Raw genomic sequence first — 51450 nt, forward strand, 5'->3', positions numbered from 1 at the left:
TATTACTCCACTGTCCTTTCTTTAATCCTCCTGTGTGGGACTGAATCATGGATAATTTCAGTCCCTGTGCTGGAGATGGAATGAGAGCTTTCTGAGTGTCCAGTGAATTTACATGTAAAATTGTCTGTTTCCACTGTTCTGTTGTATATTGTTTTTGGCAGTGTTTCTCTTTGCACAAAGTGAGCGAAAACATGAGTGACTCAAAAGGATGTAAAAGGCTACCAACTTCAACCTACATTTTATCTTCACTGGTTTTTCTTTCTCTGCTCTGTTCCATTGGCTCACCCCATTTCATTTTCACGTCTTTCCCCTCCCCTTGGTCGTTTTGGAACACATACCTTAGGCTGGGGATGATGAATCAGCAGCTGACTAAGTGAATTTGAGTCATCTTCTAAAAATGGTTACGCATACAGCCCTTTAGCATCTTCTCCTTACTGCCTCAAACAGCTCTCTTCCCCTGGATGAGAGGATTAGCACATTGAGTGTAGTATTTAACACACCCTACCAGTCCTTCAGCCCCCTGCATTGCCTACAGACCTTTTCTTTCGTAATTGGACAGTAATTTTAGTATGTTTACAGGTTCATCTTACCACCTCACTGAGCATGCTCGGGCACTACTTAGCCTAGCGTGTTCCCCTTTACCTCTCTCAACCATAATATATTAAATGGAAATGCAAACCCCTTGGTATGAGGCATTGATTCGTGATGATACAAGGACTACACTCTTTGGCCTGAACTGTAAATGAGACACATCCTATCTGGTAAAAAGAGATGTAAATGTATTAGTTAAATAAATTTAATTTGCATTAAGTGCAACAGCCCATCAGTTGTTTGGATTTTTACTGTTCTCCATTAAAAAAGCATCCATCCTTTGCATTTCACATCTATTTTTTTTTTTTTTTTTTAGAAGTACATGTATAAACAAACAGACCCATCAGGTACCCCTGATCAGTAACCCTGCAGCAACAACTATAACAAGAATTAATTAACGTCACAACACCTGTATAAGGTGAGGGGGGGTGGAATTATCCCCATTTTACAGATGGCAAACTGAGGGCAGAGAGAGAGATTAAAGCTAAAATTGTCAGAGGTGTCCCTTAAGTTTGGGCAGCCAACTTGAGACACACAAGGCTTTATTTTTCAGAGTATTTATCATTTTGTAGCCCTGTATAGGTTCAAAACAACTCAATTTGACTCTAGTTGCAGTTGGAGTGCTCAATACTTCTGCAAATTGGGCCCAGGTATTTCAGGTTGGGCACCCTGTATGTTCCACATATACTATCAGTGACCTCTAGTTAAAAGTCTGATTCGAGTAACTTGCTCAGCATCACACAGGAACCCCATGGCATAGGCAAGGATAGAATCCAGTTTTCTAGGGCAGCATTCACCTAAAACCATCCTTTCTTTTCCTGCAATTCCCTGTCTCAGTCACTACACACCTTCCAACTATTGCAACAAATGATAGAGGGTTTCTGTGACCAGTAGCGACTTTCACTACAAAGCCCTTGTCCCTTAGCACCTATATACCCTCCAGCCCCCTCCCACTGCTCTCCACCTCAACAGCTCCTGTACTCCCTCAGCTTTTCCCCACCATCCTTCAACTTCTGCAACTGCCTTTTCTCTGCCTGGCCCACTCCCCAACCCCCACATTCAAATCAGGGTGCCTTTCTCCTGTACCTCAGTGCCAGCAGGGGGAGCACAGAGAACAGGAGGAACAATTGCAGGGAAATTCCCGCTCAGCCTTGAATCCTGGGGCTGGAGCATGCTCAGAGCAGTCAGAAACTTATGAGCATTTAGCTGCCAAACTTATTCATCTGCAACTTTTCAGAGGCTTATAACTTAACCAAATTTGTGCACATTTTCACACGAATGGCAAAAGGTACCTCCCTGACAAATGTCAAATCCAGGCTCCAAAAAACAGAGGTTCTACAGCAGGGATCGGCAACCTTTGGCACATGGCCTGTCAGGGAAATCCGCTGGCGGGCCAGGACAGTTTGTTTACCTGTAGCATCCGCAGGTTCGGCTGATCTCAGCTCCTACTGGCTGCGGTTAGCTGTTCCAGGCCACTGGCAGCGGCGGCCAGCACATCCCTCAGCCCAGGCTACTTCCCGCAGCCCCCGTTGGCCTGGCACGGCGAACCACGGCCAGCGGGAGCTGCGATTGGCCAAACCTGCGGACATGGCAGGTAAACAAACCATCCCAGCCCACCAGCAGATTTCCCTGAGGGGCCATGTGCCAAAGGTTGCCAATCCCTTTTCTACAGCCAAATAGTTGTGTGTGGTTTTTTTTTGTTTTTTTTTTAACATGGGCAAAACAATTCATTTCCTTTTAATCTCATTCTTGGAAACGGCCAAGCCATTTTAGCTGAAATTTTCCAGAAAAGTTGACTCTGAGTCAAACACTTGGCATGGAAAATTTCAGACTGAAGAATGGAAGTTTTGGCAAGGTTATAAACGACTGAAAACAGGATCTTATAGTACAACCTTAGTAACAGATGGAACCATCCCCACCTATAAAAATAAACAAAGTAGATATTAGACATTCCTACCAGCCATTTAAAATGGTAACACTATTTGTTGGTGATTACCCATAGGCATCACGGTAGAAGTGGGTCTGGAGAAGGAGAAATAGCATCACTGATGATAGGAACTCCCTTGGAAAACACAGCTATGCTTAACCACTATTGAGCGCACAGGATTCTTTAAGAGACTCGCATTGGGTGATTCAAAATCTATTCAAGTCAACCTTGCAGTCTGTACTCATGCACTTTCCCCCTAAGTATTGAGTTCAGAACTGGACCCATGCTGCCTACTTTTTTTTAAAAGCCCCTTTTGCAAATGTGATGGATTTGGTAATAAACAATCTGAGGGAAATTATTTTTCTTCCTTTCTGCAGAACTTTAGAGCCGAAATTTTGACATACTCTACTTAAAACCACTCTGATTTCTTCAGTTACCACCTACAATTATTTGAACAATTATTGTGAATTTAGTTTTTTCCCAAAGAGTATATTTTGCTCTTCCTGCACATCACACAAAGATGAGTAGGGAATGAGTATTTAAGCTTTCTCTCTAATTTTTGACCCTAGGAGCTGCTTTAACATGAAAGGTGCAATTTATATCTCAAATGTTCATCTGATAATTCACAACTCATGTCAGGACATTTTCTATCAGCCTATAAAGCTTTTCAAATAGGGAGAACCAGGCATATCTGTGGTGCTATATAAACAATACAAAAGTATTAATAATAAGGGTTTAAGTTTTTAAGTATTCCACAAGGTTTGCAACACCTTGCATGATTAGCCCAAAATTACTTTTCTTTCACCTGGAAAATTGGAGAGCTTGATTACATTTTAGAAGGCAATAATTCTTGAAAATTTTTCAAGCCCTATACGATAAATTGCATTAAACATAAGAGTTAGCCATAGGCTATGCTACATTATACTGATGCATAACCCCCATTTACATCTGACTGGCAGAAATTCTATCTGGCATAAAGAGTGCATGATGCATAGTGCCTGCAATGCATGCTACAGTAGGGTTCAGAATTGTTTTGGCCACAGAGGTGTTATAGCAGGTTATGCACAGTTTAGACTAATGGAGAGTATCTTTGAGACATCATCTAGCAGCCGGTTTCCCATTGCACTCAGGAACCATGGCAGTGAGTATATGAACGATACGGAGGTAAATAGCTGAATCACCAACCAGAATCTACAACCTCCCTTCCTTGGCAAAAGTGCCAAGGATGAACTGGGGTGCAACTACTAGCTCCACTTTCTATGGCTGAATCCTTCATGGGGGCACAGCAATGGGAGAGAACAGAGCACAGCCTGTTTCAAAGTTTGGGGAAGGAAGATCTGGAACACTACCGCAGAGAGGCTACATTACAGATGTTTAAATAACAAAAATAGAGCCCTTGACCAACAAATACTGAATCACAGAATGCTTCAAACCAAAAAGCTGTCAATTTAGCTCAAGTTTAGCATTTCCTCTGACCCACGTCTAACCCAACCACTTGCTACTAGAGTTACTGGGCTGGTTGTCTGTTGCCTGTTATAGCTATCCCAGAATACCTTGCTATGGAAAACTGCTGATGCAGCCTGCCCCACCCAATACACAGGTGCTCCTGTGTTGCTTCATGGGCCTCATTCAGGTCAGGCAGCGCCAAACTGAGACTCCTGCAGAATCCTCATTAATACAAATTAAGGAAAAAACTCCATATTCTGGTTGTTTCAATATCTTTCTGCTTAGGATCTCATTCCCTCTCCCCTTTCCGTTCTCTTCACTAACCCTTTTCTGCCCTGCCCCCAACAGACCTAAATGATGGAGGTCTTCATTCTAGTTAAAGAAGGCTGAACATGGTTTTCTGGGGGCCATCTTAGCACAACTTTGAGCACTGATGAATCTTGATAGGAGGCAATTCCTGCTGGCCTAATAGCAAAAGACCTTGTCTCTGTGTATTAAATGACATAATGTAAAATCCTGGCCCAAAGGAAATCAATGGTAGCACTCTTATTGCTTTCTATGGGAACTTAGACTTCCCTCTCCTACCGCATTGTTAGTCACGTCTCCCAACAGGTTCATGTTGACCTCTCCACATATGCTTTTTTTAGGGGGTACTGTGATATATTCTGTGCTGGCCTGGGGACGGCGTGTTGCGTTGGTCGTGCCAACTTTGGATCACTATGGCCAAGACTCATAAAGGTACTTAGGCCCCTACCTCCCTTTGTGCTACTGGGCCTATACGGTTCAACTGGCCACGGCGTGCACACAGGACAAAGACACAAATCAGTGCAATATGTTCAGTGATGTGGGATTAATTTCATTAATATCAATTACTTTATGCAGAAATGGCAAGGCCTAAACATATTTCTACAAAATGTAAATATCACTGCTGTGTGATGGCGTTAGAAACTGGTGCCTCATGCAATGAGGTAGGCAGTTTAAACAGTGTAGAGAAATTCCCCTATACTGCTTTTTACGTCTTTCTCTGGGGGACTGAAAAAAATAGATATTTTGTTAAGTTTGTCCGTGGTGTCTGCTAACCTTTATGGATTCCCAAGAGGTGGATCCTATTTATTGAATGCGTAGCAATATAACAGATGTTATTCACTACTTCTCTTGACATATGCATTAAAATTTAAATGATCACCACAAACTGTCATGTTTGCTGCTTTGAAGAATAGAGAAAGTTGCAGAACTTATCCTCAGAACAGATGTTCCATGAAAACAGAACTGTGGTTTGTTTTTTCCCGTGTTGCAGAGTATTTGGGGGCCAGAAAAAGAAGTGATGGTATATAGCCATAACCACAGCACAAGCCTTCCTCCCTCCTGTCTCCCCTTGATTCATATTCCATCTTGTTACAGCCTTATATTCTTTTACTGGGTTTTAAGATTTCAGATGTCAGAATAACAGTCTTGAAGTTTGAGGTCAACTTAAGCTATTAATGCACAGAGCTGCATGTCCAATCACATCCTCACAAGCATGTTTCAAAGCTCATCGGTGCACACTACCCCTAGAGCTAAGCAGTTTTCCAACCATTAGTCTTTCTACTAACATTACCCATAAATCTACCAACTAACACTGAACGTAGTGATGGTTATCTGTAGGAAATGATCAGCAGTCTGCTAGGAATAGGATTGAGGCCCAGATCTTCAAAGGTATTTAGGCTCCTAACTTCAACTGATTTCAGTTAGAAGCTAGGAGACTACATTCCTTTGAGGATCTAGGGTCTGAGTGCCAAATTCTCCCATGCTTGCTCCCACTGAGTCATGCCTTACTCTGAAAAACACAATGTTAAGATCTCTGGAGCTTCTTGCAGAGTAAGGTCAAGTGTGTGGAAGGATGGAAAAACTGACCTTTTGAAATCCACTCTTAAATTTTGTGGTTTATAGTTTACAAGCCAGAGAGAAACATACAACTGTTGCACAAGTGTTAGCACAATTACAATTGCACAAAGGGATTTCGGCACTGAAAAAGAAAATATCACTCTATCTATCCATTATAGAGTGAAAATTTGCTCTCAGTGTAAATCCAGAGTAACACCGTTGACCTCAGTGACATTATTCAGGATTTACATCAATGTAATAAATTATATATTTGTCCTTAAAGGGGATTCTACTTAACCTTTTACTTGCATATAGGATTATAAAATGGTTTAGTAGACAGTATAGTACAGCTATCAGTTAATATGGCAGAGTGATTTTGGATAGAAAACCTGGCATTTTCTTGTTACATGTCAGACTGATACAGAACTTTTAGTAGGCTTGACTATATTTATGTGTGAAACACTCAAAGCATATGGAAATAAGCATATTTCTTTTCTGAAGAAAAGGCTTAATTTTTGGTTATTGGAAAAGAAAAATCTGAAGTTAAATGACAGTATGTTATAAAGATAAATAACTGTTTTAAAAGTCGTCTCCCCCCCCACCCCCCTTTGTTCATTTATCAGGTTTAGTCTTACTTTTAGGGTATATCAGCACTGCAATTAAGACACTCGCACTGGTCCGTGCCAGCTGATTCGGGCTTGTGGGGCTCGGGCTAAGGGGCTGTTTAACTGTGGTGTAGACGTTCAAGCTCAGGCTGGAGCCTGAGCTCTGGGACCCTCTCATCTCATAGGGTCCTAAAGCCCAGGCTCCAGCCAAGCCTGATCATCTACACTGCAGTTAAATAGCCCCTTAGCTTGAGCCCTGTGAGCCTGAGTCAGCTGGCACTGGCCAACCACAGGGTTTTAATTGCACTGTAGACATGAGCAAGATGTCCAAAGAGTTGCCACTCGGAGACCATTGTTGGAGAAATATGCCCCATTTGGCATACCAAAGCATAGACTGTGGTCCAATTCCTGCCCTAAGATATTTTCTCATGTCTCCCACTGAAACTAATAGCAGCCCTGCATATATATCTAAGGGCAGAATTGAGCTATTTGTGTTGCTTATTGTGAAAAAAAGTGCTTTTTCAGCATACCACATTTCTGTAAGCAGACAGATGTGCCAAATTAGCAAAATGTGGCAGTCTTGGCTGCCAATAGCTGAGGAGATCAACGTGCTGCGTCCACTGATATGCTGGGAGAGGTTTTTGTGGAAACTCCTTGATTGAGATCACCCTTCTCTAGATGTCTCTACATTAACCCTGTCAGGAATGACTTTTGAAAATACTTATGAAGAATTAAATTTTTGCTTTTGGAATGCATCAGATTACATCAAATACTTAGCAAACATATGTTATCCTGCTGGAGGGTGTTGGTGGCTGCTAACAAAGGTGTCTGGTCTACAGGCAATCACAGACCTCATTGAAGCTGATGGGCATGCTAGCAACATTTCATTCAGGCTAAATGAGAGGACAATTAAATGCCACTTGGTTTAGTGATAGCTGAAATAATAGAAGCCAGTGGCCAAGGCATGGACCAGCATGGCAAGGCCTAAATCGAAGTCAAACCATGTGGCCCAAGGGGTTTTCTTGGAGACTGATTGCAAATGCTGGGACTGATGTGGTTGCAGCTGACTGTCTGAGTGTAGCAGGAACAAGAAAGTGAGCAGACAGTGAGAGAAGCAGTGTGAGCATGGCCCTGAGAGGAAGCCAAGAGAGCTGCTTTTGGGCATAGTACTGGCTGGAAAGGCAGATTTGGATTTCTGAGCAAGGAAACTGCCTTCTGTGTGTGTTTCCACTGCGTTCAGGGAAACAGGGCTTTGTACCCCCTTTGTAATTAAACAATATTTCACCAAAGACCAGACATAATCTTCAATCTCTCTTCCTAACAGTAACAACCGGCCAAGAGGCAATAATATCCTGAGGACCTGGACCCCTTTAAAAAGTCTGAGCACCCATCTACCCTCATTTAAATGCATGCAGGTCAGCCATTGTGCTACTGTAGCCCCCTGCATGGATCAGCAGCTGGATTTGAACTCAAGATCTCCAGCGCAAACCTTCACCACTTGAGCTAAATGACTAAGACCATCATTGGGGGGAAAAGCTGGCAGCTATCCTCTATGTAATAGCTAAAGAGAGGGGATGTATAGTACATACTAAATAGTGTGTTACACTATACTATTGCTATATAGGACTCACTATATTTTTCAGGAACAAATTTCCACCAGGTACATTCAATATAAATTGTTTTGCCAAGTGGTGTTGCCTCTTTCTTTTGTCATGATTATAAAGGAGTGTTTTTGTTAAATGAGAAGGCAAATGGAGAGATTCCCCGTCCAACACCCCTCTCTGCAAATACATATGCCCCTTATTATTAGGACCCTACCAAATTCACAGCTGTGAAAAATGCATCATGGCCTGTGCAATCTGGTCTTTTGTGTACTTTTACTCTATACTATACAGATTTTACAGGGGAGACCAGAGTCTCTCAAACTGGGGGTCCTGACCCAAAAGGGGTTTGCAGGGGGTTGCAAGGTTATTGTAGGGGGGCCATGGTATTGCCACCCTTACTTCCGCACTGCCTCAGAGCTGGGTGGCCAGAAAGTCACATCTGCTGGCCAGGCACCTAGGTCTGATGGCAGCACCGCCAGCAGCAGTGCGGAAGTAAGTGTGGCGACGGCTGGCCGGAGAGTGGTGGGTGCTGGCGGAGGGCCTTGCTCTGAAGGCCGCAGCACAGAAGTAAGGGTGGCAATACCACACTCTGCCATCCTTACTTAGGCGCTGGCGCTGCCTTCAGAGCTGGGCTCCTGGCTAGCAGCTGCTGCTCTCCAGCCGGCCGGCTCTGAAGGCAGCAACACTCCCAGCAGCAGCGCAGAAGTAAGGATGGCAATACCACGACCTCCCCTACAATAACCTTGCGATGCCCCCATTACGTCCTTTTGGGCCAGGACCCCTACAATTACAACACCATGAAATTTCAGATTTAAATAGCTGAAATCATGAAATATATGATTTTTAAAATCCTATGACTGTGAAATTGACCAAAATCGATCGTGAATTTGGTAGGGTTTTACTTATTATATCAATTATATTACAGGAAACGACTTGTTAAAATGTAAACACTACACCAATGTTAACATCTACTTGGAAATGTGCCACTCTGAGCAGCACTTGGGTCACTGAGAGAAAAGTAGCCATGAGTCTCATTTATAGTCTTACAGAGCATTAGAACATGACACAGGGAATAATTTATTTTATTGACATCTTATTGATGCACGGTAGACAATTCACACTAACTGTGAGAGATGCTGGTTTCAAAGTGGGTAGCTTATTGAATGAGCTCTATAAAAACTGATTAAAGTACATAGATAGTGATTATGTGCAAGCGAATTTTCCTAATACACAGATCAAAGACTGACAGTAAATCAGTAATTACAAATACATTCCATAAGGGAAGCCTAGTGGGGATCATTGGGATCCAGTCAGTAATGCAGATCATCCACCTTTAGAAAGGTGAGAGAGACTGGCCCCTTGAGGTATAGTTACACTGCAATGTAAGCCCAGGGATATAAAACTCTAGTTCTCTTGAGCGTCTACGCTCATTTGTAACCCCAGGTTAGGAATTATTGAACCCTGGAGCTCAACCTGGGGCTCCAGAGTCTACACTGCATTATGTGGTCCCCGAGTCCAACCACCCATATCCCAGACTTCCTAGCACTCTCTCAAAATGTGGCCGCTCTAGGGTTGGAAAATGTGACCCTCCACCAAACTTGACTGTCCAGAGGACACAGAAAGTCAACCCATAGGATTGTAGAATATCTTTGGCTGACTGCCAGTGCACAAGTCCTGTGGGACTGTGAATACTCTGCAAAGAAGTAGAGCTTGAACCATGGGTCCTGGCTTGTCTTAGACTTGGAACCTCCACCCCTGTGGGGTCCTGGGCCCCTAGGTCTGTGCAATTTGTGAGTAGATGGAAGGAGGGGTTAGGCTTGAGCCTGAGTCCAAAACCTGGGCTTATATTACAGTGCAGCCATATTCTTTGTGTGCCTCTTAGCTGTTGTATCTTGAAGCTAGCTTAATTTGGAGCTCCTGTTCTCTGGGCTGCTAGAAAGCGGGTGAGTGGAGTCTTGGCGTGAATGTGGTGATGTTGAGATTATGCCAGTGCCACTGCTCTTCAGCCCTTTCCCTTCTTACTCATGGAGCAGCATTGACTGTGATCTTGGATGAGGCTGTCCCTTCTCCATTTAGAGAACGTGTGGCCCGGCCACCTAAGGGTTTGCTGGGAACCGCTTCCACTGTAGAGCTGCTAGAGAAAGCTCTCACCACACCAGTGAAATAAAAAGGAATGCAAGGCCTGACAAACACTTTCCAACTGAGATCTGGAGGAGGTTCTGAAGTTCCCTTTTCCAAAAGAGAGACCACAAGTACTGCAGTACATGAAGTTTCATGCTAGAACTGTGAAGAAACCTTCAGCCCCTTCCCCTATAGCCATGCCCAGGCCCCTTGTCCCTATCTGTGTAGTTGTTTCTTCCCTCCCATTCCTGGGGGTGCTACATATTTGCTATTCAGATTTCTCTCTACCTTCTGTCTCTGACTAATTGGTCCTTCTGAAGCAGCCATGACTCAGAAAAAAATTTGCACTGAAAAGAATTAGGCTTAAAAAACCTTCAGTTAGGAATAACATCACCTGTGGAAATCTGAATGGTATCCATTATATTCTTGAGTTCTCTCCTTGGAATCATGTATCCTGTATTTCAAAGGGGATGGTTCTATGTAATTATTCTATAGCAAGAGGAAAACTATAAGCAGGCTTCTCTTTTGGAATTATGGTATCTCAGGGTAAGCAGCAATAAATCAAAGCAAATCTGACTTTTTATTCTCATGTCGATTTTGAACATTGAAAAAGGCAATGTAAATTTTCACTTTAGGAAATAAAGGACAAGTTGTCTTTTATGGGAGACCTTTCTCTGGACTCGCTTCATGGTTTTGCAGAGGGTACTGAATCTATATACACTCAAGTTTCTTCCTTTCTTTTATTTGTGCAATTTAAGCTAAATATTTTGCCCCAGTCAGCTTTGGTTCTGCAAGTTTTGTCACTGCTGGTTATGACTGACCAGTTACATTGCTGACCATTGCCCAATCTGGAAATGTATCCAGTTGGAAGAGGCTAATTCCCCAAGTGTTGATCGCCACCATGACAACCACTAGACCAATCAGATTTACACCCAAGCCAGCTTTCACCTATGGGGAAAAAAAAAAACAGAGTACAATCAATGTCAAACTGATTAGCAAGCATTAATTAATAAACACAGAAGGTGGTGGGGTGCACGGTGGAGAACAGTCAATTCCCTAACTCTCCCTGTTGCATAAAGAACAAAGTAAATTTGCTGACTACTCTGGCAGAAAAAGCCCAATGAATAGTTGTGTGTATATTAGTGGGAAAAATGCAGGAGACATTGTCAAAGGTGCATGATAAATGCAATTCATCACATGACTACAATTTGTCACATGGACATCTCCATATATTTATACCACATATGCCAGGTGATAGCTATAGATTAATTGTAGATCTATGATAAATCTCATTTATCAGACCTCTCTAGCTTCCGCACTTGTACTCTGCTCACAAAGGTTATGTCTACACTAGACCTGAACGGTGTAAATTGCAGCTCAAGAATACATGTTAGCATGCTGAAGATAGAGTGTGGCCATGGCAGCACACATGGCAGAAGGGACTAACTGCCTCAGATACATACCTAAGGTTTCAGACAGGTACAAACTCGAGGCAGCTAGCCCCTCCCACCCCTTGTGCCATTGAAGTTATATCCTATTTTTAGTGTATTAGCTCAATCAGAGCTAGCTCAGGTACAACTCCTCGAGCTTGAATATACATAGAACCATAGAACTGGAAGGGAACTCAAGAGGTCATCTAGTCTAGCCCCCTTCACTCCATCTCCAACTGTAGACATATCCTAAACTCCCTTCTCCAGGATTGCTATTGTAGTTGTTTTACAGGTTAATTAGCGGGATCTTGTACTGTTATTCTCTGATATTTCACAAGCATTATATTCATTTTAAAAAACAGAGCACACACATGCACACCTCCTGCCGCCACTGTTGTTAAAATGACAGTTACTGTGAAATTGTTGCAGTGCTGTCCTGTGTGACTTTACATTAACTTGGATCCTGTGATTATTTCCAGATCCCATATATGATGATGAGTTCAGTTTGCATTAAGCTTGGGACAATGTGACTGTTCTCAAGACTTACCATGTCTTTGATCTGGCAGTGCCCATAATTGAAGACAATGGCATTTGGGGGGTTGCCCACTGGCAGCATCACCGCAAAGGAAATACACATTGTTACAGGAATCAGGGTGTATAAAGGGTTGATATGCAAGGTTTCCGACTGCAAAGAGAGAGGTTGGGTGGGAAAGAGAAGTTTCACATTGCCTTCAAGTTGTAGGCTATAATTACAGATAAAAGATGCCTGTCTGCTTCCCCCCACCCCAAGATCTAGCATTATTAGCATATCCTCCATTCCCTAAATTCTAAGACCTAACTTACTTCCTCCCTCCATTACCCTTCGGCACTGCAGGAGGGCTGTACTCCATGTTGCTCCTTCTAGATCTAATGAGTGCAGTTCCAAACTTCATCCAGAGGAGGCCACTCTAGCCTGAAAGGATGAGCTCTCTTCCCCCAGCAGTCAAGCATGTTGCTTCCATAAATCCCGTAGCACTCTGGGTCTGGGGAACAAGGTACTGGGCTTTTGGTCTGAATTCACATTACTAGAGTGACCAGATAGCAAGTGTAAAAAATTGGGACAGAGAGTGGGGAGTAATAGGCGCCTCTGTAAGACAAGGCCCTGAATATCAGCACTGTCCCTATAAAATGGGGATGTCTGGTCAACCTACACATGGCATTTCACTGTGTAGATCGCTAGGACTAATCCTTAAAATGGCTTTTATGGAGAAACTTGTGAAAATATCTAGCATTTACTTTTCAGACAATTTCACAGGTTATGTCCCTTGTGAAAAGAGCTTCTCATTACATAAAAAGCAAAAACCAAGGCAGGTTTCTGTAATTGCTATGAAAATAATAGTTTATATATATATACTAATATAGGATATAATTAGTATCTCTTCCCCCCGCCCCCCAACTCTGCCAGTGACACAAGCCTCCATACCCACAATGTCTTCCTCTCTCACAAGTGTCTCTGTTCATTCTTCCATGCTGCCCTTATGCTTGGTCTGACAACCTGTTCACCAAGCTCCCTCCCACCCCTCAGTTAAATCCCCTATGAAACTCAATTCTGATGTCTGCTACAAAAAACGAAGAGGAGGACTGTTAACTAATGAACTATAAATACAAAATACAATAAAAAAACCTCAAGATGTGTACATGCTTTGCTGAGTAGTCATGTGATTGTATTATTGTCAATCTTGTCCTTCCTTTTCTCATCTCTCTTCCTCCTTTTCTGTTACAGTTAAACTCTATGCCCTCAGGGCAGGACTATGTTTTTACTTGTTTTGAGAACTGCTGAGCACATTTCTGGGTGTTCAGAAATATACTGCACTCAGGCCTGTTGGCTGACCATGCTTATTATTGCTTCTTTAAAAGAAAGAGCAAAGCAATGGCACCCAAAATGAAGCAGAGTTCTATCCTGGTTCACAGCACTAATAGCCTAAAATCTCAAGATATTCCATGAAGCCTAACAGGAAAAAAAAACAGCATAAAATCCCATTGTTTTTACTCACCATACTGCATAAAATAGGCAGAAAGATAGTTATGGTTGCTGGGTTACTAACAAACTCTGTTACCATGGACACCAAGATGCAAGCCAGCAGAGTGACAGCCCAGTAGGGAAGGCTGCTCAAGGACAACATCTGGCGGCCAATCCATGTCGAAAGGCCAGAGGTCTGGCAGAAACATACAATAATGAGAGCATAGCAGGATACAAGTTATGTTTCCAAACCAAATCCTTGTATCTGAGAGAGTTTGCAATGGAGTATCCCATTGGCAAAGAACTTTAGCTCAGTAAATTGGGCAGTCCCCTATTTAGTAGCCTACGTTCAATAAATTAGTGTTTTCCGTCCAGTTCCTAATACAGTAGGACCGCAGAGTTACAAACACCTCAGGAATGGAGGTTGTTCGTAACTCTGAAATGTCCGTAATTCTGAACAAAAGGTCATGGTTGCTCTTCCAAAATTTTACAGCTGAACATTGACTTATTCACCTTTGAAACTTTACTATGTAGAAGAAGAATGCTGCTTTTAACCATCTTAATTTAAGTGAAACTAGCACAGAAACAATTTCCTTATCTTGTGAAATCTTTTTTTTAAACTTTCCCTTTATTTTTTAGTAATTTACATTTAACACAGTACTCCACTGTTTCCCTCCCACCATCCTTTTTTTTTTTGGTCTCTGCTGCTGCCTGACTATGTACTTCCAGTTTCAAATTAGGTGTGTGGTTGACTGGTCAGTTCATAACTCTGGTGTTCATAACCCTAAGGTTCTACTGTAACTAGGGGTCCATAAAATAAAACCACCTCATTTGGCACTAAATGGCACTACTAGTTGTTTAGCAGAGAAACCAAAACTGACTGGACAGAAAGACTGTACTTCCTCCTCACTTGTAAGGTTGTCCTTCCAGGTTAGAACTGAGGCACACTGAATGGGTGGGGGAAAACCTATAGGGACCATGTCTAAATATATGTTTTTACAGCACTTAGTAAAATGGGATCCCAACCCAGATTGGGGCCTGTGGATGCTACTATAAAAATAATGGTAATGCCATTTCAAGTGCTGTAGTTCTGCAAATCAAGGACCTCAGTTCCTAGGGTAGCTAATTTAATTTGATTCACTCATACTCATTTCATTTTAATCCCTGCCATCACCAAAACCAATCCATACTCACATTTGGGTATGAATTGCTGAAGCAGTGTTTTCAATGGTAACACTGGAACACAGTAGCTGACTTGTTTTTGTGACTTGTTTGCTACTTTCCAGTCATCATGAAAGAGATTGCATACCAAGTTCCTGAACTGTGCTAGATGACCAACTTTCAGAAGAGCATCCCGGAGATTTAGGTGACATACCCTTTTGAAAGTATCATAGTAATTTTGTTACCAGAATTGTCAGAATACCACAGGTTAATATAAAGGTGGAGGCTTGTAAGTATTTTAGATATTCAAATTCTCAGTGAGAGAAAAATGGAAATATAACTCAATACCTTGCATCCAGCCGCTAGAGCATAACCTCCTCCAACCAGCACTACAATCTCCCAAGGCATGGTCTTCTGGAAGTCCTTCCATGTAATTATTGGCTCCATAGAGTTAATATCTCTAGAATTTTCACTATCTCCTGTGTCAAAGCAAAATAAAGGTACATGGCTAATGCTAAACTGGCCATTTCCCTAAGATATGGAGCATTCTGCACTGACCTCTGACTTTGTGACCTCTAGGTTGGATTGCTGTAATGCACGCTCTGTAGGGCTACCTTTTGAAGACCATCTGTAGGATAAAGCTAGTGCAGAATGCAGCTGCCAACTTCCTTGGTGGTCTCAGCCTCAGGAAGCATAGTACTTACATTCTCTGAAAGCTGAACTGGCTTCCTATTGGCTTCTGGGGTTGACATTGATGGTTATATGGCCCTATGGTTTAGGTAATGGGTTTATGCTGTTTAGGAAAGACAGAAATAAAGGCAGAGATGGTGGAGTAGCATTGTATATCAATGATGAGGTAGACTGTAAAGAAATAAGAAGTGATGGAATGGATAAGGCAGAGTCTGTCTGGGCAAAAATCACATTGGGGATGAAATCTACTAGAGCATCCCCTGGGATAGTGCTTGGGGTGTGCTATAGACCACCAGGATCCGATATGGATATGGATAGAGACCTCTTTAATGTTTTTAAAGAAGTAAAAACTAATGGGAATTGTGTGATCATGGGAGATTTTAACTTCCCAGATATAGACTGGAGGACAAGTGCTAGTAATAATAATAGGGCTCAGATTTTCCTGGATATGATAGCTGATGGATTCCTTCACCAAGTAGTTGCTGAACCGACTAGAGGGGATGCCATTTTAGATTTGGTTTTGGTGAGCAGTGAGGATCTCATAGAAGAAATGGTTGTAGGGGACAACCTTGGTTTGAGCAATCATGAGCTAATTCAGTTCAAACTAAATGGATAAACAAAAATAGATCTGTGACTAGGGTTTTTGATTTCAAAAAGGCTAACTTAAAAAAATTAAGGAAATTAGTTAGGGAAGTGGATTGGACTGAAAAACTTGTGGATCTAAAGGCGGAGGCAGCCTGGAATTACTTCAAGTCAAAGTTGCAGAAACTATCAGAAGCCTGCATCCAAAGAAAGGGGGAAAAATTCATAGGCAGGAGTTGTAGACCAAGCTGGATGAGTAGTTCCACATGGAGAATTATTAGCTAAATTGAAAAAGATGGGGATCAATATGAAAATTGAAAGGTGGATAAGGAACTGGTTAAAAGGGAGACTACAGCGGGTCACACTGAAAGGTGAACTGTCAGGCTGGAAGGAGGTTACTAGTGGAGTTCCTCAAGGATTGGTTTTGGGACCAATGTTATTTAATCTTTTTATTACTGACCTTGGCACAAAAAGCGGGAATGTGCTAATAAAGTTTGTGCATGACACAAAGCTGGGAGGTATTGCCAATACAGAGAAGGACCGGGATATCATACAGGAAGATTTCAGAGTAGCAGCCGTGTTAGTCTGTATCCGCAAAAAGAAAAGGAGTACTTGTGGCACCTTAGAGACTAACAAATTTACAGGAAGATGTGGATGACCTTGTAAACTGGAGTGATAGTAATAGGATGAAATTTAATAGTGAAAAGTGCAAGGTCATGCATTTAGGGATTAATGACAAGAATTTCTGTTATAAACTGGGGACGCATCACTTGGAAGTAACAGAGAAGGAGAAGGACTTCGGAGTATTGGTTGATCACAGGATGACTATGAGCCACCAATGTAATATGGCTGTGATAAAAGCTAATGCAGTCTTGGGATGCATCAGGCGAGGTATTTCCAGTAGAGATAAGGAGGTGTTAGTATCGTTATACAAGGCACTGGTGAGACCTCATCTGGAATACTGAGTGAAGTTCTGGTCTCCCATGTTTAAGAAGGATGAATTCAAACTGGAACAGGTACAGAGAAGGGCTACTAGGATGATCCAAGGAATGGAAAACCTGTCTTATGAAGGGAGACTCAAAGAGCTTGGCTTGTTTAGCCTAACCAAAAGAAGGCTGAGAGTAGATATGATTACTATCTATAAATATATCAGAGGGATAAATACCGGAGAGGGAGAGGAATTATTTAAGCTCAGTACCAATGTGGACACAAGAACAAATGGATATAAACTGGTCATCGGGAAGTTTAGACTTGAAATTAGATGAAGGTTTCTAACCACCAGAGGAGTGAACTTTTGGAATAGCCTTCCAAGGGAAACAGTGGGGGCAAAAGACCTATCTGGCTTCAAGACTAAGCTTGATAAGTTTATGGAGGAGATGATATGATGGGATAGCCTAATTTTGGCAATTAATTGATCTTCGACTATTAGCAGTAGATATGCCCAATGGTCTGTGATGGGATGTTAGATGGGGTGGGATCTGAGTTACTACAGAGAATTCTTTCCTGGGTGTCTGGCTGGTGAGTCTTGCCCACATGCTCAGGGTTTAGCTGATCGCCATATTTGGGGTTGGGAAGGAATTTTCCTCCAGGGCAGATTGGCAGAGGCCATGGGGGGTGTTTCGCCTTTCTCTGCAGCGTGGGGCACGGTTCACTTGCTGGAGGATTCTCTGCACCTTGAAGTCTTTAAACCACGATTTGAGGACTTCAGGAGCTCAGACATAAGTTAGGGGTTTGTTACAGGAGTTGGTGGGTGAGATTCTGGGGCCTGCGTTGTGCAGGAGGTCAGACTAGATGATCATAATGGTCCCTTCTAAGCTTCAAATCTATGGTTCTATGATTCTGTGATTTGAGAAGTATGTGTATGTGTGTATTTGAGACGTGTCTGTGTTGTCCTAGACTTGAATGTCTGAGGTCTGGTGGTTGGACATGCTCAGAAGAGGGTCTTCACTTGTAGAATTCATTTCTCCTGGCCCAACAGAGCCCAAGTATGTTTAATATCAGGACAATATACAAGGCCCATCTATTTGCTCAGTCTTTTCCTGAGGGTAGTATTAGCTTTTAGAGGTCTGAGTCTTTTGTTGAATTTGACTTATTATTAATTCATTTTTTTTCTAAATGCTGTATATATCTGTAGGGCGATCTGCCATGTAAAAATACACACATACATACAATTTCTAATAAATATATGGAAGCAAATGTCAAGGGACCATGTCTTCATATGTTTGTACAATGCTTAGCACAAAGGGGGCCTCAACCTGACTGAGGCCTCTGGGTGTTACTAAAATGTAAACATTAAATAATAATAATCACTATCAAGAAGACTATGTTAACAGTAATGTTAACATAAAATGGATCAGCCTCTATCTACGTTATCAGATTGCAGTGGTAGTACATTGGAGACTTTTTTTTCTTTTTTTGTGCCAAGCAGTTCCCCAATTCTTCTAAACCTGAAATATGGCAAGGATTGAGTTCTTTACAAGTTCTAATTTCCATCCACTATTGCAACACTCAACAGCAATATTAAAGACTGTGGTTCTCAACCTTTGCCGCACCATGATCCTATGTTATAAGTTTGGGGACCTTAATGTAGCCATAAAATAAGAGGATGGGGATCACAACCTCCTGTTAAAAAGTGTGTAAAGTTTCATTCTAGATGACTCCTTCTTACCTTTATCCCTCTTTCCAAAGCATGGTTTCTTTGCTGGAATCAGGAACATGAGAAAACCAAGGAAGACAGAGACAGTAGCATCAGTCCGGTAGCCTTTCCTTGGAAAGAAACATTGTGATTATAGCAATCCTATACTAAAAGTGTGCTATAGTGAAGTGTGTGTGCAAAACCCCATGTTCTCAACAACATGCATGGGGAACTGAGGGAGCTGAGCATGCTACTCAAGCTTTCTCTTTTCTTTTCTTTTTTTTGTTATTGGGTTTGGTGTACCTTTCCTCCACACATCATGCCATACATTTATTCTATATATTATAGAGGGAAATACTTTCAGCATAAAATCATTTCAGCTCCTTCCAGCACCAACACAAATATAAGAATGTGACGTACTTGTATTGCTCTATAACAGTGCCATCCAAACTTTGCTTAACTGACAACCACTTTAACATTTTGTCAGTAACATAATGGCTACACTGGGTGGGAACCTCAGCTGATGTAAATCAATGTAGCTCACTGAAGTGAATAATCCATGTCCGATTTAGACGTAAATCCATGGGAAGTTGTTAGAGATTTACAGTCACAAACCCATGTGCTTGCACTTTTCATGTGTGGAAACATATCAGTGCACATGCATAGAGCCCTGCAAATCCGTGGATATCTGCAGATATCCTGATCCGCTGATGCAGATATCCATGGATCATGTTTGCGGATTGGATGCAGATACAGATTTTGTAACCATGCAGGGCTCTACACATGCAATTTTGCAAATGCTGAAAACTTAGTAGATGTCCTTTAGAAAATCTACCCCAAAATGTGAAGGGAATAAATTGGTGTTTTCCCTGGATTTGAGCATCTGTGTGCCAGCTAGATGTAATCATTTTTCAAGAATTATTAGTATTCTAATGACTAATAATGGTCCCTTCAGGTCTTAAAGTCTCTGAATCTACTCAATAGATCTGTTCAGGATTTAAATGCTGAATCCTCTGTAGTATTCCTGGTAAAACTGAGGGTGACAGAAAGAGGTATGTTTACTAGAACCAAGTGTCAGTAAACAAATTTTGGGAGAAAATCCAACTGTTTCTCTGCATGGATGAACTAGAGAATGATGATGACTTTAAAAACAGTCTGCAGGTTATCTGATGCTCCCTGTGCTAATATCCAAAACCAAGCCCCACACACCAGAACTGTGAACTATAACAACAATCAAACCTAGCAGCAAACATGCTTTTTGGGACTTCTTTATAGTAAAATTGTTTTTTTAAAAGATTTGTTTGATTCTGACTTCAGAATTTGGCTCTTCCATTTTTTCTACTAGGAACAAGTTTCTCGTGTTGTTTCTCATAGTCTAATGGAGTCGCCCTGCCACCTGGAGAAACAGGGGGACACTGTTTTGGTTGTGTGAACAGGTACAGTTAAAATAGTGAACACCCTCAGTTTTGGATTAAGATTCTATATGGTCCAGCCTTGATCAAAATGGCTACTGGCATCCTGAGATTCTATGGCCAAAAACCAATCAACCAAATTGTTTTAGAAACCCAGGAAAATCAGAACTTCATTCCTCTGCAGATGATTAGGAGATAACCTTACCCACTTACTTCTCAAAGAAAGATGACCAGCCTGGAACAAAGCCAGGTTCCCGTGTAAACCAAAGCAAGGTCATCAAGATGAAGAAAAACCCAGTCACCATCTCAGGATAGCTTGGGAAAAGAGGTGGGGAGAAAAAGCAAGAATAGAACCTGAGATTAATGCCAAAATCCAGGAGCAAATTCCACAGAGAGAAAGGAATTAGAGATTGGTTTCAACACACAAGGAAAAAATCTACAGGGAGAATAAAATAGCAGATCAGTTTGAACTAGGGTTTTACATTTGAGTCCTAGCTGTTACCTAAATAAAGTCAGAAAAAAATAAAGCTTAGTATCTCGTTATCTATATTTATACTTTCATTTGTCATGAGATATTTATGACCCCAAGCAAATACAAGATCTTGTATTCTTATGGTATTTCTATGATCCAGGAACTGAAATATGGCAACAAAATAGATCTTCCCTTATTTCTGCATTGTAAATGGCTTTCTATGTGATTTTTAAAAGCATATGAAAAATATAATTACAGATACTAAAATAAACAAATATCACTACTTTAAACACAAACAAATACTAGACTAGAGATGGGCTGAGAAGTTGGAATTCTGATCTGGATTTTATTCAGGGTTCAGAGGCTGAATAAGGGCTAGGATTTAGATTCAAATTTGATTATGCTAAAATCTTGCAAGTTGATCTCATAAACTTTCCACTGAACACTGAGAAATCTTTGAAGAAGAGCTGATATCATGAGATAGCTCCCATCATAAAAGGTGGGCATCTTGCAAAATGTAGCTTTTCTTTGCCACATCGGACATGAAATTGGAAAATAGGCCCCCTTCTGCTTTGGAACCTTAACTGTAGGGGCAAGTCCAGATCTATGGGTTTGAGTCTGAAGCCAATGCCCTCTTCCCATCTCCCCCTCTGCCTCCCCTAAGAAAATCATAGGCGTTTTTATTCAAGTCTCTAGTTTTGACTTATTTTTATAGTGGACCCCACACCTACTCTGAAAAGAAAGAGAAACAAGTTCCAAAACATAGGGACTGATTCAATAGGGAGAAAGAATTGAGAGATCAAGTCCAATATATGTAAAACAAATTCAGCTTGGAGGACAAAACAAAAGATGGGTTCCAACACATGAAAGGCAAATTCCACAGGAATATATGCTCTTTTTACCTAGTATCCCCCAGTTTCTCATATTCCTCTTGAATTCTCCTCTCTGACATCTCTTCTCGTCTGGTCTTCTTCTTCTTGCTCACAGAACATGTTTCTTTAAAACTGAGAAGGATAATTTGGCACAGGAATATGAGAGAAGGGAGTCAGATTTCAGAATGAAGATACCACAGTATGCAACTTATGCAGCGGATGAGATAGCTGAGGACCTAATCTCTGTGGCTGGCTGAGCTGTGCTTGGTGCAGGACATGAGAGCAAAAGTAGGGAAGGTTGCTGTATGCCACTTTTGCATTCATCCAATTCCTAGGGGTGCTGAGATCCAGTCCAACCCCCAGCATGAGCAGTCTTAGGGCTGTTCTAAATAATACCAGCTGGTAATAACACACAAGGGGTCAATATGGCAGATCATAATCACTAGAGCACATTAGTGTTCCAGCCATGCTACTCCTCTCCACCATGCCCCATCACATGCCCCTCACTAGCCGTTTCACCAGACCCGCAACATCCAGGTGGTCCCTATGCCAGGCAATCCCTAGGAACATAGGAATGGCCATACTCAGTCAGAACAATGGTCCATTGAGCCCAGTATCCTGTGTTCTGACAGTACCTGTTTAGGGCATCTTACAATCACTTTACACCACATCATGGGTAGGTTGTGGCCCAAAGCATAGCAATTTTGTTCTAGACTGGGACTAGTTTTTCTATATAGTGGAACTATGTGTTGTCCCTTTCCAGGAATAGCATTCTGAACAGTGCACACAAGATGCATTCTGGCTGCCTAATCTCATTTGACTTGGTGAAGAGAGTATGATTCTTGAAAGCTCAGGGTGCAAACTTCTTTGCTTTAAGTAGTCTAGTAAAGGTGTGATGCTGTATGGAATCTGGGGGATACTTGAAGATATTATGAATAACAATATTGTAAAACTGTAATGTGTTAGGCCAGATATGCCTGTGCCCTGTAAGGTATCTGAAAAAATGTTATAATTTGCCAAATATGATAATCTTGCTTATATGTTTGTGCACCTTTGTATTATGGGTTATAGATATGTATGTCTGTATTTCAAAACTTGTGGTATTCTTCTGGGTGACATCCCCAGACAGCACTGCCTAGCCTGCTTGGTGGCCCATTAAGGACCATCAGCCATACAACTGCGCATTCAGAGAAGGCAAATACACCTTATGATTCAGCAAGGCATGTAGGGGCGTGCCTATGGAAAGAACTCTAAGGCTTTCAAGCCATGTGCTGGGCAGATTGTGTTTGAAACAAAAGAAGCACAGGCCGCATGGCAAAATATTATAAAAGGCAGCTGCCTCTTCTCCATTTTGTCTTCAATCCTGCTTCTTACCTCTGGAGGAACTTTGATACAAACTGAAGCTCTGAACAAAAGACTGAATGACCCATTGTACACTGGGAATCCCCACAACTACAGTGTCTATTGTCCATGAGATTGACATGACTGCCTTTGATATTTGTAGCACTGTTTAAACCAGGATTACTTTTGTAAGGTTCCACTCTTTCTGTAACTGAAGGGTAAAGTCAAAGCCGATGATCCTACTATTCTGCCAGTGAACAATTTCTATACTTCTGTCAAGGAGATACAAATGCAAGCACATTTTATGGCTGAGTGCATTTAAACTGCCTACAAATTTATATGCAAATTAGGTGCAGCCCTCAGGCTCATGGAAAATTGCATTTGCGTGTCACAAAGTCTGGACTCGTTTATTTAAACTGAGGTGCTTGTAAGCTTTTTTTTAACCCTCTTCTCTGTATTGCTTCCAGTAGTGTCACTTGACTATGCCTCAAGTACTGTAGCAACATTTTGCTTTTCTGTTCCAATGGGAGATTGACACCTAACCTGCTTAGATGCTTTTGTAAATTGCATTGGGGTCTATCTGCAATTTTAGGCACCAAAATACCTTTGTAAAACTGACGCTTAGATATTTGCAGGAATATTTACTTTGTGCAGCGTTAGCTGAAGTGAAAAGCTGTGTCTTTGTGAACAACCCTTTCTCCTGTCCTAAGGAGGGGTCACAGTATTTTTTCCCCTGATTTTCAGGTAGGAAGAACTTTATAGGCCTGTTTCCCTCCCTCTTTGACCTACAAAAAGGCTAGACTCTGCATTCTGATCCAAGAACTTGAGTTTCTACGCTAAAAAGAAAATCTGGAAAGCTGTTCCAGTCATTGTACTAGGGGCAAGAGATTGACAGTGGACACCCTATTAGAAAGGATACGTGGCATGAACGTTACCAGGAATTCCATAGATGTCCATCAGCAAGCACTAAACTAAACATTGTTTCAACATATTATCAATATCATTTGCAAAGTCTTAGAAGGATTTGCAGGCAAGCATTATAGCCAAACTCCTAACCTAACATATTCTCTAAGGAACCACAGAGAACAGGAGTTGGAGATTAAAGAGTCTTGGAACCAACCAACACTTCACAAAAGGTCAATAATGCTTCAGTTCATTGGTGTTCTTTAGAATAACATTAATCAGAGCGAATTCTGGATGGAATGTGGAATTTCAATGCTGTTTATTAAAAAAATAAAGGAATTGAGGGTCATGTTAGGGCCTGTTTCCTCTCAGGATTAAAAAAGAAATAATTTATTATAGCCTTTTAAATTGAAACTAGAAGACTCAGGGGATTGATTGATTAAAGGACACAGAACTATTTACCTCTTCAAAAGCACTCAAGATCAGTAGCAACCAGAAGTCATTATCATTTAACAGCTATTCATTGTCCTATGTGAAATATATAAATGATGTCAGCCAAACTCCCTCTTGCCCTCACAGTTGGCTTTATTTGTCCCTCGGAGAGGCCATGGTCTATAGCAGGGGTGGCCAAACCATGACTTGTGAGCCGCATGCAGCTCTTTCACAGTTAAAGAGTGGCTCGCGGAGCCACCCCGGCTCCCTCCCGCCCACATTCTCCACCTACCAGACTGTTTGGGGGAACTCGGCACTTCTTCCGTGTGGTGGGATAGTAGGGCTAGGGGCTTCTGCCCAGCAGGGAGGGAGGTCTTGAGGCTTCAGCCCTACGTGAGGTGCCTGCCGGGTTTTGGGGCTTCAGCTGGAGTGGGGCTGAGGCCCCGAGCCCTGGCAGGCATGCCTCGCAGGGCTGAAGTCCCGAGACCCACTGGCCCTGCTGGGCAGAAGCCCCTAGCTCCACTACCCCACCACAGTGAAGAAGCTCCGAGTTCCCCCAAACAGTCTGGTAGGCGGAGACTACCACCCTACCACCACACCGCAGGGCTGAAACCCCGAGCTCCAGCAGGCATGTTCCCTTCAGGAACTTCTGAAGATTGTTGTATGCGGCTTGGAGGGTCAGTAAATTTGGCCATTCCTGGTCTAAAGTGATCAGAGACTGAACTCCTTCCCTTGCCTTCAGCCTGGGAGTGAGGAAAAGCTTTAACTCTCACTGTCCACCTGTTCTGTTGATAAACACAGGATTTTTGTCTCTAGCTCTGTGAGTATGGCACTTTGTACCAGTACAAGTACAGATATACTGAGCCTTATTCCCCTCTCATTTACATTGGTTTGACTCCAAAGTAAGTCCACTGACCTCCTGATTTACAGCAGTGTGAGAGGAGATTCGGGCATGTTTTTACTAACTGGCTTTTTCTTTTTTTTCAGTTGCACCTGCTGATCAGAAGGCTGCTCAATGGCCCTCATCAAGGCAGGGCATTGTTAAAACTTTTCCCATCAAAAATAAACATGATGTGTAGCACAGATTTTCATCAGCCCTATTCAGTCACGGGACTCAAGCATCAATAAAGTCCACTGTTGCACATCCAGTGCTACTAGGAAAGGAGAATTTCTCTAGGGAGTGGACAGGACCCACTGCCCTGGTAAGGGGAAGCAATAGTAACGCAGCATTTGCCCTTTGGGATTTTTAGTGCCTTTGTGAACTCTAAAATGGTGGTTCTCAGCAGAGCCGGCGCTAGGCATAAGCAAACTAAGCAATTACTTAAGGCCCTGAGCAGCTCAAGGGGGGAGAGCCCTATTAATTATTAGTATGTATTGTGTGGGGAGCCCCAAAATTTTCCTGCTTAGGACCCCCAATGGGCTAGCATCAGCACTGGGAGGAAGCTGCAGCACTCCCTGCTGTTTTAGCCCTGGGATTCCCATACAGCTCTAGCAGCCTGCACTCACTTGCATCCCAGGAACAGCCAGTGCATCCAGAACCAAGTCAGGACCAGCATGATGAGGCAGATGGGGAAGCTGAACAAGAACCAAGTTCCAAAATTCACCATCTCAGCATGTGGATAGTGGCTGTAAAGGAAAAGGCTGTATAAGAGATAAGAAGGCCACTGGATGCATGGTCAGACACCCACAACATGCATCTGTGCATACATATATGGACATGTGGTATGGCATAAGGGTTGTATTAGCATGAGTTTGTGATAACTGCATTACACATGCATAGCAAAGCCACTCCCAGATGAATGCCAAATTAGTCTTTATATCAACACCACACCAAATACCAACATGTGTTCAGTTTACTCCAGATATTTTAGAAATGTTTTTATGGTACATATTTTTATTGCTACCACAGGAGGGATTAATTTGGCCCAGTGTAATATAGATTCAAAACATGTCACAATATAGGTAGCAACTTCATTCTGTAGTGAAAAACAGTTTTTGTATCCAAAGAGGTTAATACTGACAGGGATTCACCTCAGTCAAGAAGCTCACAGATCAATACATCTTGATGCCCATCTCAACAGAAACCAACATTTGTATAATATATCTCTTTGCTCCAAGGAGTTTAAGATGGAAACAAATTGATTCATATTTGGGGTAGTCTGGATGACATGTAAAAACAACCATGGCTATGGAAATATCAGGTTAGTTTGAGGATGGAATTTAAATTTATCAGTGAAGGGACATTATAATGCAATAAGAAACTGCATCCGATGAAGTGAGCTATAGCTCACGAAAGCTTATGCTCAAATAAATTGGTTAGTCTCTACGGTGCCACAAGTCCTCCTTTTCTTTTTGCGAATACAGACTAACACGGCTGTTACTCTGAAACCTGTTATAATGCAATACAACTGTTTTCGTCCTAGTTGTATCACAAACTGCTTCAATAGAGTGAATTGTTTTTTTAAAAAAATGATAGCATAGGTAGAGATAATTTCAGAGGTACAGGCAAGCACAAGGGATTAAATCCTGGCCCTACTGAAACTCTATTGACTTAAATAGCACCAGGACTTCACTCATGGTCTCTGTGCACTTGTGGTCTTGGTCCACAAAACATAAAATAATTAATACAGCAGACTGGACTCTGGCAAAGCTGTTTAGCAGTGCACCTCATGACAACCCAAAAGTGCAAGAAGTGTCATAATAGCAAGGCACACTAATATGTCTTCTTTGAAAACCCAACCTTCCATCTAGAGTTCATCACCAGAATCAGTTTTACAAGAACCATGTATGTCATTTCAAAAGTTATTCTGGGAAATCATCTCTGACCCTCAAAGTAGTTTTTCATTTTTTCTAATAAAAGAAGCAAACAAACATTCCATCTGTGTACATGCATGTGCCCACTATAATATAGGGCAAGATCTTTTCAAAAGAGGTCTACTCCCATTTGGGCATGGGCACATAAGAAATAAAGATCCTGCTTTCAGTCAAATACCCTTAGTAATAAAGCCCTAGGAGAGAAAGTATATACAAAGAGAAAGTATATGAGATAGAAGCAAAATTATCTCTAAACAGAGTATCTTCCGAGGTTTCCACTAGACATCAGTAACCCTTTGATAGAGTCATCATGATGACGGTAGTTACTCCAGCACAGGTCCCTAATGTAATATCCGAGACTGGGCAATATCACTTACTTGTTGAAGTACTCTAAGAAGATGAGGCTAGTGGAGGTCCCTATGATGGTGGTCAGTCCCCCAATGGTTGCAGCATATGAGATGCTCAAGGACAGGCACTTGCAGATCATGTGATCATGTCTGGACTGGTACTGGTATTTAGTGCTCAGATCCAGATCTCTGGGGTTAGGAGGCAGGACAAGTATCTGAGTCTGTAAGGAGAAAGACATGCTATAAGGAGTATTAGACACTACCAACAGCCTGGCCTGGGCCAAAGGGAAACTTTGAGTGCAAAAATGTCTACAGGTTACAAAGAAATAACCTGCCTGTGAAAGAGCAGGCAGCTTATTCTCCATGGGAATTAACTGGGATCAGAACTAGAGACCTATCCAGTGACCCCAAACTGCTTGATCTGCAACCAAAATGCAGGATAAACAGTAATCAGTCTTCTGATCAGAGTCTGGCCCTGTTCCAGTCCTCAATGGAATCTCAACTGGATACCAGGAAACCTTTATAAGCTGGGAGGAGGAGATTCAATTATTTCAGTTTTAAGAACATATAATCCTTGAGGCATGTTAGAAGCCTCCAGGCAATATATGGCAGACGTTCCACCCTCACACTGACTCATGAGTCACAACCTCTAATTAGCAATCTAATATTAGGATGGCGAAGGTGCAAGATAGTTAGCTGTGATACCTAATGCATAGCTGTTAGGCTATGTCCCAGAGAGAAGTGATAAATGAAAACATGGCTGCAAAAGGCAGCGTGACACAAAGAAGGTTCCATAGTGGTGGCTGTCAGTGTGTGGTTCTGGGAAATTAAGGAGTTATATTGAAAATAATAAGGCGCCACTCCTAGGGTCCTATCACTTGTAGCGCAGGGAAGGGAGAAAGAGAAAAGGCTGTACTGTAGGCTCAGGAAAAAGGCCCTAGCAGCAGAGAAGCTGGATTCATTTGCCATAATATAATTCTACTGGTTTGTAATGGGCTTATTTTCCATGAGGAATCTGGTGCTGCTATGATTTTATCAATCCTCCAGCAGTCTCTCTCATGAAAATCCTGGTTCAAATCTGTATTAGGTCAAAACTGAAATGAGTTTGGTGGTTACAAAATAACCCTTGAATGGTGGGATGAGATGGAAGGATGCTCAGTGGCAAGGGTAGTGCAGTAGCTTTTCTGAAGATCTGGGTATAAATTCCCTTTGAGCCATATATACAGATAAATGTGTTGATTGGAGTCTAATCTCTGCTGGACATCTGTCTGGGCATAAAAACAGTACATACATGTAATTGAAGTCCTGCCTCAGTCATGCCCAGGACTGGAAGAAGGAACTGCAGATCAGGATTGAGGTATATTGGCAGAAGTGTCTCTGTGTGTGTGTGCCGTGCATGTGGTGGGTTGTCAAAGGACAGGAAGTGCAGGAATATTGGAAGTGAGGGCTGACAGAGCTGTCTATAAGGTGCTTGAACCGTTTCTGTCTACCTTATGTTTGGCTCTAGCCAGTGATCTATGCCAAAAATTGATATTTATGTAGAGGTACCTCCAGAGGGACATTTGGGGAAACAAAGTGGAACTGCAAAACGGAAATGGAAACCGTTTAGCCATAGCACGGAATATATGACACTGAATGCATGTGGGAACAGCCTGTGAGGAGCACCTCTATGAAAGGGGCTCCTCTCACCTTTTGGCTACATCAAAGAAACCCAAAAGATGTAACAGGGCTATGAAGGGGGAAACTAAAAAAGTGGAAACCACCTGAGGAACCAGCACAGGCCTAATTGTCAAATGTTCTGAGACTGCAGAGGCAAAGATTTCATGGAAAGCTACTTACAAGGTAAGAACCTGAAGCCAGGAAGAATGTGTGATACTTGTCTGCCCCAGAAGATTACCACCTCTTACCTGAGGTAGATTCTGCCCCTTGTTTGGGGGATTCACAGTTCCAATTGGGTTGGCTATCATGTGCACACCATTCATATTCTATAAGAAGGTAAGTGTCCTTTGATTAGACAATACTCTCTATCTAATTCCAGAAGGCACTTAGAATTAAATTCAAGGGTGCTTTGTGAATATTTCAGGCAGAGAATCTTCCGGTAAATTGACTACCATTTATCTGAAACCTTATTCTATGTAATAAAGCAGATTCAATAAAAGTAGGTCTTTTTATTTAAAAAAAAAATCTTAAAAATTAAATGGTCAGTTTAGCTCATCTCCTTCTGTCACCATGGTAGCTTTGTGATGGTAGAATCCAACATAAACCTTGCAAGCAGCACCTGAGCCTTGATTTTATAAGGTGTAGAGTGGCCAGCCCCTAGAGTGCTCTAGTTGACTGAACATCTCTGACTGCAGGAGTGCCCAAATCTTGCAGAACAAAAGGCCACATTTGCTACTTGCTAGGAGCCCAGGGGCTACCCTTCCTCACTAATCAATTCAACTGATCACAACCTCTCATGTAAGATGGAGATACGGACCACAGAAACTGCAGCACCTGTGTTTCATCTTGATCTCAGGAGCCAGGCTGATAGGATCCAGCTAAAGCATGGCATGCTGTAATATATGGACTCTACCAGATCTACTTCCCATTAAAGATAGAAGAGTGTGCCATACTCTCCTTTATGAGCCACATTTTGATCATTCCTGCTGTACTGCTTTATAATGCAGATGAGTGTTGGTCACATGGTGTAGGTACTACCTATCACAATACCTTAGTATGCACCAGGGAACTGAAGTCAGTGGTCGTAGCACTAAAAACAAAGAAAGGAAAATATATTTTTAAACGCATGTTTCCCAGCTATCCAAAAGGCACATGTTCAGGGCGGGTAATGGAGCACCTAAGCAAGAACTAAAATCTGCTGAAGTTGTGAAAAGTTCCATTTATTCTGACATCTCAATGACATCTCCATTAGATACATGGAAAGAGTCACTTTGTTCCAAGGGTCTATTTCTAGATCTGTGATGATGGGGTTCCACCTCCATGAAACCAACAGTGTTTACTGCCAAACCTTTAATATCTCTATCACAGTGGCGTGAATCACTGGAAAACCCAACACTACTAATCTATTCTATTCTATGTAGATTCTTGTACCTCCCTCATTGCCATAACACCTTCCAGTAGCTCATTAAAGCAACATCTATCTTGTGTGTCTTGTGGATCATAGCATAGTGAGATCCAGATCATTACATTAACCCCATTTACGGTGACCAGATAGCAAGTAGGTTTGCCAATTTTAGTTGGACATAATATTTAGTATTCCTGACATAATATTTAATTAAAGATTAATCTTTAATTCCTGGAGAATGAGGACAATCCTGGAGGGCTGGCAACCCTAACCAGTGTGAATAATTGGGACAGGATGTGGTGTTAATAGGCACCTATATAAGACAAAGCCCCAAATATCGGGACTGTCCCTATAAAATAGGGATATCTGTTACCCTAACCCCACTGCTTGCATAATCTTTTCCCTTCAAGCACATCTAAAATATTCATTTGCAAGATTCTGTTTGCCCTTCCTTTTGCCATTCTTGTGTTCATCTCATTGCAACCTGTGTAGGTTCATATCTCCAGTAGTGATGCACAGGATTCGTTCTTACTCCTCATTGATGAAAATGACCTCCACTGAGGCTTGGCCATGTTTTTCGCTGAGACCTAAAGTAATGGATGGAGGGATTGAAGGGGGAGACAGAGAGAGAGAGAGAGACTGTCAGAGATGGGAGTTGATTTCCTTGGCTTCAATTCAGAACTGTGTCCATGAATATGCAGGAGCTAATGTAAAATGAATCCAGAAAGAATCTTCGATAAACACTTCCTTCTATTCAGGGACCTAATGCAGCATCTTATTACTCCATATTTTCTTGTTTATTTAACTTTTGCCAATAAAGACCTAACAGTAACACACTCTATATGACTATAGCCGTATAGCCTCAGTCTTAGATCTGAGAGGCTAAGCAAGGTTGGATCTGGTCAGTACTAAGATGGAAGACCTCCAAATTTAAAAACAAAAGGAGGGATTTTCCCTCCCAGTACAGCCCCTGCAGTGGCATATGGGGCAAAAAAGCCCCTTAGCTGACAGGTGGCAAATTCTTCTAGCACAAGTGCTGAACTGGACAGCTATAGGATGCCCTGTGCAGGCCTTCTCACAACCCCCAGCATAAGGGTCATGCCGGGATTGGGTTGGGTTGGGGCTATAACATAGCACTATGGAGGTTCTGTGTAGTTGCCCATAGGCCACAAGGACTGGGTTGCTGTACCTTAGATCAGCTCCCTGGGCTGTCTACTTATATGGCAGTGGTGGTGGTGCAGGGGAAGGAGGGTTGTTTCAGACCCTGACCGGCTTAAATACATCTTTGCTTCCCTGCCTCTGGGCTGTGCCTCCATGTGCTGGAAGCATTTCAATGCTAAATGTAGACTTCCATTATTAATTCCCAGACAAAACATTACATCAAGATGGAGTAAAGGCTGAGAGTATGTTTCAGCAACTTAAGGATAAAAAACATTGCAGTGATGTTGTAAATTAGCTCAGGAACAGATGTTATTCAGAGTTAGAGTTACACTTAAAGAAATCCAAACATGTCAAGGTTTGGAAATACAGTTAAGAGACCCAAACAACCCTAACTATGATCTGTAGTGACAGAGAGCCCTATGCCCTGTCTAGCATTCCCTCCTCCACTCCCATGGATGAAACAAGTGTGAGATAATAGCACGTTGAGTATAGAACCAATGTTCTGAGAATGTATAAATAAATGTCTTAGTTTAGGCATTAAAATTAACTAAAAGTGGGACCTTTAAAAAGTTAGCACCCAGTCTTATATGTTTTTGTCCCTAATATTTCAGTAACAGAACAACCTGCTCTTTGAACTCACTGAAATCTTATGCAGCAGCTACACTAGATTATTATTTTTTAATTATTGTATTTTATTATTTATTTAATGTTTTAAGATTAGTGGTCATTTCCCTTCTTATTCTTCATAACTGGACGTTTCTCCTTCAGCAAAGGCTGAAAGACACAATGTTCAGCTAGGAAATAAAACCTGCCCTCTTTCAAAACATCTTCCATCTCCCATTGTTCTAGGCAGCACTGAAGAGACAGATGCCCTCTGTTGGTGGTCATTTTGAAAAAGCCATCTTCTCTCTCTTTCATTGTTCTCAGTGGTACTGAGTGCCCCTGCCTTTGGGAAGCATACATGGCCGCTGTCTTCTCTGAGAGCAGTTGTGGCTTAAGTTCCATTGACAGCAATGAGAGATGATGGCCATGTTGGAAAGGGGGGATTTCTTTGTAACAGATAAACTTTCAGTTATGAAAACTAATGGCACAAAATGACCATTAAGCCTAAATATTCAAAAGTATCCATTGCACCAGATCTACTCAATAGGTAGACTAGGAGGGTAAAGAAACTATGTTGTATATATCTCTGTGCATGCAGGGAATGTAGAGGAGTGCAAGCAACTGATGTGTGTGTAGGGAGGTGGAAAAGGCAGTAAGAATTTGAAGGATAAGAGGGAGGGGAAAAACTGAAGTTGTTTTGTACAGCTCCAGTTAAACAAAGCAGCTGTAAACCCAGGTTAACTGGCCTGTATGCTCCTGCTGTTTTGTGCTGTTTTCAAGTTGGGTAAAGCAGCCAGAGTGTAGCAGAGAATATGACCCTCCCAAAAGTTAGAACTAAATAAACTATTTAAGGTGGATCCTTCATATATTGAAATCAATAGATATATCACATGGGAACATTCTCTATGAGTTTCTTGTTTAGTGTTGTTCATGTATGAACATTTTCACTTAAAAAAACCCAAGGAAATTCCTAGACAAAAACTATGTTGAGAGTTTTCAACCCTGGAAATTCACAGTTTAAATGTAAAAGAAATCCAAACATGTGAAGATATGGAAATGCAGAATTAGGGAACCCAAACAACAGACCCTTCAAACTTTCCATATAGTTAGAACTCACTGAAATCTTGTGCATAAGCTACAATTTAAATCTGTCCTGTAGTGAGGCCCTCAACTCAGCTTCCCTTCAGCCTACACAGGCTCCCAACTCCACTTCACCTGCCAGGCACCCCTGAGGCTATAAAATAAACATTGCTATATAAAATAAATGAAAATAAATAATATGGGCCAAATCCTCAGCTGGTGTAAATCACATTGCTCAACTGACTTTCATGGATCTATGCCGATTTACAGGAGCTGGATTCGGCCTTAAATATCTAAAAGTGAAAGGAAAATTACTGATATCATCCTATACCTATTGGCTCCCTCTCTTCAGAAATGGTGTTGCCTGCAGTACCGATGACCTCACATTCCTCCTCAGCATTCACTAATTCTTGTAGCACTGCTTCCACAATTGGCATCACCATGGCTGTGGTGGAGGTATTGGAAAGCCACATGGATAAAATAGTTGTACAGCACATAAAGCAGAGAAGTAACCTAGAACACAGGAGAGAACAGCCCTCTTGGGGCACTTTTACAACTTTTCATGTGATCCCCTTTTCTAATATTTTTATTAATTAATTGTTATTTATTTATTATTTATTCTCTTTAGTTACAAATATATTATATTGCATCAAATTGAAATTCACCCCAGTGCAGGGGCCAGCACAATACAATGCCTCATTTAAGTCCCACCTATGCCCTGACAACAAATTCATTATAACATGAAAACAGGAAATTCTGCATTTCATCATGAGTATTTTGTACACATTAAACAACAGGCAAGGAACAAACAGAGGAGACAAGAACCAAACAAGTGTGAGAGCACAGTGAACAGAGAATACTGGTGAAGGGATAGAAAGCAAAAAGAAGAGGCAGAGAGAGAGAGGACAGGAAAATTCATAAACTTTCAGCCCATGAAAAGATCATCAACGATTGACTTAGGGTACCTGATTGGAAAAGTACAGTGCATTATGGGTAATGACATCATTTGCTTTTGAAAAGCATATAGGGCTAGATTTAATTAATATTTGCTCATTTATTTTTAAACTCGATGCCTGTATCCTTTGATGCTCTAAGGCAGAGGGTTCACTCACATGCCTGGCTTCGCTCCAGCCATCATGACCATACGCAAGGCAATCCGCTTGTGTAGGTTCCACTTTTCAACAGAAGCTGCCACACAAATCACCCCCATGAGGAGCAAAGTTGTGTTCTTGAAATACTCTGCAGCCACCTGCAGGAAAGGCAAGCGGGAGATAAGCAATCACAGAGTGAAAGTTACTTGCAGAGAGCATGCTGGGAAGGTGAAGACACTTATATTTATGTTATGTTATGGACACTTATGTTTCCAAGCCGAGAGCATGCTGGCAAGGTGGAGGAACTGGAGAACTTATGAATCAAAATACCATATATTAATTCCCTTTCTTCTGGTGTTTATAAATTAAAATATGTCTCATGCCACCTGTCACTAGGTTTCTCAATTTTGGAGAGACTGAGAGAAGTTGAGAGAAGTCATGTGATTCTCTTACTTCTGTGAACAGAGTTTGCTTTGTAAAGTGTTAAATGTTCTGATTAGACCCAAACTGAAACATCTACTGATTCCCACCATAGGTATAAAGATGGCAGCTTCTGAAGTGCTCATTCAACCTGGGGATTTTACTGCCTACCCACTTAATTCTGTTTAATCATAAGGAAAGCCAGGTCTCAAATGCAACCACAGAAAAACCCCCAGAGACATGTTGACTCTACCCATTGAAATGTCAGTGCGTAATGGTCGCTGATCATGCACATGTGTGCATGTGTGTGTGTGTGAGAGAGAGAGAGAGCGAGCACAAAAATCAGCAGCTATTTTATTTTTAAAAATACACAGTAAATGTCATTGCTTTTTGAAGAATTTTCTGGAAATTTTGGGACAAATTTCCATCACCAAAGTGTAAAACAGAACAGGATTTAATCATGATTTCATAGCAAACCTCCATGCAAATTTAACTATGGAGTCACTACCAGTGCCTGTATAATAATCATCAACCCACTGCTCTAACACAGGTTTCAGAGTAGAAGCCGTGTTAGTCTGTATCTACAAAAAGAACAGGAGGACTTGTGGCACCTTAGAGACTAACAAATTTATTTGAGCATAAGCTTTCGTGAGCTGAGCTGTAGCTTACAAAAGCTTATGCCCAAATAAATTTGTTAGTCTCTAAGGTGCCACAAGTCCTCCTTTTCTTTTTGCTCTAACACAGACTCTCTCAGTGACCCTGGGTAGGATATTTAGAGTCAAATTGTGGCCACGTTTCTCCCTGAAAGGTCGCAAAGGAAGCCTGTGGCAGAGTAGGAAACTGAACCAGAGCTCCAAACTAGTACCCTAACCACGGGACCACCCTGCCTCTCCATAATTAAAAAAAATGAAAGGAAGGATGCCTAGGCGCTATTCCTGACTCAGCCAGAGATTTGCTGTGTTAAGTCCCTAAAGTCTAAATTTTCAAAATTAGTTACCTGAAGTTAGGCCTCTAAATTCCTATTTCAGCATGTAAATAGGTGGGTTTCAGATGCGTCGTGCAACTGCAACTCCTGCTGCTAGTTGAAGAAAGTCAAAGAACTCTTCTACACTAGAACAAAGGGCGTCTTTTTAAAATGTGATTGCTAATGTAGACAGAGCAAATTGTAGTTTTAACACGTTAGCTAGTTGAGATGAAGGATTCACAGGAAAGGGTTTACAAGGACCAGCTAACAGTTAATACTACAACTTTCCCTGTCTACACTGGGATTTTAAAATGCTTTAGCAATCACATATCAGCTACCACACTTTTTTCTTTGTGGAAATGATCCCAAAGAAGTGATATTTAAAAGAGTAGGCAAACATTTAACCCAACGCCCAACTATGTATTTAACTAAACGTAGGGTTAAGGTTTGAAAACACTGGGTTAAATCCTGGCCCCCTTGAAATCAGTGGGAGCCCAGCCTTTGATTTCAATGGGGGGGTCAAGATTTCCCTCATTGTCCTTAATCTCTCTACACCGCATCTGTGATTATCTCATTATAATGATACTTGCTCTCTTTTGTAGAGATTTGCTCATGAAAAGTGCTATCTTAAGTTATTAAAAATTATATATTTATTTTTATTTATTTAATAAATTCCCATGGTGACAAAAAAGGACTTGGCCATCATGGTTAAGTGTTTGCCAAAAACTTTTAAATATCACCTCTTTGACTTTCTTTCGCTCCTTTCTGCCTCATTAATGTTTCTTCCCCCTAGCACCCAGTCCAGCGTCTTTTTAATAAAAAAGTTCTTAGACTGAATGAAAGGAATCTACCGAGCTAGCAGCACAAAGACTCAATTGTTTCCCTTTATCCCTTTCACAGTATTTTTGAGAAACAAATGAATATAATACACACACCCGCACATGGCCCTGTGAGTGATATTTGGCGTAAATAGTGTGGCAAGAGCCTGTATTCTGTGTCACTCCAGTGCAGCACGTTGGAAATTTTGCAACAGCTTCAGGTTATGTATTTTTTTTTCATTTAAGTTTTCATTTTATTTTTGATAAATGAATAAAGCAGTCTGTTGAATATTCCTGTGGTTATTTAATTTGAATTAAATATTACATTCAATTTGTAGCACGCTGCCCATACATTTACAATTTTCAGCATGCTGCAGAATTTTGTACTGAAAATGTGTAACTGTTTCAAAGCCAGAGGAAAGTGAAGGGCCTTGCAGTTGCATAGGGTAGAGCTGGGGTTTTGGCACTTGGGAAGCAGTAAGAGGCAGTCTGAGCTTGTGTAACGAGTGCAAAACATAACCTTGGAATCTAATTATGTAATTTTCCATGGCAACACGGTTAACCATTTCACTGCTGATCGCCAGGGCACTTCACACCTTGCAGAGCAGTTTCAGGCTGTCTGTACACTTCACTGAACCAGTTTACATTCAGGCCTTGTATTACATTTAGGTTACATCTACACTACGAGTGAGGAGGATGACTCCCTTGCTTCTATACACATTGGTCATGTAGACAAGCCCTGTGTTTCCTGCTCTAATAAGCTGACTGTGACCTTCATACTGAGAACAAGAGCAAAAGAAAAACCTTACAAAGAATGTAGATAGTAGAAATGGAAGTCCCCAGTCCCATAATTCAAGATAACTACAAAAAATTAAAGGAAGAAAATTCAAAATTGATCCAAGGGAATACTTTTTTTCTCACGGCACACATTTAGCTTATGGATCTCATTGGAACAAAATATCAGTCACTGAGGTCGAGCCTAGCTGGATTTGTAAAACAGATCAGACATGTATATAGATAAGAATTGTTAGTTATAATAGTAAATATTAATATCAGTCATGCCTATTCTCCTGCTTCAGAGATCAGACAGCCTCTAAGTATTGGGGTTCAGGAGGAAATTTTCCTTGGGAAAGAGTTATTCCATAGTTACCTACTGCAAGGTTTCTTCCACCTTCCTCTGAAGCAGCTGGTACTGAGAACTGTTGATGATATAACACTGGACTAGATGGACCAACCATCTGTTTCAATCTCGCCATTTCTATATTTCTATGTGTGACGGAATGCACCCCTGTATTCACACCCTATATACCAGGGTTGGCCAAATGTATTGACCCTCCAAGCTGCATATGACAATCTTCAGAAGTTCAAGAGCCGGGGTGTGCCTGCTGGGGCTCGGGGCTTCAACCCTGCGGCAGGGTGGTGTGGCTAGGGGCTTCTGCCCTATGGGGTTAGGGGGGGTCTTGGGGTTAGGGGGTCTTGCCTGCCAGGGCTCGAGGTCTCAGCCCCACTCTAGCTGAAGCCCCAAGCCCTGGTAGGTGCCTCCCGTGAGGCTGAAGCCCCGAGACCCCGCTCCCTGCTGCGCAGATGCCCCACCACAGAGCAAAAGCCCCGAGTTCCCCCAAACAGTCTGGTAGTCGGAGAATGTGTGTGGGGGGGGCGCTCCGCGAGCCACACTTTAACTGTAAAAGAGTCGCATGTGGCTCACAAGCTGTGGTTTGGCCACCTCTGCTATAGACTATTGTAATAATATTTGTATAAAATATGCCTCATCAGGTATCATTTGAAAACTAATAACTTGCTGGTCAATAATTTCATGATCAAATGTATGTAACAACATTATATGCACAGTTATGAACATCAGATGAAATCATGACTGAAGTATGTTTAATCAGACAAGTCTGGGAAGTGGGTAAACCTATTTCTCAAAGACAAAGTAAAAATTGAACCCACAGCCAGGTGTCATCAAAGCTGATGGGCCAAAACCTATCAAGTCACCATTCTTTGGCAAGGAAAAGGGCAGGAGCAAATAGGTCTGCATCTTAGCAAACAGCAGCAAAAAAAATCTTCCTCCCTACCAGACTCCATGTCTCCTGGCTCTCAGCTGAAAAGAACTTTATCTAGGGGTCACTCTCAGGAAATGCATTTCAAAGGGTGACTGAACTATTAAAGAGAGGGGGAAACGCACCCCAAGTTCTCTCTCCCTATCCATCTCTCTTTGCCACATAAGAAGACAAAAGAAACAGCCTATCGACATTGAGAACAGATCCTCGCCTAAGAGTTTAGTCAGCAATGTATTGAAAACATGTAAGAACTTCACCTTGAACCAAGTCTAGTTTCTTAAGTTCAGAAACCATTTTATTTTTATTTTTATTGTAACCTTTTCTAACTTTAATGCCTTATCACTTGTACTAACTTAAAATCTATTTTTATAGTTAAATAAACTTGTTTTATTCTTTAATTAAAACTAATCCAGTGATGTGAATTGTTTGGGTAACTTCATTTAAGGTAGGGAACTGTTGTGTATGGATCTCCTTTGAGGAGCAACAGACTTAATATATCTGGATTGTCCAGGAGAAGGCTGGACAGTGCAGAACACATGTTTTGGGGGAAAATCCAGGACTGGGAGTATATTGGGGTCACTCTGAAAATAGTAACCAAGGCTGGTAGAAGCCAGGGTTTGGCTGGTCTCTGCTGACAGGCTGCTGAGGTCAGAGCTGATGGACCAGGGCTGTGGCTATACAAAGACACTCTGGGTGTGACCTGCATGCTGGCACGCTAATTGTGAGTGATCCAAGTTGGAAGCTACAGCAGCATTGCCTGACACCCAAGGTTGCAGGGCAGGGGTGACACACCCCCACATCAGTCTAGATTGCACCCTGGAATGTCATACTATGTTCCTTTTATAAACTGATGGTTGGCCTACTTTTTACATATTTAGGGCACTTAGCTGCCCTGTTATCCCTGTTGCTTTCCTAAGTATTGTTTGTTGCAAACGATTAACAGAGTAAGAAGAAGTGATTCAAAAGTACACTTTGAGCTACCTCACTGGACTTCATGACTCCAAAGAGTGGATAGAGGAAAGCAGGAACTAGGGCTGCAGCTCCGAGCGGTACCGCTTCTGAGACCCAGTACACAGCTGTCACTATCAGCACATAGGCACATGAGGCTTCCTGTGGGGAAAAATCACTGAGGTTAGACATCGCTGAAATCACCTCTGCTGCATCAGCCTTTGCAAATGCAGAGAGGGCCCAGCCAGAGGTGACTAGATTACACCATACCACATTATGGGGACTTTATATTATTCAATTAAATTGTTGTTTTTACTATTTATATGTCAGTTACTTTAATGCTCTTTGTTATTTGAACTGTGAATGTTTAATGCCACATTTCAGAAATAAGGGTGAAAGCCAGGCCAATGACAGCTAATTTAAACCTAGGCAGCTGAATAAGAGCTGGCGGACGTTTCTAAACAAATAGAAGCAATGACAGATACTAATCTGCATAAACATTTTCTTTGGGTTGAGTTCTGGACGGAATTTTATGCTGAGCTACAGAAAAGAAACAGTTGAATGTGGATCATAACTAGAGCCCAGGGAGTACCGTCAATAGATATTCACAAACATTGATTTGAACAAAAAGTAATTAATTTAAAGGGTATTCAAGTCTCCTGTGGTTTGCTTTCTGTTTCTTTTTCTGCAGTAATTTTTGTACACAATAATTCACTGGTGGAAAAGGTAAGTGTTAGAAATACCCCTCAGTTTCACAAGAATTCATGCTAGAAGAGTTCACGTGGCTTCCTGAAAACTCTTTGTTGTTTTGGGAATCATCTAGTCCAGGAGCAGAAACAAATCACACAGCTCAAACAGGAAATTATGAGTAGTGAACACTCAAAGCAACATTCTGTGATTATTTTGTAAGAAATCTATATGGTGAAATATTTTCATACAAACCATCCAATGAATAATTTTCAGTAATGAACAATGGTAAGATTCTTAGCTGCTGTAAATGGTAATAGCTCTTTAACTTCCACAGAGCTGTCAATTTACACCAGCTAAGGATCTGGCCCCCAATTTGTGAAAACTGACATCTGCTTGAAGAGAATTCATGAACAGAAAAAGGGACTAAATCTGTTTAGCTGTTAGCAGGAAATATTCCAAGAACTCTAAGCATAACTCACTGAGATGCAGGTGAGCTCTGCTGAATGTCATAGAGAGTGGAGAGACATGTCTGTTTGAAAAATAAGCTGGAAGTGTGCAGTAAATTATCCGGGTTGCCTAGAAAAGGTACTGACATGGTGTTACACCAGCTATCTCCATTGCTAGAAATGTACACTAATCAAATTGTTGCCAATTCTGTTTACCCCAGAACCTTGGACAGCAATGAATTCTGTAAGATTAAGGGATGGTGTGGTTTTTCCTTTTCCTTGATATCTCTACACATCACAAATTTCAGTTTTAATTTTTGAGTGTGAGTTTGTAGCTCATGACAGTGATAGTTTTGGCTAGAGCTAGCCATCATGAAGGTCCCCAAACACTGATTTGACCACCCCCTTTTGCCACATACTCACTGATCTCAGAATCTGACACACACACACACACACACACACACACTCATGTTGGAATTTCAGAAAAACAGAGCGTGATCTCAGAAGCTCTCTTTCTCTCTCTCTCTCTCTCTCTCTCCCCACACATGGATCTCAAACTCTTGGCATGAGGCCACAAAGTAAGTCATAGAGGGTGACATCCTTAACTCTACGTTTCCTGGTGTTGTAGGTTTACGCTGAGCCATTTGTTACTTTTGTTTCTTAAAATTCGGAAGCTCAGGAAAGCGGCAGGAAACCTAGGATTAACTTTAGAAAAAAGAATGAAGCTGCAGAGGTGGGAGTGGGGATATCTGGGAGTGAAGGAAGGGCAACATACAGTTTATGCCATTCATAACATATATTCTTTAAAATAATATAGTGAAAAGTTTAGAGATTGGAGCTAGCCTGAAATTTTCTTTTTTAGACTGTGCCAAAGTCAGACAAATTTCCATTGAATTTAATGAAGTATGCACCTGGGATATGGCTCACTGCCATTATTAGCTATTTAGACAGATGGAAGGTATCCTTATTCACATGGCAATCATCTTGCTTGTTTCTCTTTTCAAAACTAAAACATGACTGATAAGGTCCAAATCTACAAACTACATGGAAACATACATTTGAATTATTTGATGTACATGTTTATGAATTTGAAGTGATCACACAATAAAAATAAATTCTTGATTGCCTTCAAAATCTTATATTTAAAAAGCTGTGTAACCTCTTAATGCTACACAAAATGAAGAGTAAACTGATAGAACACAGGTTGTGTGGTACAGAGAATTAATCCACTTTCTGTAATCTATGGAGACAAGCTAAATGTAGTCTAGGCCAGAGTCACATGGTTAATCAATTTAATGACATTAACCTAGAAGTCAATGGCTTGTCAGCGACATCACCAAATACTTTTAGACTTTATAGTCAATTTTCAAGAGAGACCCAGGAGTAGGATCTCATTCATAGTCTGTGTGTGGCTTGGCTCCATCCCTGCAGCATTCCCCTCCTGGCACAACATGGTGACGTAGGCATGCCACCTAGGGTTGCCATCATAGTTGCTGGAACTAGGGGTATTGGGGGTGCTGCCACACCCTCTGGCTTGAAGTGGTTTCCATCATATATAGGATTTACCTGTCCAGGTTTTCCCAGGATCATCCTTTTCTTGAGTTAGCTGTCCTGGGAAAGCTGGATGGTGCTCAGTACTCACTGCCAGCTGTCCAGTTTCATGGGCTCAGGCTCATCCTAGATGTCCCGTTTTTTTTTACCTCAGAAGTGGCAACCCTAATATCACCCTCATCTCCCTCTTGCTTCTCCCAACTAACTTGTTCACATCCTGAAGTCATATTCCCCTTCCTGGTGTCCAGTTTATTGAGTCTTTATAAATATAGTTTTCTTTGGTCTCTCAGGTTCAAATCCTTCTTCCTGGTTAAAGGATTCCACAGCCCTCCTTTGTGGGGCTATGCAGTGCTTCTCCCTTGTTAAGGGACTTCATAGCCCTCCTTCAATGGTTCAAGTCATCTTCACCAACCCACCAGCAGGCAGGTTCTAGCACTGCTGCTCAGTGCCTCAATTCTTCTGGTTCTTCAGAGGCTTCTGTTTTTATCACCACCCCCACAAGGCATGATTTTAGCCACACCACTTGCCTGTCATTGGACTGCTGATTTTTCTCCACCTAGGGAAGTGAGCTAAGTGTGTCATAGTTGGGGCTAGACCCAGAATCCCTTAAAAGACCAGTCACCCTTTGACACAGTCTCATTGAAAAGCTCACAAAAGCCCGAATGAAAAGACTTCCAGTGACTTCAATGTGCTTTGTGTAAGCAGGGGAATAGTCCCGTTATTGTGGGGAACTTTCCTGGCTTCTGCACTACCCCAGTGAAGTGGGCTAGCGAAAGGATCTGAGTCCTCGCTCCCACTTCCTTTACCCAGTGGCCTCCCTGCCCTTGAGGACTCCCCTTCCACTCTCCTGTCTGGCAGAGTCCTCGTAACCCCAACAAGGCTGGGCCCAGGATTACTGGGGGGCTCGACCCCCAACCCTGCTGTGGTCACCTAGGACAGGGGCTAGGGTGTCCCCACTCCGGGGTACTCTCTCTGCACCGGGCACTTCTCTGACCCACTGACCATTAAATACAAGTTAAAGCAAATGCAAGTTATTTAATCAACAATTAATTTTAAAAAGAATAAGGGAAAAAGAGAAAGGTTAAAGGAAACACATCAACCCGCTCTGTGGCAGGGAACATCACAAACAGTGTCTCTGGAATGTCAGGGCAGTTCACAGTCTCTTCTTTGTAAGTCCCAGGCCTCCTTTTCAGGGTCCTGGTTTCTCATAGATCCTTCCCCTTTTAGTACTGGGAGCTAGCCAACCAAAACACCCCCACTGAATGTTAGTAAGGTGGCAACAGTCCCCTTACATTTGTATTAGGCCTCTTGATTTAGTGAGGGCAGAATTGCAGCCTGGGAAAAAGTGTCATAAATCAAGTCAAGTCATAAATCAAGTGCCCAGGCTGTTCTGCATGTTGCTATTGATTATCACCTGTGACATGGCAGTGACAGGAGTCCAAATGTTGGACAAACATACAAAAGGATGATGACAAGGAAAAAGTAGTACAAGATACTTAAATTAAACACTAAGCGCATTTTTATAGGTTTCTTTATTTTTCTCTCTGTTGCTTATTTAGAAGCCTGAAAAAAAATTCTGCTCGCAATTTTCTCCCTTCCCATTTAACATACAGTGGATCTCTCCATATGTTTGTCATAGGCCATGAAATTAACACAACTCTATTTGTTTACTCCCTAGTTAGTGCAGCCCCATCATTGACAACAAGAGCAATATAGACTTAGATAGGATACAGTGCATGAACCTGCACTCAGAGCCTCCGGGAGCCATTTAACACATTTCTGTAATGTTTATTAGTTAAGTTCTGCTGCAGAACAAAAGCACTGTGTTTGGGTAGGTCCTACATGAGAAAGAGTGACCATTTAAAAAAAAAATCTTGGTGGAACGAAGAGTGTTTTACTTTGCTTACAGTAAATATGTAAAATCTTAAGGATATTCTTTGCCAAAAATAATTTGAATCAGATAATATGTTGATCCTAAACTATTTCCCCTTTCAAAAGTATGTGATATCATTTTTTAATACATACATGAAGCAGAGCTCTGTGTGGCTTGAAAGCTTGCCTCTCTCACCAACAAAAGTTGGTCCAATAAAAGATATTACCTCACCCACCATGTCTCTCTACTATCCTGGGACCAAAACATCTGCACACTTTCTCTAACCCTTTTTTGGTGAGGTAAATAACGTATAATAGTAAAAATGAGGCCGCACACAGTTTACGTGGGCTGGAGGAAAAGTTGAATCTGTTACGAGAGAGAGAGAGAGAGAGAGAGGATGGGCACTGATGCTTTTTGCTCCCTAAGAACAAGTGTCTCCTCAATTTCCAAACAAAAACAGAATAAAGTCCATTTTGAAAAGGAAGAAAACTTAGCTGTAAGTGCTTGGGGAGAAAAGTGTCCACAATAACCGCTGTATGATAATCTCTGCTAAAGACTTAATCAGCTTCTGTAGCAGCTTGGGCTATTTATTCTGCAAGTGCTTTAAGACGGCTTGTTCCTATGCGAAACCATGCTAATCCCTTCTATTTAACTTTTATTTATTTATTTATTTATTGGTAACCAGAGTGACTAAGTATTGAAGCAAGGTTGTGTCTAGTGAAGTGTTAGCTGTTTCCACCCCCTCCCTTCTCCTCACACAGCCTAAAGGGGCTGCAAAATCCACAGCTACAGAGGGGCCTGGACCAGGAGTAGGGAAGCAGAAGGCCATGGCGTGGGATATATATATAGAAAGGCTTTGGTGAAATGACTCTACTTCTACCAACGCCATCTCAATTAGCCCTGTGGCAGAAGACAGGCAGGACTGTAGGCAGCCATGTTACAATCCCTGACTAAAGATAATGATTAAATTTTTTATCATTGTAGAATCTTCCATTTTAGGATCTTAAAGCATGAATGAAGTAGCCTCCCACCAGCCCTATGAGGTAGGAAGGCATTTACCAGTTATGTAGATGGGGAAAACGAGGTAAGATTTTTTGGGGGGAGACGCAATTTTTTGCGTGTCCAACTTGAAAGAGCTTGAAAAGGTCTGATTGTCAAAGGGTGGGTGCGCAGCACTTGCTGAAAGCCAGGTCCCTTTCAAGTTGGGTACCCAAACTCAAGAGACTTTTGAAAATCTTGGACTTACCCAAGATCATACAGTGATTCAGTGGCAGGAATGAAAATCTGATCTCGATCCTCATTCCTGTGCTTTTCCCATCACCCTATATGCTTCCTCTCTTTAATTCAAATAAGACTAATATGAACCAAAGTACACAATCTTTGGCCATGTTCTTTGAATCCTAGTCTGCCCCCCTGGCACATTATGTTGTCTGTTTACTGCACCCAGCACTGCTTGCTTCTCTTGCAGAGGAAGACCTATGTGTGAGTGAATGGATTCAGTGTGGCAGTGGGTCTGGCAGCATGAGGTGGGGGGGTGTAATTCATATAACCAAATGTTATTCCCAGTGTTGGACTGATACTGTCAATGGAACTGGCAGCTGGTAGAAACATAAATCCTGTGTTAACTTCAATTTCCATGAGAAAGACAGAAAAATAGTATAATTGATTAATGGAACAGGACAAAATGAGTTAAGGGTTCATTTAATCTTCGAGCTTTAAGGAGGAATTATAATCAGTGGAGAGCAAGAAATAAAAATGACATTAAAATACTTGAGTAGTATCCTGTCAGCTAAGTTTATTAGTATTCTGCCATGAAGTCTGGAGCAATAAAAGTTACTGCAAAGTCCAACGCAAAACTCTCTGGTGTTGGAACAGTCCCATTCCGTGAATCCTGATCGTTTTTCCCATCAAACCCTATGGCTATATTCCAAAAAGGGATGGATAATTTTATGGCTATTAATAATATTTCTATTTACGCTTATGGTAATATATATCCTCACTGAAGCAGGAGAGTTTGAGTTGGTCATTAGCAGGAGTCAGGAAGGAATTTTGCTCCCAAAGTAACGTACCACACCACTGGCCAGTTGTATATTTATTTATAGACATCTATATGGGGATCCCTACCATAGATTTTTGAATACCTCACAAACATTAACAAATTAAGCCTCAACATCCCTATGAGATAGAGAAGCGTTATTATCCTCCATTTTACAAATGGGGAAACACAGGCACAGAGAGGTAAAATGACTAGGCCAAGGACAGGAAGTCCCTGGCCAGTGTCAGGAATAAAAACCAGATTTCTCAGCCCCCAACCACAATTCCTCCATTTTGTGCTGTTGTGCCTTTCTCTGAGACTTCAACACTTAGCTACTGCCAGAAGTGCAATACTGGACTAGAGAAACCAAGGTCTGACATGCAATAGCAAATGCTGTGTATGTTCCTACATTTCTATCACTGAATCCTGGCTCCATTCTTTACAGCTGTCCTATAAAAACCTCAGTCTAATTTGAAAGTCCCCAGACAACCTGTTGTCATTACTAGCCTCATGACACCTGGTAAAATTTTTAAAAGAATGCTTGTTAAAGATAATGCCATATATAGTCTGTATTTTTGTTACACTTTAAAAAAAAACATATTTGATGCATTTGCCTGAAAACAGGAACTTTTTCAGCTTCAGTGCTGATTCCCCACCTCTGCTTGTGACATCATGTTTGGTTGCTAGGGAGACTACTCCTCTTGCTTCTAAATAAATCATATTTCTAAGTTCTACAAAGGGGCATCATCAGCTCATTGCCCTGTAGGAATAATTGCTCTCTAAAGTCCCTCCTGCCCCCCATTTTCCTGCAGCACACCTGTCCAGGATGGTTACCCTGCAATTCACCGTCACTCTCTTTGCCCAGCTGTTCCATAAGCTTTATTAAAAAGGAAAAAATAATGTACTTACACTAGTGGGGTATAAAAGTGGCAGAGGAAGCAGCAGAAGTGGAATGAGCACAACCAGCAGCAGGTTTCTGGCCCTGAGGAGCTCCTTCACCAGTGCCATAATGCTTCACTTCCTGGTGGCTCTCCTCCTTGGATTTGTCCTTGTTTTCCTCAGATGTTTCTACTTCAGCTCCAGGTCCTTCTTCAGCTTTGCCCTGATGTCTCCGAAAGGGTTCTGACTGTACTGTGTCAACTCCTTTCCCCACCTTCCCGCCCCTAAAATTTCTTTGTTAATATATTTATTCTTTTTTTCTGTTATATTTTAAAGAAACACTATCAAATTTGCTAACCTTTTTATCAGGTTTATGTAGGGCTTACTAGCATATCCTTATGATTGTCACACCATAACCTACAGAGGTTCGCAAGCTGGAGCATAGTGGTCTTTTTCAGTATTGGTGTTTTTATTCAGAATCAGGGAAGTTGCTGCATTGCCTTCTCATCCCTGTTTTATAAAGCCTCTGTTCCTTCCATCATCTGGTTTTCAGTGGTGTAAGTCTTGCTTTTGGTAAACCAAATCTGATACCTTCATAGCCACCCACAGTATGCTCTAAAGCCTCTCTTCAGTAATACTATAGCCTGAGTTTTCCAACACTGGATTTCTTTTCTTCCTGGGAAATTGTTAGTAGCAACAGTTTACAGTTTAAATTACTGAAGGAAAGATGTAGTAGTCTTTTTTAAAGTCTTCCTGCTTTTGATGATGTGCTTTGTTCAGATTTCTTCCTTATAATTTTCTTTTTGACTTTGAATTTACCTTTCCCCTACTTTTTCTTCAGCCTGGAATTCGCAGGGCAGCAGTTCTTGAAAAGATTATCCTCGGTCTCAAGATAAAAAAAACTTGTTAAAAAGGCTCGTCCAACTATAATTCGCCAGTAAGGAGGATGGAAAATGGTAGAGCCTCCGCCCACCATCCAAAAGCCAATCAGGATGCTTGAGAAGACAAACAACCTCCTCTCACAAAGAAAGGCCTTTTTTAGTTGCTGAACAGTGTGATTATTTCAAGGCCTAGGACCTGCTGATAAATAAACAAACATTGTTTTCTGTAGAACATACTTTCTCTTTCATGATCATTGTTGCTTCATCATGGGGGCTATTAATTTATAAGGGATGTGCTGCAATCTGTGCCTATGTACACACTAACATCAGCCAGACTCCATGGAAATTAGATGCAAATTCAGAACCTAATGCTCCCCAGCCACAGGGTTCTAATGGCTTAGCATCAGGAGCACCTGTTAGGCTACAGATATTCAGGCCTGTCTGTAAAGGCCTATACTCTAAGAATTTAGGTGTATTCTTATCACTTGGCTAGTTATAGAGATATAAAAGAAAGAATCAAAATCACTGTCTGCCGGTGTAAGAGCCTTCTCTTACTGTGACAGTCTGAGGCCTGTTCTTAGGCTAAGGCCTTTGGCTAAGCAGCAGAGGCAGCCATAAGCTGGGAAGTGACCGGTCACATCCTCACATTCCAAACTAGTCACATTGAAATAAGATGCTATTGGGCTGTTAGGAACACAATCCTGTCCTGATGGTGCCTATCACCTCTAGAGAAAGGGAAGTGCCTAGAAAATGTAAAAGGAAACTTAGTTTGATAGCATCCTGTCTGGCAAGAACTCACTTACCAATAGCTGGGATGTGAAATCCTCATTTCTGTGTTTGTTCTATCACTGTAGTCCCCATTTCCCTATTGTTTGTCTGCATAATCTCTGTCTGGTTCTGTGATTGTTCCTGTCTGCTGTATAATTAATTTTGCTGGGTGTAAACTAATTAAGGTGGTGGAATATAATTGGTTAAATAATCATGTTACAATATGTTAGGATTGGTTAGTTAAATTTCAGTAAAATGATAGGTTAAGGTATAGCTAAGCAGAACTCAAGTTTTACTATATAGTCTGCAATCAATCAGGAAGTGAGTGGGGGGTGGGAAATGGAAACAGGGAATGGGGGTGGGGAAATTGGAATCATGTTTTGCTAAGGGGGGGATGGGAACAGGGACACAGGTAAGGCTCTGTGGTGTCAGAGCTGGGAAGGGGGACACTAAGGAAGAAAACTGGAATCATGCTTGCTGGAAGTTCACCCCAATAAACATCAAATTGTTTGGACTTCGGGTATTGTTGCTCTCTGTTCATGCGAGAAGGACCAGGGAAGTAAGTGGGTGAAGGAATAAGCCCCCTAACAGTACCTCTATTAGCTCATCCTTTTAGCATTGAGCTTGATATCATTACTGAGGAATGGGCTGACAGTACTTGAAATGTAAGAGGCATGTTGAATCCACCGGCCTGCTACATCCATAGGCTGCAGGGATCCATTAGGGTGTACATCTCAAGCATCCAGAATTTCCCTGGAGAACCACACAGTAGATACAGGTTTTTTGGGGGGTCATGTTCCAAAACAGGTTCAAATTGTCCAACACCTGCTCCATCCACCCTGGACACCAGTCAGTCCTGCTGGCAGCCCGAGAAAAAGCTTTGCTGTACAGGCTGAGCCCAGACAGCTGTGTGTGCACCTCGACTGGTGGCTGCAGAAGGGCTGGCTGGGTGTCAGCACCTGCTCACAGGCCAAAGGGCTGGCTCAGCCCAACCAATAGCAAAGAAAAATTATTCCTCCTCCTGTGCTCTCCCATTACCACCCATAGGCTTGGAATTACTCATTTCCCCACAGCTGCAGTCCCCTACCACTAATGTCTGAAGAGGCTAGTGAATAAGGGAATTGGAGCTGAAGGATAGAGATGGGGAAAGTGGCAGCAATGAAGAGAGATGGACTCATGAAGGGAGACGGGAGGCAAAGAAAGGATATTTGGGTGTAAGAGGAAAAAATTAAGTCTGTCCCTTTGCCCCTCTTTGAGGTCATTATTATCCCTTATTGCCCCCACACTGTAGAACTGGGAATCTGAGAGCTATGCACAGTCTGGTCAAGAATTAAAAACACAGGGTCATGTTCTCCACTGCCTTGCACCTTGTCAACCATACCTATGCAAAGTGGATGTAAAAAGCCACCATTCTGACATGGCAGAAGGTAAGCGACTGCACAAAATGCAGGGCAGTGGAGAATATGGCCTACAGAAGCAGTCTTCTGGGGGGTAAATCCAGAATTATAAGTGATGCTGCAGTGAAATATTCACTTCTTGCTGCTATGGCCCATGTGCTAAGGAGGAGACATCTGAAGTTGCCATAAGTGTTTTTTAATTCCACTGGACCATGAAGCTACCACAAAGGAGCAGTGTTGCAATCCATGACAGTTTGTTTTTGTATGACTGAGTGTGACAGGTATCGGTCAGTCCTCCGAGCCCCTAGGGGCGATGGAGAGCTATGGTCCCCGTGGCAGGCCTCAGCCACACCTTCCGGGCGTTGGTGAATTAGCGGGGAAGGTGTGCCGGCACGAGTCAGTAGCACGCCCCTCCAGCGGGGGAGCGCCGGGGTAGGGGAACGCAGGCCCACCCAACTCCACTGCGTTCCAGCCCAGGGCCCTGACAGTGGCGGGAGGCGAAAGTCCCGCCGCTGGGTCAGCGGGGCCGTCCGCGCCCGCTGACCAAACACACCCACCCCACGGTGTAGTTCGGCCCCTGGGCTACTTCCTACCTGGTCTCTCAGGCGGGTCACTCCGGTCCCTCCATTTCCTCTGGGTATTCCGCTGCGGGCAGCTCCGGTCCCTCCATTTCCTCCGGGTATTCCGCTGCGGGCCACTCCCGCTCCCCCTCGGTATCGGACTCACGCTGGCCCAGGCTGCAGTCAGGCCCCTCCAGGTCCTCTGGGTATTCAGCGGCTGGCAGCCCTGGTTGCCACAGGCCTTCCCCGGGGTCAGGCTCCTCCTTGCCCAGGGCTTCGCCTGGGTCAGCAGCAGGATCACGAGGGAGCAACCTGTGTCTGTCTCCCTCCCTGGTGCTCTCTTCACTGGGCAGAGGGCCCCGCCCTTTGTACTTCCTGTCCCACCCTTCCCCTTCCGGGGATTGGTGGAAGCTTGGCCTGGCCCCGCCCACTCAGGCTGCAAGGGTGGCTCTTTACCCTCTGGTTCGGAGGGGAGCCACCCTGGCTCCCTACACTGAGGGTATGGCATAGAACTCTCTTAAGGACAATGGGTCTTTGTTGCACTAGAGAAGCAATGAGTTTTGTGAAAGTCACAGTCAGTGGGTATGAGATTGAGGTAGGGAGAGCCAAAAAATTCCAGGCTTTAACCAAAGAGCTCGGGAATAAAGATGACAATAGTGCTTACTTCTCTCCCCGGAAGATCAGACAATCTGTGCATGTGTCTGAGAGAATCTAGGAGAGATACTGTGCTGGGAGGGCTCTCCTGAGTCAGTGCTCCACTGCACAGAGCTCCGTGCCCTGCCCTCTCTCCTAGCTGAAGGAAACTCTTCTTCTTATCTCTTACCTCCCTCCTTCCAAAACGAGGGACCATATCCCCTTCTCTGTTCTACCCTGGCTCCTATGCATAGCTCTGTATCCTCTGCCTGGGGGAAGGA

General features: G+C 42.2%; 2 protein-coding genes across 3 annotated transcripts in view; one reads left to right on the forward strand and one right to left on the reverse strand.

The window, feature by feature from the left end:
- Positions 1 to 2124, forward strand: part of STMP1 (short transmembrane mitochondrial protein 1) — a 14690-nt gene extending 12566 nt beyond the window's left edge. Inside the window, exon 3 of the mRNA XM_074939792.1 lies at positions 1 to 2124. This exon is cut by the window's left edge and continues 490 nt beyond it. The gene's annotated coding sequence lies outside the window, so the exon portion shown is untranslated.
- Positions 2125 to 9106: 6982 nt separating this feature from the next.
- Positions 9107 to 47838, reverse strand: SLC13A4 (solute carrier family 13 member 4). Of its 2 annotated transcripts, XM_074939801.1 has the most exons (16): positions 46961 to 47838; positions 39490 to 39618; positions 34268 to 34404; positions 33487 to 33668; positions 30844 to 30898; positions 29957 to 29996; positions 29155 to 29232; positions 27278 to 27468; positions 25593 to 25712; positions 21441 to 21542; positions 20280 to 20381; positions 18688 to 18785; positions 15096 to 15226; positions 13621 to 13782; positions 12135 to 12272; positions 9107 to 11105 (listed from the first exon to the last, which is right to left on the reverse strand). In XM_074939801.1, the coding sequence occupies exons 1-16, from the start codon at positions 47057 to 47059 to the stop codon at positions 10968 to 10970; spliced, it is 1902 nt and encodes a 633-aa protein (XP_074795902.1). In that variant the 5' UTR covers positions 47060 to 47838; the 3' UTR covers positions 9107 to 10967. The 2 variants fall into 2 exon arrangements, with proteins under 2 accessions (XP_074795902.1, XP_074795909.1); XM_074939808.1 differs by lacking the exon at positions 29155 to 29232 and having other exon boundaries at positions 9108 to 11105; positions 46961 to 47837.
- Between the last annotated feature and the right edge of the window lie 3612 nt (positions 47839 to 51450).

The sequence above is a fragment of the Natator depressus genome, chromosome 1 (genome assembly GCF_965152275.1).
Source record: "Natator depressus isolate rNatDep1 chromosome 1, rNatDep2.hap1, whole genome shotgun sequence".
Taxonomy (NCBI): domain Eukaryota; kingdom Metazoa; phylum Chordata; order Testudines; family Cheloniidae; genus Natator; species Natator depressus.

Excerpts from the sequence above, each read along its gene's own strand:
- SLC13A4 (XM_074939801.1), bottom strand. The coding sequence starts at position 47,059 with ATGGCACTGGTGAAGGAGCTCCTCAGGGCCAGAAACCTGCTGCTGGTT. Across the intron at positions 25,713-27,277 it reads TTCTTAGAGTACTTCAACAA|CCACTATCCACATGCTGAGA; the intron begins GTAAGTGATATT and ends TTTCCTTTACAG. Across the intron at positions 13,783-15,095 it reads CTCTAGCGGCTGGATGCAAG|ACCTCTGGCCTTTCGACATG; the intron begins GTATTGAGTTAT and ends TGTTTCTGCCAG.